At 37.3% G+C, this 60,948-nt stretch overlaps 10 protein-coding genes and 1 long non-coding RNA gene across 13 annotated transcripts; 10 read left to right on the top strand and 1 right to left on the bottom strand.

Annotated features, from left to right (window-relative positions):
- The first annotated feature begins 602 nt into the window (after positions 1 to 602).
- LOC108599467 lies at positions 603 to 1,665 on the top strand. Its single transcript, XR_001915145.2, has 3 exons — positions 603 to 675; positions 799 to 901; positions 1,343 to 1,665. It is a non-coding gene; the product is annotated as an uncharacterized LOC108599467 (long non-coding RNA).
- Positions 1,666 to 8,628: 6,963 nt separating this feature from the next.
- LOC108598546 (2-hydroxyacylsphingosine 1-beta-galactosyltransferase) lies at positions 8,629 to 16,021 on the top strand. Its single transcript, XM_017985230.2, has 6 exons — positions 8,629 to 9,038; positions 13,372 to 13,512; positions 14,292 to 14,475; positions 14,533 to 14,829; positions 14,884 to 15,671; positions 15,733 to 16,021. Exons 2-6 carry the CDS (start codon positions 13,376 to 13,378, stop codon positions 15,890 to 15,892), a joined length of 1,566 nt encoding a protein of 521 aa, XP_017840719.1. The 5' UTR covers positions 8,629 to 9,038; positions 13,372 to 13,375; the 3' UTR covers positions 15,893 to 16,021.
- Positions 16,022 to 19,014: 2,993 nt separating this feature from the next.
- Positions 19,015 to 19,809, top strand: LOC108599122 (growth arrest and DNA damage-inducible proteins-interacting protein 1). The gene has a single exon (XM_017985910.2). It carries the CDS (start codon positions 19,046 to 19,048, stop codon positions 19,739 to 19,741), a length of 696 nt encoding a protein of 231 aa, XP_017841399.1. The 5' UTR covers positions 19,015 to 19,045; the 3' UTR covers positions 19,742 to 19,809.
- Positions 19,810 to 20,234: 425 nt separating this feature from the next.
- Positions 20,235 to 24,657, top strand: LOC108598552 (structural maintenance of chromosomes protein 5). The gene is made up of 17 exons (XM_017985235.1): positions 20,235 to 20,378; positions 20,664 to 21,036; positions 21,098 to 21,276; positions 21,341 to 21,587; positions 21,649 to 21,747; positions 21,808 to 22,095; positions 22,167 to 22,268; positions 22,330 to 22,538; positions 22,595 to 22,758; positions 22,820 to 22,946; positions 23,010 to 23,215; positions 23,292 to 23,509; positions 23,562 to 23,786; positions 23,857 to 24,081; positions 24,148 to 24,305; positions 24,373 to 24,490; positions 24,548 to 24,657. The coding sequence occupies exons 1-17, from the start codon at positions 20,305 to 20,307 to the stop codon at positions 24,647 to 24,649; spliced, it is 3,114 nt and encodes a 1,037-aa protein (XP_017840724.1). The 5' UTR covers positions 20,235 to 20,304; the 3' UTR covers positions 24,650 to 24,657.
- Positions 24,658 to 25,373: 716 nt separating this feature from the next.
- On the top strand, positions 25,374 to 27,774 carry LOC108598842. 2 transcript variants are annotated; one of them, XM_017985597.1, is made up of 9 exons: positions 25,374 to 25,734; positions 25,789 to 25,952; positions 26,027 to 26,209; positions 26,267 to 26,382; positions 26,438 to 26,531; positions 26,593 to 26,769; positions 26,824 to 27,113; positions 27,171 to 27,316; positions 27,530 to 27,774. In XM_017985597.1, the coding sequence occupies exons 1-9, from the start codon at positions 25,455 to 25,457 to the stop codon at positions 27,709 to 27,711; spliced, it is 1,632 nt and encodes a 543-aa protein (XP_017841086.1). In that variant the 5' UTR covers positions 25,374 to 25,454; the 3' UTR covers positions 27,712 to 27,774. The 2 variants fall into 2 exon arrangements, with proteins under 2 accessions (XP_017841086.1, XP_017841085.1); XM_017985596.1 differs by having other exon boundaries at positions 27,368 to 27,772.
- A 1,009-nt stretch (positions 27,775 to 28,783) lies between these two features.
- On the top strand, positions 28,784 to 30,239 carry LOC108598139. Its single transcript, XM_033293723.1, has 2 exons — positions 28,784 to 29,017; positions 29,124 to 30,239. Exons 1-2 carry the CDS (start codon positions 28,784 to 28,786, stop codon positions 30,237 to 30,239), a joined length of 1,350 nt encoding a protein of 449 aa, XP_033149614.1.
- Positions 30,240 to 30,652: 413 nt separating this feature from the next.
- Positions 30,653 to 32,595, top strand: LOC108598617 (sugar transport protein 5). Its single transcript, XM_017985316.2, has 3 exons — positions 30,653 to 30,956; positions 31,064 to 31,236; positions 31,310 to 32,595. Exons 1-3 carry the CDS (start codon positions 30,689 to 30,691, stop codon positions 32,447 to 32,449), a joined length of 1,581 nt encoding a protein of 526 aa, XP_017840805.2. The 5' UTR covers positions 30,653 to 30,688; the 3' UTR covers positions 32,450 to 32,595.
- Positions 32,596 to 33,292: 697 nt separating this feature from the next.
- LOC108598825 (galactose-proton symporter-like) lies at positions 33,293 to 35,133 on the top strand. Of its 2 annotated transcripts, none has more exons than XM_017985575.2 (3): positions 33,293 to 33,675; positions 33,742 to 33,920; positions 33,980 to 35,133. In XM_017985575.2, the coding sequence occupies exons 1-3, from the start codon at positions 33,351 to 33,353 to the stop codon at positions 35,072 to 35,074; spliced, it is 1,599 nt and encodes a 532-aa protein (XP_017841064.2). In that variant the 5' UTR covers positions 33,293 to 33,350; the 3' UTR covers positions 35,075 to 35,133. The 2 variants fall into 2 exon arrangements, with proteins under 2 accessions (XP_017841064.2, XP_017841065.1); XM_017985576.2 differs by having other exon boundaries at positions 33,742 to 33,924; positions 33,980 to 34,152.
- A 362-nt stretch (positions 35,134 to 35,495) lies between these two features.
- On the top strand, positions 35,496 to 37,930 carry LOC108598875. Its single transcript, XM_017985635.2, has 3 exons — positions 35,496 to 35,771; positions 36,318 to 36,493; positions 36,559 to 37,930. The coding sequence occupies exons 1-3, from the start codon at positions 35,579 to 35,581 to the stop codon at positions 37,672 to 37,674; spliced, it is 1,485 nt and encodes a 494-aa protein (XP_017841124.1). The 5' UTR covers positions 35,496 to 35,578; the 3' UTR covers positions 37,675 to 37,930.
- A 1,185-nt stretch (positions 37,931 to 39,115) lies between these two features.
- LOC108598759 lies at positions 39,116 to 41,258 on the top strand. The gene is made up of 3 exons (XM_017985495.1): positions 39,116 to 39,535; positions 39,599 to 39,780; positions 39,872 to 41,258. The coding sequence occupies exons 1-3, from the start codon at positions 39,442 to 39,444 to the stop codon at positions 41,039 to 41,041; spliced, it is 1,446 nt and encodes a 481-aa protein (XP_017840984.1). The 5' UTR covers positions 39,116 to 39,441; the 3' UTR covers positions 41,042 to 41,258.
- Positions 41,259 to 59,560: 18,302 nt separating this feature from the next.
- LOC108598138 (pickpocket protein 28-like) lies at positions 59,561 to 59,833 on the bottom strand. The gene has a single exon (XM_017984755.1). It carries the CDS (start codon positions 59,831 to 59,833, stop codon positions 59,561 to 59,563), a length of 273 nt encoding a protein of 90 aa, XP_017840244.1.
- Between the last annotated feature and the right edge of the window lie 1,115 nt (positions 59,834 to 60,948).

The raw sequence follows: 60,948 nt of genomic DNA, 5'->3' as shown, positions 1-60,948 counted from the left end.
AACATACACGCATATGCACATATGCTTCTATGTTCTCCAGATAGTATATCTATAAGTATAACAGTTAGTTTTTACACGAATACAGCTTGTAAATTGAGCATCAACTCAAGCATAGTAGCTTTTATTTAGCCTATAAATGCCCTCTGGGGATTTTTATATATTTAGGTATGTATTTGCTGGAACTATGGATGCATATATAGTCCGAGTACGCAACGCATACATCCAAATGGTGCATCAACCGCCCCCATTCTTGGGGGTATTCAGAAAATTGCCACAGCGTCCTTTATTGCCGGAATACATATTGCTTTTGGGGATGCTCAGAGTATTACATATATACTTTGCGCTATCTAGTTACTCGCAGCTTATATACCTTTACCCACCCTTTTGGCAGCCAATCAGCTGTGCTCTCTTTCTGTTCTCTTATTGTGCAGTTTTCTCTTTGCCAAAACACAATCTGTCGCTGTGCTGTACTCTCAGCTCTGTTCAGCTCAAAGTATTCTCGGTGAATTTTTCCTCATTGTGTAAATGTCTCTACCTAATAAATTTTCCATAGACGAGCCTCGCATTCTAACTTTCTTCAAGTTATAAAAAAGTAAACTTCGACAATCACTTGTCACCGGATAAAAACAATAAGTTGAATAAAGCAAATTATGAAATTCATTTGGAATTGCTGAGGTGAATGCAATATTGAAAAATGTATAAAAATAATTTGTGTTATTAGAAAATAGTTTCTTCAATCGACTCTTATTTAAATAGAATTATTTAAATTAAACTTATTGGATTCATTTTTGACTACAGCGCCTTCAAAGGATTTGTAGAACTGGGTCAGAGATAATGGCTGCTTTGGAATTGGATAATTAATAAGTTTTAAAAAGTATAAACATATGCCCACATGCATTACGTAAGTATTTACAGCTCACTGTGTTTGCCTACTATACTGCAAGTATAACAAATGGTCTGAACCAAAATTGGGCATGCATTTGAGGCTGGCGAGACAGCAATCAGCGTCATTAAGTGTGGGTCAACCCATACGGACAGAAATTGAGAATAGATTAGTATTTAATGAGTTTTTATATGTTTTATGTTTTTCTTTAAAATCAAAACCTAACGATTCATTCGTGTTCAATTGCAGACGCCTCGCAGCCAAAGCCTGCCAGAGGCATCATCAGTGCCTAGTCGTGGTTATTGTTGTTGTTATTGTTGTCTGTCGCACGTGCGTTTCTGCTAGAGAACGCCAATGACGTCATGTGTACTGTATGCTTAGTGTATGTGGAATTTTTAAAATCATATACATATTTATATTTCCACTAATTCATTTTTAATAATTTGTTTGGTTCTGCAGACCGCTCCTCATCACGCCCCGCTCTTGCGTGTTAATTATCGTATGCGCTGCGGTCAAGCTGCTGGAGAGCAGAGCAGAGACAAACTGGCGGTTCAGAGACACAAACAAACACCAACGAGACGAAGGGCCCGCAGTCCACAGGAGCATACAGTCAGGTCGTTGGTCGTCGATCGGCCCCGTAAAGTGTGTGTGTGTGTGTGTGTTTGTGTGTATCGTACACTCTGTGCCACAGTTTTTGGGGGTGAGATGGGCTGTTCTTAAATAATTTATTATATTCGTCGAGTTGCATGCTCATATATTATATTTCCCTCAGTCCCTCAAAGCTTGACTCCAAAATGAGCTTCCAAACGCATTAAAGCGCCGAATAAGTGTTCAAATCATAGAACAGTTTAAGAAATTTCATCTTTCTTCGAACCCGCTTATCTCGTCCTCTCACTCTTCCTCACAATGGATACTATGCAGCCAGGGAGCTGCTGCTGCCAACCAACTGTAGAAGAAGTACTTGTGCTTGTCGCCCCTCCTTTTTACTCCCTCTTTTATTTTTTTTGCATTTTTTGCTTTACTTTTTGTTACCGAATCAAGTTGCAGTGTGTGTGCTACGGCCGTCATGATCTCAAAAAGGAGGAGTAGTGCACATAGCGCAAGGGACCAGGGACCCGATCTGCCTGTTGGCCTCAAGCAAAAAGTGGGAGTTGCAATAATTGTTTAATTATAGGATTTTGTTCGCTTGACTTTGCATTTTGCGCGCATAACATTTGCTTTATATTCTTAAAGTCTTACACCTACACCAAATGGGGTAGTATGATCCGAGGCTCCAGTTTGTCGGAAAATATTTAAGTTGAACATTTTGTAAATCATTCGCCAAAATGTAGTTACGCTATACAGCAATTCAAATTATTTTGGAATATTCAATATTCTAATTGCGAGGATATCATTACTATAATTTGTGATAGTTAAAAAAAATATATATCTTTTAGGGTAACTAAATATCAACATATTTTTATTGAAGCTCTGTCCCTTATTGCTTTTTTTTTTCAAACATGCCTTGATATTGTTGTTTCTTTGTTTTTTCTTGCCTTCTTTATTTTTACTGGCATTCGGCTCTGTTGTCATCGCACTCAAATCTGCAACCGCTGCAGCATCCATGCAACAGCAACAGCACCTGCCTCAGTACCCCGCCAGTGCCACTGAGTCTCCTCCCCCATCCTCAGTTTTGGAGCATCTGTAATGCTGTACAGAAATGGCGTTGGGTTGCTGCTGTTGCTGCTGCTGCTGCTGCTGCTGATGCTTTGGCAACCAGTCAGTCGGCAGCCTTTGCTTGTTCTGGGCCTGTTGCCTCTTGCCTTCTAGTAATGCAGTTTTCTGTTATATTCGTGCCAACAACGTCCAAGGAGACTTGGTCTTGTGCTGATCTATCCGGTTGTGGCACGTGTTGCAGCTTTGGCTGTGGCTGTAACTAGTACTTGCTTGTATGGAACGCTGGCTCTTTGCCGCTCTTTAAATTAATTATCATACTTAAATTAGTTGCTCTGCTGTCAATTAGCTTAGAACACATGGCATAAGTGTCATGCGTATGTTTGTGTAAAATTGCCTCAAAAATTCAACAATGTGCTGCAAATTCCTCAAATTCCTGCTTATTCAAATGTAGTTTGTATGTTTTGAGCAGAAATTGCGCCTTGTGCCTTCACCTGAATAATATAAGCCCGTGCCAGACTTGATGCTCATGCCTTGGCCTGTTCATTTAATGCTCGTGGCCGCAGGGCGATCAGTTCGATCTCGAAAGAGTGTGCAGTCGTTTGCAAATGGGCTCCAGTGTTCAGAGCGCAGAGCAGTGCACAGAATGCCGAGAAAACGATGACGAAGAAGCGTAGTTTCTACTGCGAGATATCAAAGCCTCAACTCCCTCTAATTACTGCAAAGCGTCCGAGCTTCAGGACAGGCCACTCTTATGGTCATGGGGGCAGTCCGTCTCCGTCTGCTAAAACACCCACAACGAGCCGTCGCGACGCGTCGTCGCTCTCCAAGGCCCCCGAAGGCAATTTGGTTCAGGTCATTCCGCACCGTCTAACGTACTCACATACATATCTACCATATACACCTATACCATAGTCGGTAGGTAAGTAAGTAAGTAAGTATATAGGCGCAAGACCAACGCATATTTCGTCTTGTGGACAGATTGAGCAACGATGGCAAGCAGCCAAATTGGCGGGCACTTTGTACGATACTTTATAAACGTTAGACGTGACGAGCATAATTTCTTCGATAAGCATCTCAAGTGCCCTTCGCTCAAGCAGCGCGCATGCAAATTTTGGAGATTATGCTATGATTACCAGCAGTTACAGTGGCTTTCAATGCATTCTTTCTCTGCTCATCGACTGTTTATTGAAATCTCTGCAGATCTTATAATTTCTAAGCATTTTCAAATTTAAGCAACGAAACTCCAAGTTTAAGAATACAGGGGTGAAGAAAAACCTAACAAAGTAGCAACAACTTAAATACAAAAGTAAAAAAAGGTAAGTTACATACATTTTCAGGCTCTAAACACGGAACTTCAAGTTTATTCTTAACACTCGAATAGAGCAGAGCTAAAGTCTACGTACCGTTGTGAATCACTAAAGAATACAAATATTTTAATATGGTAGAGAAACTAGAGTTCAAGCAAAGTATAGTCGCTGCTTAATATTTTTTACTATCCGTTGATAGATTTGTGTAATCTCATAGTTAGAAGTAGTAAAACCAAAACTATAGCCAATAGATCTCGCAACTGGAATTACATAATCGCTTTTAAGGAAGTACTTAAGTGTACACAATTAAATGCAAGTAAAATTCTTTTATTACAGATATATTCTCATACGCCTCGATATATATACAGATGTGCCGTTGTATAACTTGTATGGAGGATAACAGATGGCGGCAATGCGGCGCTTTGTAATAAGCAGTTAAATAAACACATCGATGTACAAGCATTCGAATGAGTGAAGCTGAATTCATATTCACATTCGCACAATTACAATTCAATTGCAGATTGACAGGTTCATGAATGGATATTGTGCATTTTGTTTGTATTTGAGTTTCATGCCCAGCAACAATTGCTCTTTTAGCGGCCAATGTACATACATATACTCACAGACCTATAGAAAGGTGGAGTGGTGTGTGGGATTATGCACTCGAGTAAATATTGCTTATTCATGGGAAAGCCCAAATAGAGGGACAACACTTGTGCAGTGCGGTTCGCTATGCTGAGGCTAATCCTCGCAATAGAGCTGTGCAGCAAGTGTATTTCATTAGGAAGTAGCAGATGAGCCATTTTTACAAATACGATAAGGTTCGTGGATTAATTTACTTGCATAGAATTTGCAATTGAATAATAGTTAAAGTAAAAAAATTGAATTATGCAATGCTTACTACACGACCTTATAAATATCCTTTAGTCGGCTTGATAAGAAGATCTGAGGAGTGTCTAAATATATGTAGTTTGAAGGCGTTGCTTAAAATATGTACTGCACTTGCACGGATGCAGATGGATTCGAATTCGAATAAAAGTTCCTTCAGGCGGTTCAGGTGTTTTTTGCGCACAACCCTTTGGCAGCGCATGCATATTTATATCCTTATAATCAGCAATAAGATCTGACAGTTGAAGCGCATATTTAATATGTATATGAAGCAAATTTAATCTTATTTTATAAAGCACAGTATCGAAGTCTCATCAAAATTCACAATCAATGTGTTTCTGGTTCGGATTTTCTTTGATTTCCGCATAAATTTAAAAAAGGAATTAAATTGAATTTTTTAGTTATTTTTGTGAAAACACGAGAATTTCATTGCATGCGGACTTAACCGTAGAGACATCCTAGCTCAGCTATATCAAATTGGGGGTATAAACCACCCACCCTTGCGTGAGTGTGTAGGCAAAGGCCAAGGTAACAAATTAACATTTACAATCACTTAGGTTCGCCACCCCGCATTGGTTTCACGATTAGGGTTTGTGAAATCTAAAATGATGGGGTATTTTTTAATGAGTGCTCTGGTTCTTTGGTCGGTATGCCAACACTTGACAAGTGCAGCAGGACCACATATAAGTATGTGTGTGGGCAATTATCTCCAGCCAACTCGAAGTATATTTGAACATTGTTACTCAATGGATTAGCCAGTTGGGTGAAAATAAAAAAAAGAGTTTAACTTGAACAGCAACATCAACATTAAGAAGAACATCAACAATGACAGATTGCGTGGAATGACGTGAATTTTGACAGATGGTAATTTTCAATTTTTGTTTTTTGATCTGACACAAATTGCGCTGAAGTTTAAAAGTGTTTTGTTGTTGTCCTGCACTACGGTTATTTAACAAAGAGGTAATTTGAATTTAAACACAAATTGTGTAAGCGACGCATTAAAGGATTCGAAATCAAAGGGGGCTGTCACAATATTTAGCCTTGATCTGGCAAGCACTTACAATGTAACAACCAACTGCCTGAAATTGAACTGCAATGGAATATGAGAAGTTTAGCGTTAAATAATACATTCATACATAAAAAAGAACGCAGCTCACACAATTATATGCTAAATGGTAATCATATTGATAACTCCCTAAGCGTAAATTATGGGTTACCACATGTTGGTTGGTACGCTTTTCAGATTGGAATAAACTACCACGCAGTGCGTGTCGGTTTTTTACACCGACCGGGGGGTGTTGCCGTTCAAGCCCAGTTGGGGTCGGGGCGATGGGGAGATTCGCGTAACAACAAATTGTCACGTAGCCCTTACTTAGTGACACTGATAGGCAACATCGTCAAGAACGTTTTTTAGCACGCGCATGTTAACAAATATGAGACGGACTCACTGATGGAAGCGGCGACGGAGGCGGTGGCTGAAGTTGATGTGAAGGCGGTAGTGTTTCCCCTTTCTCTACCTCGGCTATGTTATTTGGCCAAGGCGTCAGGGAAATTGTAATTACAATTTTCTGTTGCAACCACTCAGTATGCACTGAAGCCAAATTCTGGGCAGACTCGGGGTGGCCAGTGGTTAAGCGAGCGTGTAATTTACAATTTGCTTTTGGTTAGCCACGTTTACAGCCGCCAAATGTTTTAATTATGGTTTATTTTACATTTGCAATTTGAGTGATGTGACAAAGAATATTTAATTGTTTTTTATACGGCTACACCCTATATACATTCCCAGAGGCTAAAAATGCTACGACCCCGTTTACAGTGGCTAATCGGACCCTAAATGCTTTATTCTTTAATAGTTGATTACTAGCTATGAAATTGTTTCTTTGTAACACAATTTGTGTCGCCTTTGTATTTCTTCTTTACCAGTTTTATTGTAGCATATAGTAATTATAAGGTAACACGAAAATAACAATCGTTTATCAATTTAGTTTAAATTGGGTTTCCTTAGAAGGTGTTATAATTTGGACCTCTAGACTTTTAATTAATCTAACCAAGTGTACAAATAAATTCTTTTAAGTTTGACACAAATTTGACTTAACATTGGACAAAAGACTTGCATTCAGATAGCATATATTAATGCATTACTTATATCATTTAAGTGATGTCGGATGAGAATCAGACAGTTGCATAAAATCTGAAGATGCAGCATATTAGCTTGATTCCCGGGATTATTTCGTTCGATTATAAGTTCGTCGTCGCTAAGCTCAATGAAAAATCTCTAGAAGACGGCGAATATTTAATATTTGTATTGCTACAATCCTTCTTCAAATATAATGATTGTACATAAATAATTTAAAAATTATAATTTTTTTTTTGCAAAAAGGAACATTTTAAGGCGCACAAATAGTTTGCTTAGTTTGTGTAAATGATGAGTTTATTTGTATTTTAAATATGAAATGATGATTAAATTACAATTGTTTGTTTATTCGGTCAACCAAAAATGAAAAAAAAAATACGGTATTATTTGAGATTATGGAATATAATTGTTTAGATTATCTTTAATTGTTTGACATAAATTTCAAAATATATACAGATTTTTTTTTAATAAATACATTAATCTTAAGATTCTAATCAAAAAGATTTCCAGAGCTTTTTTAGTATTAACATGCAGGTAAGGCCCGATTATGGTCGGCTAGAAAATTTATACAATTACTATATATAAATTGTTTTTATGAGAAACTTAAAATTTTTCTCATTGTATATAAGCTTGAGAATATAAGAATAATTTTTAATTATATTATTTATTTATATGTAACTATAATGATGAAAATATATTACACGGGTATTACGTAATCATTACTATTAATTTATAAGTAATTGTAATTTGGTTATTTAATTTAATGAAATTATTAATTTCGGCAATTCAATTTATGCCGATTTTCTTCTAACCATAAGTTAACATATTCATTATCAGTATTACTTTTAACGAAGCTTTAATACTTATGTATGTAAATTTATACATATTCTATGCTCTTTTGTATTTTGTTTTAACTGTAACAGTGTTAATTTGTAATACAATTTTAATAATTAAAAAAATTTAGTTTTATGAAAAAAAATATCCATTAAAGATTGTGATCTAATAATCTAATAAAATATATGAAAAGCATCCATTACAAAATAATAATTGTGTCCGTATTTGTACAAGTTTCTTAGTATTTTATCAAAAACTATATGCTACTGCAAAGCAGCTCACTCCTATTCCAGCATTTGTAAATGAATCACACAGCTAACCAATAAAATTCGAATATGCTCAGTTGTATATGATTATAACGAACAACACTTCCTATATCAAGGTTTATATCAACATAAATCCAATGCCACCTTTAAATTGCAAAGAAACTGAGTAAAATAAGAAAACAAGAATCTATAACAAATTTCTAAAGCTTCTGAAATAATAATTTCAATGCATTTTAATTGGAAATATAAATACATTTTATGTTCATATTTTCAAAGTATCGTCAAGAACTTATCGAACATTAACACCATCTATTTGTCGTAATTTTCTCTAATTATTCAGGAGGTGTGAAACTTGTATAAACAAGTTTGAAACTTGGATAAAAAGTGTAAAGCTTGAGGGTTGCTGTTCACCAGTTTGAGGGTCACTGCTCATCAGTTTGAAGTTAACTGCTCTCCAGTTTGAGGGGGACTGCTCTTAAATTGGAATTTGTGAATCAAATAAGATGTTAGTTAGTCTTGTGTATGCAACGGTATCGTGCGGTGAAACTAAGCGCAGCTGTCATATGTAAATACAAATACTAATACTATAAAAAAAAGAAAAGAAAACAAATAAAAAAGTTCGGCTTGTTGATATTACTTATTGTGAATTAAACGAATGATGAATGAAAATTTAGAAGTTGTGTACAATTTGCAGAAGTGAAGAATAAATGCGTTCCGTTACTTGACTGCAGCTGTTGGTAAAGGCAGTAAAAGTAGCGCGAAAGTGGTCTGGTCGTCGCCTCTGCAAAAATGCTTCGTTTATATTATAACTGCATTAAATAATACTTTTGCATCGGTGAAAGTATGTATGTTAACTGCTTTTCTTATGCACGACCGCATAACAGGCAATATAATATCGTATTGAGCGTCAGCCAATAAAACGTGGAGTGCTGAGTGCTGGAGTGCCGAAAGTGCAATCGAAAATACCAACAAACAAGAAATTAAATACACAACAATTTCACGCGGTTTTACAAACAACGCGTAAGGCCTGGTCCGTTGGTTAATGGAATATTCACTTGTTTAAATTTTAGGTATACAAGGACATGCATATTTATTTTCTTAGTAGTGCTTTACGGATGAATGTAATCTAACATAACTGAAAGTATTAATTAAGAAGTTTCGAGCCAAGTCTGGCAAGGGGTTATGATAGCCCAATCAGGTTACACGCATACATACTTGACTATACATATGTGTAAATGCACTTGTTGCTTACATACATATGTGTCATATGTATGAATGCACATATGTATATATATATATGTATTTGCACAACACCCAAAAAGTTTCGAGACAAAACCGGCGCGAAAGCCAATTGATTGCGCAAAAGAGACACAGCAACAAAAAAAAAAATCAACAACAACAACAAAGCTGCAAATGTATAGCAGCAACAAAAACAAGAGGTGGTTGGGTTAGCGCAAGGTCAAAACAATGCAACCGACTTACTTAAATGTTAAATAAAAATAAAAAATAAAATAAAAGCAGAGCTTAACTATGCTCAGCTCAGTCAAAACGTTAACGAGGAGTAACAAAAACAAAAGACTTGCGACACGAACTTGTTGCGCATTCACACTTGTTATTTATATCATGTAGTGTGCTTGTGCTTACGCTTGCACATGGGCATATTATTTAATATGCCTTGCGAAGATTGTAATCAAGGCTGCCGTAATTATTGTAATCGTAGGCACCTGCCCTCATTTCCTTAAAAAAAGAACTGGAAGAGCTCATTCCATATGCATTTACAATAATATTTCTCACAAGTTTTGTTCTTAAAAAAATTTAAGTATATGTTTAGCACCCTACATTGTCTTATTCAAGGTGAATGGTAAAACGCATTAAACAAACAAATATTTGTGCATAAATCTGTTGGCTTAATGTTACTTTATTGTAATTTCTATTTGAGGTAATGTACATTTTGTGTCATTTAATTTACGGCCGTAAAAAAACCTAAGAAATTGCCTCGCTTGTAATTTTTTTGCACAAAAGCAAACAAACAAACAACTAATTGTGACATTGACAAAGGAATGATGAGCAGCCAAAGCTTTTAAAAAATAGTAAAAAATCGAAATTTATATTTTTTGTGGAAGCTGTGTCATTGTGTCATTGTTTATATCTTTTTGCCACAACATGTGCTTGAAAATTATATTCCGCATTTTAATTAAATTTTTTGTTATTGTTGTACTTGAAACATCGTTCATCTTGTCTCAAAGGCTGCGTATTTGTTATGTTAATTTTTAGAATTGTGAGTATTTACGCACGTTGCTGAACATCTTTCATAATTTAGGCAGGTGACAGACTATGAGATAAGTGTGTTGCAAAAAAGTTCAAGTAAAATCTGCAAGTAACGCAAACATATACAGACGTGCATTTATTCCTGAGCTTTCGCAATTTTGTAGTTCCCCCGTTACTCAGCCTTCCAGTTTAATTTGTGGGTTTTGTAAGCTTGTTTCCGCTTTATACAAAAATCATTATTTTCGACGTGTTTTTAATGCGCAACATGCATAATTCGTGACAAATCTATTTGACACTCTGCAGGTAAATTAAAATGATGCCAAGTTAAAAAATCGTTACAAATTATATAGCTCTCTGCAAGTTTATATGCGCGACATGTAAGAGACTACCTGAAATGTACATACATATTTGCAATGAACTGGCACGCTCTCCAAAGGCATACATACTATAGTCTCTTCAGTCACAAAAAAACTAGTTATATTGGAAAAATACATTAAAGCCGATCATGGACTGGTCGTCAGTATTGCAGCGCCAAAAAAGTGTTTGCGTCACCAGCGTAAGACTTACATTTTTTATACACCCTGACCCAAGTTAATCAAAGAGTATCGGCTATTACATACGCTGTAATTCCATTGTTAAAAGCAAGTTCTGCTCACGCTTATATTACTAAAAAAAAAAAGGTTCGGTTGGGCTCTTGTGTAAACAATTAAATATTTAGCTTATAGTATTATTTTGAAGTAAATAAACTATAGGTATTTATTGTGACTAGTACATGTAATTTAGTAGTTTTCTAATCCGTACAATGTGGGATTGTATTGCGTCTACGATGACTATCAAACATAAAACTTAGCTAAGTCGTTTACTTATATATGTAAATGTTGCAATATTCAGTTGAGCTGATGGATGTAATCAAGTAACGAAGGTGGTATAGAAAGAGAGCGACAGAAAAAATACAAAAAAATTATCAATCTTCATCTTGGCAATGTTCGCAGAAACAGAGTTTACCAAAAATGTGCTCAATTCATTTCATTTTGGCTGCATGCTTTGCTGACAAAGTCATTGACATTGGGCCCAAAAGCAGAGAAATAATGTTTACAATAGCAATGCACAGCATTCAGTCATGGGAAAAAACGTGTGTTTGTTCAAAATAAACATAGATGCTAGCGCCATTATTATTAGGCAGAAAGTTTGGGGCTTGCCAGAGCTGAATTACCTAAATGCCACCTACTATCTTATACAACTTGCCTCATTATGAGTAATCGATGCGTTTATGAGTGAGCAGCGTAATTAAACGAATTTTTAAACCAAAATCTCGCGGTGGTTGGTGCGACCTTGCCTAAGGCATGGTACTCTCAATCTCTCTATTGCTTCACCTGTTGAAGCAGTTCAGCGAACCGACTAGTAAATACACGTAAGCTTACCTAGAAGAAAAGTAGAAAAATTGCTTTCTTTTGAAATCTTGTTATAAAACCTGTTTGCGGCCTACAATTTATATTACGTTTTTATCATAATTATGCAAAGAGTATCAAAAACAAAAAAATGTAATCAATTAAAATTTTAATATAATTTTCAAATAGGAGAGATAATAGGGCTTGGTTTAGCTACATACACGTATTTTTTTTTATTTATTTGCTTTTGTGTTTAACTATCCGTTTAAATGATATGCATATGTATATGTGAGCTTGTGCCTGTTCAATGAACATTGCCGCTACATATGTACATATGTACATATGTACATATGTACATAAATACGAGCATATATATGAATATATCAGTGAATACTTTCACTGCTTATTCTGTGCTCTTGGACTCTTTCGCTTAAGCTTGTTTGCCTAACCAGACTGTTAGCGCAAGAATAGAAATTGGTCTTAACTTGTTGGTGGCGTGACTGTTGCTGCCTTGATTAGGCGATTGTGCAAATATCGAGTATGATATATGCTAAAGAAGCCGAAAAATGTAAAAGTTAAGATTCTTTTGAATAGCACGAGCGTTTGAAATGTTCGTTCAATAATAACAATGCTTTGTTTTACTGTTCGAAGTTAGGCGGTAGGAAAATTTTACTTTTCACACTTGTCTTTTTACAATAACATAACTATAAGTACACTATGGTGGTAAGACATCATAAGTTTGATAGTGCCGAAAAAGGCATTAGGAATTTAACATTTTATATATTATTTTAGAATTTAATTGTAGCTCATGGAAACGCAAAAAACAATGTTTATAAAAACCTAATGACATCTCCTCTCATTAGTGCTATTATTGACGTCATCGCCGTAAGGCAAACAAATACATTAAGCTTTTTTAATAGGTAGTGTCAACAATTTTTGGACCTCTTTCACCTTAAAGCGCTATTTATTGTTAATATCTTAAATTGGCACGCGCCTTGTCCAAGAATTGGCTTAGTGTAAAAAAAGGTTTTTTGTAGAAAAATCTAAGAAGCTTGTTGGAATATATTGCTTCAAATTTCCATGTAATCATTGACTAAAATGCGATATCGACTATAATTGCTTCCTTCACGCAATTAGCCTTGGGTTAACCTGCAGCACTCCAGACTGCAATCATACAAAGAAGATCAAAGCTTTTGTAGCCCTTTGTAAAGACGACAACGTCGTTTACAAAAATGAAGTCATAATTGGTCGCTTCTAGTGTCATTCATCATAGCCTCGCTCACCCCACATATAAGTCGATACATTCAACCTCTTATTTTGAGTTTATGGCGGCGCGTGTGTGCTCACTTTTCGTACATACTGTGACTAGCCCGCATTATGAAGCTCCTTTTAACCGCAGCAAAAATAATTATATGTACATTTTCTATGCACAAGTGAATTGTATGTCTATACATACAAGCATATGTATATATGCATGTATAATATACTTATTATATTTTGTTCGCTTAAGCACTGGCACTAAACGCTCGATTACATGATTTAAATCGCTTGTTTTGACCGTTGAGCACATTATAGAACATTAAGCCTATAAAGCGTCGTGTACCAGGTAATTTTGTTTAAATACTGCTTTGAACTCGCGGCAAACGTTCATAAAGTGCTAAGAAAAAAGTTAAAACCAAAAAAAAAAAAAAATAAAAAAAATTCGAAGCTTGTACTTATTATATTGCTAAACAAATTCCGTTTGCAGCATCATGTTACAAATACGTAATTTACTGATCCTCGTATGCATCGGCCAGACGCTGGGTGCGGAGATTTTTATGGCCACCATGGGCGGTACTAAGTCACACAAAATACCATTTTGGGAGCTTGCCAAAGGATTGATAAGAAGGTGTGTATTATATGAATTTGCACAACTTGTTCAATAAACAAGACTTTTAGGAACATACAGAGACTAAAAGTGACTAAAGTTTTTTTTGTCGAGTGATTTAAAATATTCAAAAATATATATATAAAGTTTGTTCAAAAATATTTTTTTTTTAAGTTTTTTTACATTAATATGTTTGTGTAATTAAACATTGGTCGACTGCTGAAGCTTTAACAGTTCTTGACTGGTTTTTAAAAAACAAATTAACATACATTAATTATCATATACGTACGCCAAAAACGTTAATTCGATAAAAATGATTTATTTTCTTTACCGTTTGGTCCTTTAACTGTTTTAAAAGATATGATATATTTTTGAGTTCTAATTTGAATTCAAAATGGAAATAAGTCTTACAAATTACAATGATTTTGAATATAGCTCTTTCCAAGTTTCTTTTCAGAAATTTGTACTTTAGATAGATTGCTGAAATGTTAATAATGACATTTTCATTTAAGTCAAATTGTATTTCTTAATTCATGATCCCACGTGCTACCGAACCGTTATAATCTTATTTAATTGTTACATTTTATGTTGTATTACCATTTATTTCTGAAAAAGTGTAAAAATCAATTAGAGAAGCTTATGTAACAGCTCAACTCAATATGATTATACAATTCGAAGAATATAGCAACACTAGCATTAAGCAATAATTTACCTTGACTATTACAAAAACTATTTAGAAAACGTTCCAAGAAAAAAACATGGCTCAGCACTTAAAATATAATTATCCTATATGCTTTCAGAGGTCACAATATAACCTTCCTAAGTGGATTTCCTGCAGATTTCCATGTTGAGGGACTGCATGAGGTTACACCTGCGATGCTGGTAGATTACATACAGAACTATACAAACTGGGATCTTCTAGGATCTAGAATGAAAGGTGAAATGCCCATCAAGCCCTGGGATGGCATACGTTACGCCTTTGAGGTAAGATGCCAATTAAATAATAAACATGATTTCAACAACTAATTGAATTGGTCATAGTCGTGCGACGCTATGTTGGGCGATGCGGAAACGAAGGAACTAGCGAACCGCAATTTCGACCTGGCTATTCTGGACGGTGCCTTTCCAGAGTGCATACAGGGAATTATATATCAGTACAAGATACCATTTATGTATATAAACACCGTTGGATTCTATACAGGTAGTTTATCCCTGGCGGGAAACCCTGCCAGCTATTCTATTACGCCCAACTTTTATTCCCGTTTTACGGACAATATGAGCCTTTACGAGCGAGCAGTTAACACGGCCATGCAAATCGGACAAAATATTGTACACACTGTAAGTTCTTATAAACTCTCAGATAACATTTTATAATGCAGATTATCTTAACAGTACGTGGTGCGGCGTACGCATCGGGTTCTGCGCGATCATTTGGGGCCGGACATACCTCATCCTTATGATATATCGCGCAATGTGAGCTTTATCCTCCAAAATGGACACGCTGTCGTATCATATCCTCGCGCCCTAAATCCTAACGTAGCTGAGGTAGCATGCATACACTGCAAACCGGCTCGACCACTGCCCAAGGATCTGGAGGACTTCATTGCGGCAGCCGGAACGTCAGGTTTCATTTACGTGTCCATGGGTTCATCTGTAAAAGCCGCTAATATGCCTGAGTCTTTACGCCGTATGCTAGTAAAGACATTTGCTCGTCTGCCCTACCATGTGCTCTGGAAGTACGAAGGAAGTGCAGCAGATATGCAAGATTTGACGCCGAATGTAAAGCTATCCCGTTGGCTTCCACAGCAGGACATTCTAGGGCATCCATCTTTGCGCGTCTTTGTTACTCATGGAGGGCTGCTAAGCATGTTCGAAACAGTTTTCCATGGTGTGCCAGTAGTCACAATGCCCGTATTCTGTGATCACGATGTCAACTCAGCGAAAGCAGAGGTCGATGGGTATGCCATCAAGCTAGACCTAGAAACTCTATCTACAAATCAATTATATAAGGCCATTATGAAAGTTATACACGATCCGCGCTATAGAAATGCAGCCAGATATCGTCAAAATCTCTTGCTGGATCAGAAGTCTACAGCGCTGCAGACCGCTATTTACTGGACGGAATATGTGCTGCGCCATAATGGAGCCTACCACTTGCAATCTCCAGCGCGTAATATGAGGCAAGCTTCAAAAGATTGATTTCTATAGGCGTTGTAATATAGTTTATTGCTTTCATTTCAGCTGGTGGCAGTATTATCTACTGGATGTAGTGGCTCTTTACGTCTTAGCCCTCTATGTCCTCGTGTTTCTATTAAAGCGCCTCGATATTCGATCTGAAAAAGCTCGAAACCAACAATATCCCACCTTACTTCCAGCCAAAAAGAAATCCAAGAAACTTTAATTGGCACACCGTTTTACAGCGTAGAATTTATGAAATCTAATTTTGAACTGTTGCACATACCAGTTGACAAATACTAATTGTAAATACAGTTAGAAAATGTAAAAACTTAGACAATGAAATATTTATGTAAATTACTTAAAGATTTATTATAACTTTGACAATCTAATATACTATCTATAGAAATTATAAAAAAAAAACATTAAAATTATATTCTTTTTTTTATCATATAAGCTAACCAAAGAATATTTATGGCTAAATTGGAATTTCATAATATTTATTGTTGAGTAATAAAGCGTACATACAACTAAAATAATTCTTCTGCTTTATTAAAATGAACTTTGTATACACATTTATATTATTCTACATAGAATTAGAATTAAAGGCATAATTAATAAGTCTTGGCAAAAATTTGGCAGGTATTTATTGTGGAGCCAAAGTATAAGTAAATATTTATTCATAAATTATTATTAATTGTGTGTGGAGTTCAATTGCTCTTTGGTGCAAGAAAATAAAATAAAATTTTATTAATAAATTAAAATTGTTAAGCGTATTTATAATATTTTGTACCTGGGATATTTATAATTTACATTTACTCTGGAAGAACTGGAAGAAGAATTGCCGAATTTTGTTACAATTAATCACAGACAAAACGGAAACCAGTAATTAAATGCGCTTGCAATTCGATTGCAACCATTCGATTCGATCGATTTTCATTGCTGGATGACACGTGCAAGATGTTGAGAATTAGGTTTGACAAGCTCTGCGCGGAGCAGAAAATGTAGTCCATGACCAGTGACACTCAAAGATATGGCAGATCAGCTGTGTTTTGCTTACGCATTATAAACATAAATGTATGTGTAAATAAAATAAATAAATTTAAGAACTATTACAATTTAAAATTAAGATTTTGAGACTTACTATTAGTTTTTTTCTGTTCTTAAATTAGAAATTAATTTTATGTATTTGCCCTTATTTTAAGAAATGTATACTAATGATATTAATAGTGTAGTGGCCAAAAAGAGAAAAAAAAGTAGTAATAACATTAGAGCATACAAATACTACTATTTTATCACATAGGCGTAGATCAAGAAACATAAAAGCTTTTAAGCTTTCTGGTCAGCGAGCTCTTAAGCTAGCAGACGCTTTGGTCGAAACTTCGCGCGAGAGCAAAGCTTAAGTGCAGTGACCTCTTGTAAGCAGACGGACGTAACTGCACAATCGAACGATGACGACGTTTTGTGCTGGCGCCAAGCACGCGCTTCTTATGTCTGGCGTTAGACGAAAGAAGGCAGCTACCGTCTGGCTAGACAAAGCGAAAGCTTTCGCTAGCGAGAGTGAATCATGTCAAAATTTGCGCTGGTCAGTTTAGTAAAGAGATCGAACTGAAAGAGACAAGTCATACAGTTCGTCTCTAAAGTCAAATATTCTATAAACGCGTATGCTATGGAAAAGTTATAGTTAAAGTGAAATTGAAAGCAAGCAGTCACTTACTGCCCTGACTGATTATAGAAAGACTAACTGCCGAAAAAGAAAAGCAGATCACCCCGTCCCGTCCTCGGCCAATGACTCCAGCGCCTGGCGAGGCCAAATTATTAAAATTCTGGGAGGAAACCAGCGTCCAGTGTTTGGCGGTGATTAATCTGGAGACCTGTTCCCGACCCGCCTAGAACGAATTCAGAACCTGACCAGAAATACAATAATATAATTAATAATAATTACTATAACTAAAAAGGAACACAAGTGTTAAGCAAATCAGCAACGCGTTAGCGAAATGCATACAAAAATTAAATTGAACTAAGCCTGAAGAAAAAAAAAAACTTAACCTAGGCTTATTAACATATAGCTCAAACCTAATATTGATTTAACCTCAGTAATTCTTTTTGCTTAAAAGTTAAACTTAATATAACCTACTTAATTGAATATTTTTTTTTATTAATACTAGTTTTAATATTATAATGTAAACTAAATTGAAATCGAAAGAAAATTTATTTAAACGGGCATGTGCATGTAAAAATTTGGTTTAACGTGCTCGTCTGCGTAGATATATATGTATGCGAATTCTTTTCCTTTTAACAGCTAAAATACACCAAGCATCGCTGAGCTCAACGACGGCAAGGAGTAAAAAAAAAAAAAAAAAAAATTAGAAATGCTGTAAGTCACAAACAAAGGAATTAAAATTTTATTTAACCTTATGGCCTACAGCCTACTTAAATACCTATATATGTCTACTAATAATTGAGCACGAGTGTGGCCACTTGAAAATATTTATATTTATATATAAAAGTAATTTTTATACTTAATAACATTTTTTTGCTTACATTTTTTTATCGATTGAGTACTCAAATTGTTTAGTGATAATTATAAACACAATTATAATTTTTTTTACTTAAGCGTTTAACTATTACAATTGTCTAATAATGAAATCATTAAATAAGCCCCCTAAAATTTAAATCTATTAACATGTTCTAAATTTCGTTGATCGTAGCTTGGTAGGGTATGGCTGGTAACAGTATGAGTTAGCACTAGTCCCATAAAAAGGGCGCGATAAGTCTTCGCGCAAAGGTAGGGTGGGTATAGAATCGTGGGCTCACTGCCACCTGAGTCGCGTTGGTGAGGATCGGCATCCAAGGTCGGATTCTATGGTGCTCTTCTAGTACACATAGATATTTCTTTAGTTAAATTTATCCTGGTTTTATTAAACAATCAAATGTGCACTTATTATTTATGTGAGTCAGTGAGAGTGGGAAACCAAGCAGAGAGAAAGAGAGAGTAGAAAGAACCCCGACACAAGCCGGCGAGCTAGCAAGAGCATAGCTAGAAGTGCACAGTACGAAATCTCTTCTAGTCTGACGTATTCCGGAGCAAAAATAACAACTTTTCCGCCCCCCTCTGACTTCAACTCTACAATAGTTATTATTATTATTATGAATGCTTATATATTTTTGTTTATTATTAATAATAAAAATTTATAATTTACCTTTCTAGTTGCGAACAAAGTTGTGAAAAAACATTTTCAATATAACTACACTATCGATAGATAGAAGATGTAATCGATAGTGGTATATCGATAGTGATAGCTCTAGCTTAAAACAATCGTCCAGCTGGTATCATCACTATTATTTTTAGAAAACATATGTAAAACCAAACTTCAATATGATATTAAAAAAACTAAATGTTGGTACGAGAGCAATTGCCGCTCAGTTGAAGTATTCTACTGAAGCTGCACAGACAGAGCCGCCGGTATTTTTGGAGGACAGCGCAGAAAATGTTATATCTTGTGACAAGTCTGGTTTGCGGCCGCAACACAAAAATGTGCTCTACAACAGAAGACCGTATGAGGAGCCAAATTCTTGGATACACATGACAGAAAAATACCAAAGGCAAATGTATGGACGTTACGGTGCTGAGGCTCAAGTGAATCCGAGAATTTGCTTTGGAACTGCGGCCGACAAAGCTAAAGCACAAAAATTTCAGACAATTACGCAACATGAAACCCTGCTGCAAATGATGGAGAAGGCCGCTATCAACAAAGCAGCACAATTGCAGGCTGTAAAGGAACGAGAAGATAGCATACAAAAGAAACTTGAAAAACTGGAGCAGTGGAAGGCAGATCTTAACGCAAAGGTACAAAAGCGCAAAGCAGATGCGGCGGCTGCAATTGAACGTAAGGAACGTTTGATTGAGGAGGTTCGCCGGCATTTTGGTTTTAAGGTTGATACACGAGATGAGCGTTTCAAAGAGTTGCTAGAGCAGAAGGAGAAGGAAGACAAGCGAAAGCAAAAGGAGGCAAAGCGAAAGGTTAAAGAAGAAAAGATGATGGCAAAATTAGTTAAACAATCAGATGCATAGAATTGAACTTTAGTACATAGAGTGTCTGTTAATTACTTTTATAAATTGTGCATCAACATTAAAAAGTTTTCCATACTAATTGTTTAAATTTATTCATGATATTTTAAAAATGTTCAATATTCATTTGCTTAATAGTATAAATATTTTTAAAAATTCATCGATATTTTTAAACGATAAGTCGAGAAAGTAGTTCAATTGATTGATAAAGTTTTTATGAGTTGGTGAAGAACGAATCAGTTCAGTCGTCAGTTCTAGAAATGGAATTGCCTTTCTTTTTATTTAAATAATTATAAATAATGTACAAGAATTTATATAGTTTTTAAGATCTTGCAGTTAGAAACATTCAAAAGTGGCAGACATGTATCTATATATGCTCGCCACAGTAGTTCGTTCGTTCACTTTAATGAGTAGTTCAATCGAACTGATTTTGAACAATTCCGGACATCTCTAGGAAATATATGTTTTTTGTGGGAATCAAAGGCGGTCGCGATTTTGAACCAAAATAATGCTTAACGCTGAAAATCAATTATTCAACTGTTAATTTGACAATCGTAATAGTGAATATGAATACATCAGGTCAATTAGACGCATCGCAGATGGTGGGAAGAATTAAATCGGTGTACTGTAAGGACTTTGTGTAAGTTTTGTGAGTTCTGCGAGCATTCAAGCATTTAAATTGTGCACAAGATCATTCTGTACTGCTTTTTACAAACTAAAAGTAAGCTAATATAGTGGATATGTGCACATATTAACATGTGAATATGTACACATAAACACTGACATTTTGGTACAAAATAACTACAAACATACGTACTTGTTCTTGGAGTAATTGGCGTTGTGCATTAAAGCGCGCGAATCATCGTATCTAACTTGTGAATTATTTTTGTTGGTGAAATACAATATGTATTTTTATATCTTGCAGGTCGTACAATGAAATTACATTTTATCCGAGAGAATACTTGAATGTATTGACTGGACCGAATGGAACCGGAAAGTCAACAATTGTATCTGCAATTATTTTGGGCTTGGGCGGCGAGCCGCAATTATTGGATCGCTCCTCAAGCATTTCAGATTACATCAAAAGCAACAAAGCGTCCGCAATTATTGTTGTAACAATTTATGGAAAAGAGAAAAATAGCATCGAGACTTTTAAGCGCACAATAAACAATAATGGAGAATCCCGTTATTATGTAAATGATAAGGATCTGACAAAATCAAAATATTTAGCGACAATTGCCAGTTATAAAATACAGGTTAACAATTTATGCCAGTTTTTACCGCAGGACCGTGTTCAGGTAAAATAATCATATAATTTCGATAGATATATTACATTCATCGTACTTTATTGAATTTCAGGACTTTTCAAAAATGAATGCCCAGCAGTTATTAGTCAATACAATGTCGTCAGTATGCGATAATCAGTTAATGAAAAGTTTTAATGATCTAAAAGAGATGCGAACTAAGCATTTAAAAGCACACTCTGACAGAGATAAGGAAAAGGATGCTTTCCAGAAAGAGCAAAAACGTTTAGACCAGTAAGCTTTAAAAAATTAAATATTTAAATTACTGTGTATTGCATTTAACCATATTGGGCTAAAGGTTACAGGTTTCTCTAGGCCAATACCAAGAGCGTCAAGCTATACAAGAGAAATTGAAGATTTACCATGCGAAAAAGCTTTGGACTGAGGTCGGGACAATTAAAACCAAGGCAGATGAAATGAAAAGTCGATTGACTTCTGTCAAAGTCGACTGTGTAGTGAGGAAAACCAAATATGATAATGAAAAGCGCAATCAGGATGAATATTTACGTATGAGCACTACCTTAAGGAAAAACACGCTAGAAAACGTGAGTCAAAAATTGTATATAACTTTCATTTCGTTGAAAAATTATTTTTATCTCTTGTCAGATTCGGGAAATAAACACAGCCTCAGATACCAAAAAGAAGTTAGCTTTCGAATTGGAAAGTGTAAAGCAAAAAATTAATGTCAGCAAATATGAAATGGAGGTAAGTACATTAGAGCTAAATTGTATTTGAAGATTTTTTATATAAACTTTTATTCTATAGACAACTGTTCAAGAAGCGAAGAAAGGAATTGGTGAAGTGGAGAATGTTTTGCAGTTGGTGGAAGCAAAAGAGAACGAGTTAAGAGAGTTTAACAAACTAAAACCAGAGCTCTTGATTGAACTAGAAGTGAAAAGAAAAAGCATATACGATGTTAAGAACTCGGCAATGAGCTTGTTTAACAAACGCAAAGAAATAGAATCAAAAATAAATGATGAACAAATTCCAGAAATTACAGCCCTGAATCATAAGATAGAAAGACTGCAAAATATAAAAACGCAAAAGCTGGAGGTATGTATAAAGACAACCAAATATAGTATATGTAACTGAATAAAATATAATTTTACTTTTTTTTTACTTAGGAACTGAGACAGCGAAATCCCAATTTAGTCAAAGCTATGAACTGGGTAGCCCAAAATAAACATAATTATAAGCAGAAAATTTATGATCCTATGCTTTTTGAAGTAAGAAAAAGTTGTAAAACTTAAACAAAGTGCGTATTATTAGTAATGCTTTTCATTTAAGCTCTCTATGAAAAGTGAGGAGAGTGCGATGTATTTAGAGAATGTTATTAGACAAAGTGATCTGCACGCCTTCGCTTGTGAGGATAAAGAGGATATGTCTGATCTCATCAACGAACTGTCTGTAAAGCAAAAGCTTTGCGTGAATATAATTTACTGCGAGCCAACGGATAGATGCACATTTCGACCAATTGTGCCCATTGCTGATATTGCGTAAGTATTTCTAATTTTCATGATATGAAGTTATTATATATTACCAAAAACAAAAGCCATATGGGATTCAAGTCGTACCTTCTTGATTTGGTGTCTGGACCAATGACATTAATAAATAAACTATGTGGAACATACCATATTCATAATATTCCAATCGGAGGTGATGAGGTCAGCAATTTCACTTCACAAATTCCAAAATCGATTCGATTATATTTTGGAGGTAAGCTCTTTATATAATAAATGTATAAAATGATTATGGTGATTGTTGATTTTTTATGTAGGAACGAAAAAATTTAGCTCTGCGGCATCTCGTTATCGTTCGGATCTATTATTAACAGAGAGCACGATCCACGGAAAGAATCAGCTAATTTGTCAACATCCTAAACAGCTGATGATGCTTAGAGAAAGGTCTGAATATAACAAAATATTTATTAGTATTTATACTTTATAATTGAATAACAAAAATTTCAGGCATGCAAAGTCAGTAAACGAAAAGGATCAGCTGAAAAACAATTTAGGAAGGATTGATAGCGAATTTGAGCGCTTACAAATCATTCTGCGAGATGAAGGAGATAAGAAGAAAAAAGTTGAACAGAAACTTGGATATTATGACAATATTCAAAAAGATGTTAAGAAACTTATGGAGAAAGCAAATAATCTCAAAAACTCATTTGTTTGTATGGACTGATTTTTATTAATGCTTATATTATAGAATAAATACTAATATTGAATTCTTTAATTATTTATTTTCAGCAATTGAAACCATAAAAGATAAGTTTAAGGCTACTGTTCTATTGGATATAAAGAATATTTTGAAAATAGAGTCGGACTTGATTAAAATACTGGAGGCTACGGATATATTGATTTCAGATAAGAAAAACAATCAAGCTATTGAAATGGTTCATCAACAGCAGCACAGTGAACAGATAGATATGTTGAAAGAGAGCGAAGAAGCCTATAAAGAAGCTCAGGTGGGCACTACCCAAACATACTTGTCATTCTAATCAATTTTTTTATACACAGATATCAATCAATAGATTAGAGAGTCAGTTACAAAATCAACTACAGGCTATTAAATCAAAGGCGCAGGAAGTGAAAAAGCTCTGTAATGGCGAACTGCCTATGAGTAATAATTTCCCTTTCAAAGCGGAGTTTGAAGAATTGGTAAACACATCTATCGAACAAATCAATGATGCAATTGTTGAGTTTCAAGCTCGATTGGAGTGCATGAAGAATGTGAACCCGGAGGTAAACTACACCGACTTTGAAACATTTTTGTAAATTGTTGTGAATAATTATTTACTTGAAATAATTTCAGGCACTTAATGAATATCGACAAACTGAAGCCATAGTTGAAGAGCTCAGGAAATCCATCGAAGAAAAATCAAACCAAGAGAGGAACGTTGAGTCTGAAATAACTGCATTATTTAATGAATGGGAGCCCAAACTCATAAAATTGATAGATACAATTAGCGGAAAGTTCAGCGAATTTATGGAGTCCATATCATATGTAGGCGAAGTAATTCTCACTAGAAAAGATAAGGTTTGTATACATAGGAAAATAGCTTACAATGCTAAGTAATCAAAATATCATTTCGATGCGTTACAGCTCGATTTTGATTCCTATGGCATTCAAATTATGGTGCAGTACAGGAAAGATGCAAAATTGCAAGCGCTTGATAAATATATTCAGTCTGGCGGAGAGCGTGCTGTGGCCATTGCGATCTATTCCTTATCATTGCAACATGTTACTCATGTGCCATTCAGGTGATTCAAACAAATATGCACTATCACAAGTTTTTTTTTAATAATAAATATGTTAATCTTAATTAAGATGTGTGGACGAGATTAATCAAGGAATGGATGCTAAAAATGAAAGGCATATATTCGATTTACTACTGAAGGAAGCAACCAAGCATGGTTCTGCACAATACCTTTTCGTAACACCAAAAGTAAGTCACATCGCTCATTTTGTCAAAATCATATGTTAATACTTCTTTGATTCTCAGCTACTTCGTGACTTGAACTACAATGAGCATTTATGTGTTTTGGTGGTCCATAACTCTGCATCTATTAAAAAAGGCGCTCATTTTTCACTTTGTTCTAAATAATATAATAAAAACAACTTTTACAACTATTAAGCTCGTAGCTTAGTTTTATTCTTTTGTAAATACGCTACAGTTTGTTTGTGGTTTTTACTCTCATTATATTGGGACTTAGTAGGCCAGTAGAAGATTTATGATAAGAGCTTTATCAATAACTGCTGATCTAAAAAATCCCAACTATAATGAGGGCATACAATATTGAAATTTTTTAATATTTTCGGGTCTGCTTCTCCAAAGTCGTAATATAAGACTAATGAACAACTTTAAATAAGTTGCCTCTTTTATATCTTTGCAACTTTGCAAGTATTTATGGCTAGTCATGCGCGAAGTGTTACCTCACAATATCAATAACTATAGATAAGTGTAAATATAATATATTTTGATAGGTGATGGCAGATCAGACAACAATTGAAAGTGACATTGTTACGATCACACATTGTAAGCCAATAGACACCCTTGTAATTTATGTATTCATGTAATGATAGAGAGTAATGATATTGTATATTTAATTAAACACTTGTTTAGTAGGGTATTTTATTGGTAATAAGATATTAGATTAGCTTCTTGAGTTTCAACTGACATCGTCGGGCATCACTGAACTTTTATCTGAGCAGATTTGTGTGAATAGTACATAAACTTGAATATAACTTGCATAGCTGATCAAAGCAGCGTTTGGAATCAGTTTAAATTCAAAGTTTACTTTTTCGTTTTTCAATAAATATGTGTACAATATATAAAAGTTAATCGTTAATGAAACATAAAATAAAATAAAAAAATAAAAATAAACGAAAAACTAAAAAAAAATACAGAAATGGCTACGAATGCTGCGAATTTCGTTCCTGCAGCGGGTATTCAAGAAGCTATTCCAATATGGAAAAAAATCGATTGGAGCGAAGAGGTCGAGCAGGGGATCTATAAGGACTGGGGTGCATATTACTCACGCAGAGATAGGGAAGACAAAGCAATGTATTATTATGATAAAGCACTTGAACTCGCTCCTGAGGACTTTGTGACTTTAAGCAAACGAAGTATGAGCAAGCGAAAGACAGCGAAAGTTGAGAGTGCTTTAAGTGACAGTAGAGCAGCTAAAGGTGTGTTAAGATAATATTTAATATGTAGTTTATCTAACCTGTATTATGATTAAGATATGTCGAAGAATATGAATAAGGAGAGTGCATTTATCAATCTCGAAGTATGCGAGGGGATCTACCAGCATAATGAATTAGAAAATGCAAAGGCAGCATTACACGAGAATACTCAAATATTTAAGGGAAATAAAATTCAAGCTTTCGTAGAACGATTGATTGTGGTACGTCGGAAAACTAACATTCTATTTTTAAATTTGAAATCGGTATATATTACGCGATAAATATTGCTTTGTAGGTAGATGAGAATTTAAAAGACACTTGCGGCGATGGCCTAAGTCCATTTTTCTTGGAAAATGAAAAACACATATATGAGATCAAGAAAATTTTAGACGAAAAAATGATGGTTGACAATCGACCGTTGTGGAAAATCTTAAAAGAACAGGGAAAATGTGATGTGCTCAGCATTCCCGATATCGAGGTTCATGTTAAATTTATTTTTTAATTGCTTTTGTTATTAACTTTTAAAATGTACTAGGAAGAAATATTGTCACCGCTTGAAATAGCAAGACGTAAAAGAGCTTTTGAAATATTCAATCAAATTTATATAGACAAATCATGGATAGATGTCTTGTTTTTGAAAAGCTTGAAAAGGTAATAGGCGTCAAAATTTCTTAAGCTATTAAACTAATTCCAAAGAATATCATAGTAACAAAAATTTGTTAATGGATGAATTCAAAGAATCAAAGGACATTTTGACCAAACTAACAACATCAGAGTATGAAATTGTTATGAAATTCCTTGTATGTAAACCCAAAGTACAAATCAGATTTTATTGTTTGTTATCCAATTAAAATTGTTCAGAAAATGAATCATGTTCGCTGTCCGTTGTACGCTAATCGATACCAACAATATCCAAATAAGGAAGCACTTAAAAAATTCCAAGAGGCCTATCTTTATCGTGTGCAGTACCAAACTCGTCGAACTATGTTGGCAGCCCTAAGAACTATTAGGATTCTTCGAGCCAAAAGTGATGTAAATGTAAGTATGAAATTTTAGGACGGTACCCCCGGTTTTTTAAATACATCATTTCAGAGACTCTTAAATGTAGTCGAGAGTGTTATGGGAGATTATGTGGTTGTGAAAACGCATCGTGTGATGCCTTGGAAATTTGAATTTATTGCAGAGGTTTATAATACTGTCGCGCTAACACTTTCAGAGCAGTATACGGTTCCAAACAACTTCAAGGTAACCAAAGACAATGCTCTTCTTACATTGTTGCGTCATCAAATGGATACCGTAAAAGATTTTCCCAAATTTAAATTTGGCGATCGATCTACTCATCAGGAGCCAGACTTGACTGATCCCAATATGTTGAGGTCTAGGTAAATTCTTACAAAAAACCGTTGAAAAAGTACGTTATATTTCTTTAAAAATTTCAGACGAATGATATCAAGGTTGGAAATGCGAATGCGATTTGCAAAGTATTCAATTGAAAAATGCTATTTGCTTTATCAAATTGCAAATATTCATCTCAAGTCGAATCGTGGTGATGAGTGCAGCTTTGCAGCTCACAAGGCAATTGAAGGTATTATAACAATTAATTTTATTAATAATTTTTAATTTTAATTGTTTACAGAGTGTAATAAGTGTAACAGTCTTCTTTGGAGTTTTCTTAGTCACATTCTCATTATTAGAGCAAATGCAGCTCTTCACAAATTTTCGCGTACAAAAGCGTGTTTAATATCTGCACTTAGCCTTGCAGAGAAACTTAATTCTCCACGCTTGTTCTCATTTATAGATACGTGTATGGCTTGTAATAAGGCAGAGTATCAAAACAAGAAATCATCTTTCCAAATCAACGCTAGTCGAAGGGAAAGCAAGCTGTCTACAGTGAGTCTACAAAGAGCAAGCAAATCTTCAATGATAAGTCGCGGCGAGTTAACTCGCCCCCATAGTCTTTCGTCTCTGGTTATGGAGTAGCTTAATTTCAAAAATTAAATTAATAAATTTTATGTGAATGTAGTGAAAAAATAACTAAACTCCAATAGAAAATCTAATAATTATATCAAAAACTATAGAAGCACCTAATTATGTAAAAAAATAGCATTCATTTTGGATTAGAAATCAAAGAATGCATTCATTTGAATTAGAATTCAACGAATGAATTACTTCAGATGAATTCAAGGTAAATACATAAAAGTTTTCATTGCTCTAGCTCTTATGGTTGCTCAGAAATCCAAAGGGATGGACGGCCAGACGGACATGGCTGACTCAGTTTGTCTTGCTGATCAAGGTTATATATACTTTATGGGGTCTGCTACACCTCCTTCTCTCCACAACTTTATACCTATTCATTTATACCTATAACAAATGTGAAAGTGTATAAGAACTAACAAAAGAAGGGCGTCTACTCACCGAGTAAAACCTGGCTGCTGGATTTGGGATTTGGCCAATACGAAGCATGTCCAATAATGCACTAGTTCGACAGATAATATGTAGCAAATATAATAGATATAAGATGAATTCAAAACTGAATTTATCTATAAATGAGAAAATGTTGAAAAAATATATATATTTTTTGTATGATGACCTTTTTTTTTTGTAAGCAAAAAGCATCAAAAAAGTGCACCCCAAAATATTACTCCCTTCAAAAACTAAAATTCCGCTACGTATGTAAATATTTATGCATCCCCCAAAATAAATAGATACTAAAAATAAAAAAACCTTCACTTCCGGTCTTTTTCCTAACGGATACACACAAACGTTCAAACAATCAAATCAATCAGCTTATGATTCTCCGATATACGGCTGCGTAATTTGGTAAGCTTATCGCATGTTTATGTACGTTTATGGCATAGCGATTAATTAAAAGTCTTAATATAATACACGCATATTGATTAAATGCGATTGGATTGATGCGCTTTAAGGGTGTTGAGCTTAACTGGTAATGGATAGCGATAAGCTGATAATACGCAAACTTAGGCGTCGTGCGTGAATTATAAATATAAATACCGTTCGCCAGCTATTGGGATAGGCAGTCAATATAACGGAAATGATAGTGGCGCAGCAGTCAGATCAGCAGCAGCAGTGCATTTGGTTAAAAAGAAGCCGCAAGAATCAACCACAGTGGCATGCACTGGGCGCGGGTGCTTTTATATTTGTCTCAGGTGGCATGAGCCAGGCTTGGAGTGCCGGCTTTGCAGCGCACTCCACACACCAACCGAATTTACAGCAACAATTTCATATGCAGTTCTCTTGGTACATTGCAGCGCTCTGTGGCGCCATTGTGAGTCATCGACTGACGCATCGCACGCGTTTACGACCGCTTTATGTAATTCGTTATGCTCTTTTTGGAATTTGAGTTAGTTTTCATTGGTTTTGCCTGCTTACAGATTTTCAGCGCGTGCCTGGTGCTAGTCTGCGGCTTACTCTACCTCATACTACCCGAGCAAGCGGAAGCTATTATTGCTGCGAGATATTTAGATGGTCTAGCCAATGGTTTGGTGTTCGTTCCAACACTGAGCACAGTAGGCGAGCTGGCCGTGTTGGAGCTACGCGGCTTATTGGCCGGTGCCGTGGAGCACTTGAGCTACAACTTGGGCATATTTATGCTGGTCTTTTACACCGCCATCTGGCAAAGCGACTGGAATATAGCGCTGCTGGCGGATCAGCTTCACGGCCTACTGTCCATCATCTATGGTGTACTCTCACTGGCCTTGGCCCTAACACTCTATGTAGAGACGCCTGTTTTCTTTCTCCTGCAACGCAATGAGCAGGCGGCCATCGTGTCCTTGCGGCTTCTTCAGCGTCCTTATATGGTGACGAGCGATACCTTGCTGCAGCTGGACGAGCACAAGCGGTATGTGGCAGCGCAACGCGAATTGAAGTGCTCGCGTGTCTTAAGCAACACGCTGGCGCCACTGCTGAAGCTTTTGGTTTATCGTACGCTCTACGCCTTGAGCTTCACTCCTTTGGTCTGGTGTGCTCTTTATGAGGCAGGCAGTCAGCTAACGGCCCATTTTCATACCTGGCCTTATGTGATGTTTGCTCTGCTGCGTCTTAGTGGTAGCTGCTGCATTGTGCCTCTGCTGGATGGCAGTGGGCGTAAGAAGCCCACAATGTTTGGGAGTTTTGCCGTTGGTGCGACGGCCTTGAGCTTCGCTACTTTGCTGCAGCTGCAAGCATCAGCTGCATTGGTCTGTTTGTTGGCTGTGCAGTTTTTTGCAAGTGTGGCGCATACAGCTTCGGCTGTTTACTTCACAGAGGCATTTCCTCTGGCCGTTAAGCCATTCTGTGTGGCGCTTGTTTATGCTGTGGAACTGCTTATTAGACTCAGTTTTTGCTACTTTGTGCCTGCGCGTGAAGACATTATACATTATTTTTACTTTTTCGGTGGCGTATACTTAATGTTCTTTGCGTTAAGTATATTTTGTTTGCCAGAGACGCGCCTAACAACTCTGACAGCAGCGCAGCATAAGCTACGCCAATGGTTCAATAAAGACTTTTAACAACTTGTTTTGCTTTGTTTATTTACAACAATAGTTTGAAATCCAAACGACTTGTAATCAGTTTATGACACACTCAATAAGTTCTTGCCGTTTCTATTGTACGCAAAAATGCAAAATGCTGACTCACCCAACTGAGCTACTAAATAGACTTTGCTACCGAAATTAAGTATTGGGAAATCACCTGTACCTAATTGTATGAATAATGAATGTTTGTTCCAGGAACAAAAGTGAGCTTAATTTTGGCCTGCCTCGATAACTTATCAGTGTAACGCATTTTGGGACCTGAGGCATGTGCCAACGATTTTAACGACTGTCTAGCTTATCTTGACCACGATAGGCCCTTATCAAACAAAAATGTCTGCAGGCGAATGCTACAAAAATAAATTGATCAAGGCGCAAGAGTTTCAGTTGACACGCGCCCTCGATCGAAATCACAGCAGAAACGCGACATGGACTACGAAAAGAAAATGCCCCAGCCAGCACAGAACTATGGAGAGCAAGGCGCTGCAGCACCACCGCCTGCTTATTATCAGCCCGCACAGCAGGCTGGTTATCCACCACAGCAAGGAGGCTACCCACAGGCCTATCCAGCTCAAACCTATGGAGCACCACAACCACAACCACAGCGAACTCAGACAACAGTTATCGTACAAAATGGTAACGGTTGGTTTAGTACCAACCAACGCAATAAGCCACAGAGTAATGCCGTTGGCGCTGGTAAGTTGCGGTGAATCATGCAGCAAGTCCTTGCTGCGCAAAAAAATGCATGCAGTCGATAAGGCGACAAGGCTATGGTATTTATAGAATATGAAATTCTTTTGCAGCTTCGCTAATCTTTATATCGGGTGGCATGAACATTGCCTGGAGTGTGGGCTATCGAGGAGCCTTTTACACTAATATTGCGTTGCATACACGCGTTGCTTGGTTTATAGGCGCCATTATAGGCGCACTGCTTAGCTGTGGCTTGCCCAACAAAATTCCCAGAAAAATAATTATGGTGAGTAATGAAAACTTAATGTTGAATAAGAAATTAATTCTATTTGAATTGAAATTTATTCATATGACCACAGTGCTTCAGTTCCTTGTTGGTAATCATTGGTGGCATTTTATTTGTATCAACACGCTTCAATTTTGAAGCGATTGAAGCGGCTTTGTATATGGATGGCATAGGCAACGGATTGTGCTTTGCACCCGCTTTGGCACTTATTGGTGAGGTAGCCGTGCCTTATATGCGTGGCTCGATTGCAGCGCCGTTGGAACAGCAAGGCGTCATTCTGGGCTTCTTTATTCAGATTATCTATGTGATCTCCTGGGGCACGGAACTGTATGATCCCAACGAATTCAATGCCAATCAGCTGCATGGCGTGCTGTCCATTGTGTATGGAATCATTGCCCTGGTTTTGGGCGCACTTCTGAGCATCGAATCGCCTGTGATGCTCCTGGATAATGGCGAGGAACAACGCGCTCTGGATGCACAACGTCGCTTGCAGCGTCCCTATATTGTGACCAATGAGACGCATCAGCTGCTGGAGGAGAGTAAGCGCTATGTGGCAATGAATCGCGATATGTCCTTGGGTGAAAGCATTGCACAGGCTCTTCCTGCTTTCTTCAAGCTTTGCTATTTGCGCGCTCTCAATGCCATGAGCCTCTGCAGCTACATGACCGTAGTACTGGCACTCTCTTTGCTCTTTCAGTCCTTGAGCGGAACTCTCTTGTGGCAGTTTTTTTTGTTTGCCGCTTGCCGTTGGATCGGAACCTTTATCACCTCGTTCTGCACTGAGTCCGTGGGTCGCAAGAAACTGACACTGATGGGTCTGTTTTTTTGCTGTCCCTTTGCTATCGCTGTTGGCGCTTTGCTTTACGGCAACCTGACTCACGACTATCTGAACACAATTTTCATACTATTGTGCATATTCCAAGTGTTTGCAGGCGTTGCTTTTACGCCTTCTTCATGCTACCTTACCGAAGCCTATCCGCTGAAAGTAAAGACACCGTTCATAGCATGCACTTTCATTGTAGAAGCCGCCGTCTACATAATCATATCTAGCTGCACGGTTTCTGTAAATAGCGCTGCTTTATTCTTCATTATCATGGGAGCCTTGTGTCTTGCTGGTTGCGTGGTGGGCTTCGTTTGCTTGCCCGAGACTAAAAGGACTACGCTCCGTCAGGCGCTCGATAAGTTCAAAGGTATTGTTAGCCCAGGCTTTTAAAAACCCAACAAAATATGACGACAAATAAAAGTCCATTGAAAACGACAGAAATTGTATTGAAGCTACTTCTATTCTCTTTTGTAAAAACTGTTTAATGTGATAACAACGCGTTTAGGCAATAAATTAAAGTACTAAAAATTCAAAAAGATCTGCTTAATAAATTTAATGAAATAATCCACATATCTGTATCGATGAATCTATTTCTTTAAATATCACTGCGTGCAGCTGATTAGCTCAAAATAAATGTAAGTCCCCCAGTTTAAAAGATAAGAAAACAACCATATAGAGTAAGGTGGGTCGATGTAGTTTTTGCAAAAATGTTGTACGCAAAACTCAATAATTCTGATTTCGGCATCGGTAGCTTAATAAAGCATAATGTGCTTTCAAAAAAAAAAATTATAAGCAGTTCGCTTCGGAATTAGAAGGACCCACTTACTTAATTTGTTTGCTGTAGCTCTTATAGTCTATGAGTTCTTGATGCTCATACAGACGAACGGTGTTTTTATTATAATTAAATGTATTTAAAATAAATTTATTTATTTTAAAAAACTACACCCAATTTGTTTACTGTTGATTTGCGCAGACCCAGGGTTCGTTTCAAAACAATGCTATCTATAGGAAATATTTTTAGAATTTTTAGTAGCATACTATTTTGCTATAACAATTTGTCAAATTTTTTAACCCATTCAAATCGACCCACCCTAAAATTAGTGCTCAATTCTATGGACGCTTTGTTATCAAGCTTATCTTATCAATACAAGCGCGTTAGCTTTTCCCATTATCAGTATAACGAACTACATAAAAAATATGTGTATTATACAAAGAACGTTTAGTTGTCCGTCAAACACAAGCGAATATTGGTGTTGAAGTGGAGAAATAGTAAAGTTTGTTAAAGCGAAACATGCAAAACGATAAGCATTTTGCACCAGAGCCACCTCCATATGGCTTTAGCTCAGCACCACCCGCACCACCAGCACAGCAGTACGCACCACCAGGCTATGTGGAAGCAACTTACGCGCCACCAGCATTCGCACAAGCAGACTATGTTCAGCCAGGATATGTCCAGCCAGGATATGTGCAGCCAAGTTATGCACCACCTACCTATGCACCACCGACACAGAACTTTACACCGCTGCCGGCGCAGCCAGTGCCCGTCGAGGAACGACCCGTAGGCTGCATCACACGCGCACACAGAAATCAACCACAAATGAATGCACTCAGTGCGGGTAAGTGAGTTTCACTAGTGGATTTAGCAATCACGTTCTTTAACATTTCATTGTACTATTGTTTAGCCACGCTTATCTTTATTACGGGAGGCATGAGCATTGCCTGGAGTGTGGGCTTTCGCAGCATGCGCTATAACCGTTTCGGTGTATCCACAAATGTAGCCATCTCTTGGTTTATAGGCGCTACCATTGGTGCTGTGATCAGCAGCTTGCTGCCCAAAGTGATACCCAAGAAGGCCACTACAGTGAGTATGTTTTGTTATTGCTTGAACTGAACGGCAATGAAAATATTTATTTTTTTTAGTTGGTTACTGCTTTACTGGTGCTCGTCAGCGGCATAGTGTTGTCCAGTACGGAGGTGGACTTTGCCGCCATTACCGCTAGTCATTATTTGAATGGCATTGCCAATGGCTTGCTATTTGCACCCACGTTGACGCTGGCGTCTGAGGTGTCGGTGTCCTATATGCGGGGCAAGCTGTGCGCCTCGACGGACTTGCTCAGCTTTAATCTGGGCATCTTTTTACAAGTCGTTATTTGCTCGGCCACAAATGGCAGCAATCCGGAATTGATTCGCGGCGTACTGACTGCAGTCTTTGGCTTTATTGGCGGCTGGTTTGCGGCACTCTTGATCATTGAATCGCCTGTGCATTTGCTGATCTACCGCAATGAGCAACAAGCTGTGGATGCGCTCCGACGGCTGCAACGACCGTTTTTAGTTACCACCAATACCCAAGCACAGCTGAGTGAGCACAAGCTTTACATAAGCGACAATGAGGCCTTGAGCATCGAGCAGAGCTGTGCGCAGGCGTTGCCCACATTTATCAAAATCGGATTACTACGCGTGCTCAATGCACTTTCAATTAGCACTTTCATGCACTATGTGCTCTGGTACATCAACAGTCCCGACTTCTGGGCTGTCAATTCTTATCCGGAGTGGGTGCCTGTGGTATTTGCGAGCTGCCGATTACTGGGCAATTTCTTCAGCAGTTCGCTTATGGACCTGCTGGGACGCAAGAAGTTAACGCTTATAGGTTTGATTGCCAGCGCAGGAGTTGCATTTGGCTTGGCCGCGCGTCTGCCTGGCTATCCAAGTTTTGAAGGCTTGAATGTGCTGATGTGCGTCTTTCAGTTTTTCGTGGGCCTGGCCTTCAGCGGTTGCTCCGCCTACCTGGGCGAGGCTTTTCCGCGGCGTGTCAAGCAGTATTTTATAAGCTTCATCTTTATGGCTGAAATGATAACATTCATAATTGTAGCTAGCTGCACTCCCACCTATGATTTTTTCTATGTTATAGGAGGCTTAAGTGTTTTTGTATTTATTGTTTCCATTTGGTGGCTGCCGGAAACGAAGCATCTAACATTGCGTGAGGCGCAGGTTAGATTTTCTAAGGGCTGTTGTTAACTTTTAAAAAAACATCAATTTAGTTTAATTTTAATAAAAGCACAAACAATATCTCAAGCACAACGAATAAAATCAGTGTTTCCTCATTTGTGTGTATGTGTGTGTGTGTGTGTGGGGTTGGTCTGACTCATTAGCTCAAAGTAAATAAACAAATAGTTTAAAGAGTGTGTGAAATATGGCATTGATAAGCTATCTATATATTTTCTATCTAACCCACGTCAGGTAGACAAGCGCTAACATATGTTCATTTACTTCGATCTATCTTTGCCTAGCAAAACCAAAAACAAATACTGCTCAAAGCGATAGCGCTGCCTGCTGCGTATGCGTTTATCAATCGAAATGCGATAAGATTCGTGCACTGATGGATAAACCCAAATACTGTCCAACCAATTCCACATGTTGCTCAGCGTGTTAACGGTATCACTTCTTGCAGTATTTCGTCGCTATTCGACCAAAGTGGACGCACTCTCCACGCAGCCAGGAGCCAGTAGGCAGTATTCAATTATGGCAACGGTTAATATATATCAACGCACTGTGTCACAGACAACGGTGGGTTATTCACCGCTGCCCGAGCCAAATCAGGAGCCGCGCATATTGTCAGCAATGCCACAACGCCAACAGTTGCTCTACCAACAACCAACAAGCTGTTGTATGCGAGATCTGCGCAATCGGCCACAAGCAAATGCTTTAGGGGCTGGTAAGTGCGTAAAATAATATTTTACATTTACAAAGAATTATATTGCGTATTGTTGTTTTATTGCCTTATCATGAACACTTGTTATTCAATGCTGTGTATAACTTGAATTGTATATATGGGCGATTTATATTAAATTCGAAGGCAGTAAAAATAGTTTCTTACTTCGTCTAAAAACAAGAATATTCTAAATTTTGTCTTCCGTTTTCAATTTTAAATGAAAATCAATTGTAATTGAAAAAAGAAAACATATTTTGTTCCACAACAAGCTTCTAAGCAGATAAACACTTGGAACTCTTTATTTTGACATGCTTCTTGATTACCGTTGCTTAGACAATTAAAATTCAACATAGATTACAAAAATGGAAATTTTTGTTGAAACATTTAACATTTTTTCAAGTGGCAACCGTGCTAACAAGTAAAAAGCTGCTGTTATTACCCAAAAATATTTGCTGATAATTGCAAATCAGTTTAAACTGATAAGATTTCAAAGACTAAAACCAACTAACTAACATTGTGTTTTGGCTACTCTTACTCCAAACTGTGTAGCGGCGCTTATCTTTCTATCAGGTGGCATGAACATTGCCTGGAGTACAGGCTTTGACAGTCTAGGCGATGAGATGCTCATATGCTGGCATTTGCGTAGCTGTTGGTTTATAGCCGCCATAGTGGGCACCCTGCTGAGTTTGCTAATAGCCCGTCAACTGAGCTACAAGCTGTTAATGGTAAGAGTTTATGCTGAAACTTAATTGAATTTAATTTACTTACTTTATTTTTTTGTGCCCAACAGCAATTGAGCTGCATGCTGGTGATCATTGGCGGCATTATTTTGAGCTCCCAACAGCTGAACGTACAGGCTTTGTTCGCGGCACGTTATCTCAATGGCATAGCGAATGGCTTGGTGCTGCCCACAACACTGGCCATGGCTGGCGAATTGGCTGTGTGCTATAAACGAGGCAGCATTGCATCTGCCACGGAGCAAATGTGCTGCAGCTTGGGCATCTTTATGCAGATTGTCCTTAGCGTTAGCTGGAGCAATGAAAATGATCTCTCCATCGACCAGATACAGGGCGTACTATGTGCTCTTTATGGTGGGATTGCCTTGGCGCTGGCTACAATCTTCAGCGTGGAGTCGCCGGTGCAGCTACTACAGCAAGGCGACGAGGAACAGGCCATTGATGCGTTGATACGCTTGCAGTATCCCAGAGCTGTTACCTTGGAAACCAATGAACAGCTAACGGAGCATAGCTCCTATGTGGAACACAATGCGCATTTGAGCTTAGCTGATGCTTGGTGCCAGGCCTTGCCCGCCTTGTTGCGTATCACCCTGTTGCGCGTTCTTTACGCAATGAGCGCCAGCATGTTGGTCAGTGTTACACTCACGCTCACCAGCATCAGCGTTTATGGCTTAAACACAGGTCCTTATGTGCTGTTTGGGCTGCTTCGTTTGGCGGGTAGCGCAAGCGGTGCCATTGTGCTGGATACGCTTGGACGCAAACTACCGCAACTCTTAGGCTTTATGATCGCCGGCGGCACGTGCGTAGGACTGGCCAGTCGCTTTCCCAACGAGGATCTTCCGAAGCAGTTCGACTTGAAGGTGGCGCTTTGGCTGTTGCTTATGTTTCAGTTCTTTGCTGGCGTGGGCTTTGCGCCCAGCTCAACATATTTAGCTGAAGCCTTTCCCCTGCCTGTAAAACGTATTTGCATTGCCATGGTTTATATTATGGAGCTGGGCGTACAACTGGCAATCTGTAGCGTCGATTTCAGCGTGCATGTCAATACTGTATTCTTCTATGGACTGGGCATATTTATGCTGCTGGGCTTTCTCTTTAGTCATTGGTACTTACCGGAGACCAAGTTTATGACGCTGCGGCAGGCACAGCTAAGGTTTCGTGACTTTTCGTGATTCAGCCTAAAAGTAGGCAACATAAAAGACTTTCTATCACTTAGTGTTAAGATACCTACATATCGACGCATTTCCGCGAAAGTATCGTATGTCGCTTTTTATTGAAATTGAGATTATAATGCAAACATGTTCTAAATCCTATCTCTTATAATCTGGATAAATATTAGAATGATGTTCTCTATAGTTATAAAGATACAATGATTTACTCCTTAAGGCTACACCAGAAATAAACCATTATAAACGCTCTCCTGTAAAATTTGGTTTTTGGACATTAATGAGTCAACGTCACAATAGTCAATTGCTTTGATAAAAAATAATTTTAAGACTATAGGCTTATACAATTGTCAATTGCAAATGACAAATAGCATGCAAAAATTCATTATGGAATTTCAATAAATAATTTACGAATTTATATACTAGTATTTACAATACATTTATTCTAAGGCTGGGGTAGACTGCGGCTATTAAACTGCGCCGTCGGCTTTGGTGTTCTCACGCGCTGCTCGCACTTTCGATTGATCCTGTAAGTACACGGTGCAGAAATGTACAGAAATAAAATTCTTAATGCCTATACAAACATCAGTGAAGCAAAATTTGGTACGTGGCCTTTCAACCTTCGGCTGTGTCATTTCCGATCATCACTTTCGTTTTGTTCGTTATTAATGTTTGCTGAAATTCAAATATAACGACAAGCTAAGGGCATCGACCTAGCGAGTGCAGAGATTGATAAAACTATTAATGTGATAGGTGTTTCATTGAGTTAATTTTGAATTCATTTATATGAAGTTTATTTTGAAACTTTTATTTTTTTTTAGAAGGTAAAATATGTAACCGGCTCCCGTATGTCGACTGCATCGGACTTTTTGTTCGGATTCAGCCGGCTGTCGCACTTTAGTTTATGCTTTACCTTCATCGGTGGCGAACCTAGCAGCTGATTTTTTTCTGGTAAACCTATATAAGATAGTTAAAATCGCATAATAGATATAAAAATAAACAAAAATAAATAGATACACAAACTATACAAATAAATTTTATCTTAGCGTTTACAAAATTGTATATAGCTCTTAGAAATTAAAAAAATATTAAGCACCCTATATTAATTTTTGTGGGAACCCCCTATTTTAAAAAGCAATAAATCTCACATATCCGACTTTAGGGTTACCATTGACCGACTTATCATGGTTTGGTTTCCATAGTCTGGCGTCGCAAAAGTTTATTGGGTTTGTTGTCCACTTTGCGTACCTCTGCGTACCACTATTCACATTTAATTAATTTATTTACGACATATACAGCTACATATATGATATTGATAGGGAATCGCGAGAAAAAAACTTTGCAATATATTTATTTGTTTGTGTTTGTATTTGTTTTTTTTTTTATCTTATCGCCTGCAAGCACTCAAGCACTTTATGAATTTTAGCTTTTCGTTTATCAGAGACGACAGAGTCAATCGGGCTGTCAGGCAAACAACAACTGCCTCAACTAGTGAGAGATTCAGTCGAAAAGCATAAAAAATATATGTACATATATGAATTCATAAAAATATAAATATTTATGCCTCTAAAGTGTGTGAAAATGATACGGATACACGCAAACGAAAATGCGCACGAACAAGTGAAAAGTTCCAACGAAAAACGCTGCAAATAAATAAATTAATAATAAAGACAGCAATAAATTTAATTGTGTGTTGACTACTGTAGATACGTTGATTAGAACTGTAGTTATAGATTGGCACACTTAAGTGAGTGCCTGTGAGTTAAGCAAACAATGCCCATGTTGCCGACCATTGAAGAGGAGAGCAAACTAAGCTGGCTGCGTCTCATATGGCGATATCGCCAGCAGTTTCAGGCAATGTCCGCGGGTAAAGCTCAACGTTAAGCATTTTACCAATTACCAAAACTAACATGTATGTTTATTAATTTAGCCTCGGCCGTCTTTGTGGCCAGTGGCATGCGCTTGGCCTGGTCAATCTTCGACACGCCGGCGGGCAAACTGCTAAATGACTACAGCACGCACAATCTGATGGTGAGCTGGTTCTTTGGCGTCGCCTTTGGCGCACTGCTGGCGGCCTTCTTTGTCCAGCACGTCAGCAAAAACATAGCCTACGTAAGTGAGAGCGCATACATTAGCAGCTTATCTAGGCATATAACTGATACACTAATTAACAATCTATGTCTCTGGTAATCTATAATTGCAGACTTCCAGTGGACTACTGCTGTTGGCTGCGGGTATTATGAGCTTGACACTGCCTCGACACTTCAACGCAGCCTGCTACAGCAGCTTCAGCGTGGGTGCTGCCTATGGCCTAACCCAACTGCAGGCAGCGGTAACTGGCGGCGAGGTGGCACACAAGTCCATACGGGGCATGCTGCTGAGCTGTGAGCGTGTCTTCCTCTGGCTGGGCGTCTGTGTGCAGCTGTTCTACACGCGCCTCTGGTATAAGCTGGAGCCGCTGGAGCGAGGTCATAGCATGCATATTGATCAGATGCATGGCCTCATATTGGGCTGCTTGGGCTTGGCGGCCGTTGTGTTGTCGCTGGGTCATCGCTTGGAGTCGCCGCTGCTGCTGCTGCGCCAGGATAGGGATATGGTGGATACGCTTAAGCAACTGCATGGTAATTCGCAATCTGGCACGGAGTTACTGCGCTTGCGCGAGGATTGCCGACAGCTGCACAATGCCCGTAATTGGGAACTGTTTGCGCAGCAGGCATCTCCGGAATCCGGCTGTCAGCGCTTCTTGCGCCGCTTGGTACCGCTGTTTAAGCTGCTACTGCTGCGCGGCTTTGTGGCCCTGGCCATGTCGTTGGAGTTCAATCGCGCCTTTCTGCTGGTCAGCTGGCATGGCCTGGAGTGCGATATGAACTGCCTGTACTGGCTGGCATGCTGTGGCTTTGTGGGCAGCGTGGGTGGAGCTTTGCTTGTGGACTGGCAAGGACGTCGAAAGCTCTGCTCACTGTCGTTGTTTGTCGCTGGCATTCTGATTGTTATGATTGGCGGCGTTTTCGAGCACCTGGAGTCAGCCAAGAAGACCTATGATGACATAAATCTACAGGCCATAGCCTTGCTTATGCTACTCTTTGAACTAATTGTTGCTGGCGGCGTGGCAGTGCCGGCATTTGTCTACACGGGCGAAGCCTTTGGCGTTACTGACAAGGCCAGGTACTTTGCTGTTATTTTGATCTGCGAGCAGCTTCTGCAATCGGGTCTGATAGCTGCAGCCTTTTTGCACAGCTTGAGAGACTCAGTGTTCTTTTTCACCTTGGGTGGTTTGAGTTTTGCTTTTGGTCTCCTGGTCTTTATGCTTATGCCGGAGACTAGACATTTAACACTCTATGAGTGCCTGCTTAAGTTTAACAAAGTTCCCTAGGCCGTGAGTGCTTTGGCATTTGAATTGCTATCTCTTAGTGTTTTTCTAGTTATATGCTTGCATTTATCTCTATATACCTATTTGGTAGCTATAACGACTGTGGCTTAATGTGTGTGTGTGTGTAATTTACGTTGCGTGTAAAAATTGGAAGTATAACAAAATATTCAATTTATTGTGAAATGAAATATATAAAACAATTTTATCTTATACGAGGGAATCACCTTAAACGAGTATCTTTTTATTTTAAGATTCTTATTTTTCTTGTTTATAATATTTATTGATTATTATGTATTGTTTTGTACTCATTTTTCATAATAATTATTATATGAAATGTGACTTAATATGAATTTGGCGCAAAATACTTTCCTTTTAGGCCAAAAGCCTGCGCCATACTGCATACGCATGATTGCAACTAAATCATTGACTTGGTATGTCCCCTTTTTGTTTCAAACTGCCTCTTGTTTTCTAACTGCCTAATGCTATCGCGAGCTTTAGTACACACCTGCATCGCCTTCAGGTAGCTTCTCGTAAAACGATTGATTAGTAAGCAATCCTCTGGGTCTTCTGCCAGACGCACATAAAAAACTGGTTGAATCCTGAAACTTTGCTAGCTTTGGCACTACAATCTTGTGCACCCTTTCAACCTCGCGGCATCACCATATGCTGAATGTGTTGCTCCTCACAGTACTCTCTAAAAGGATGCGCTGCAAGAGAAGCTCCCCTGTCAGTGATGGGTCTTAGCGGCTTCCCAAAAACACTAGCTTGGGTTGTAAGCAACATACAAACTGTACTTCTAGTAGGCATAATAAAAATAATAGCATAATAATTTCAATTTGCATTTACGATGGACCAACAATAAGCTCTCTATTGGGGTCTTTATACAAAATGTAACTTTCTAACCCTTGTCCTCTACAATGGTTCTGACCACTCATCTAACTTCTTAGGCGTACATATACAAAACCGAGCGCGCTACTCTTAAAGGCATATCGCTTTCATTTCATCGTCATAGTAAATGCGTTGCAGTCAGGTTACAATTTTAAATCGAAGGCCCAAAACTTAAACACTCCACTTCACCAAATGAATCATAGTTTTCCTCACATCAATTAATCTAAGGCATGATCATAAGAGATGTGATTGAACTGGATGAAATAAACTATCTTCAAATTCCTTTTGCAATAACACGTTCCCGTAATCATATTTTGACGCATCTGTCTGAATTGGTCTCAAGCTTAGGATTATAAAGCTTCTGCTCTAGATTATTTACTAATGCAGCCTTCAACTGTTCAAATGCCACCTGATGCAGCACACCAAACTCAAGCCTTACATCTTGCTTCAACATGTCCGGCAGTGGCTTCCCGATCATGACGTAGCCTTCTCTCTTCTACTACTAATTCCTAATTAATTCGTACTGCTCTTTTTGACTCACAAATAGGTGTACTTTTGCCGTTTGTTAAATGGAATGTAGGATAACTTTGGAATTTTTCAATAGCTATGTTCATTAACCTGCGACATTGAAGAGTGGTCACGAATTATATTTTTGATTAACTTTCAGTAGTCGCAAGTCAAACTGTAGTATGTAACCTACTAGTTTAGGCGAGCTGATCTGGGTAGCGTCAGTCAGAGGCGCACACGCTGGCTCCGGCTCAATTATTGTCGGCAATTTGGGGTGGGAAAAACCTTTTCATTGGCACTGTGACACTTATTAAGATTCGCGTGCTTTTTAATTAATCGGACACCGTTAACACCGACAGATATCTACAGCCACCGACGGACATCATAAGACTATCTGCGGACAACATGACTCCAACATAATTATGTATTTGTATTATTATGTATTAATACATAATTATGTATTTCCGTATAAAAAATTACTTAATAATTTCAGTTTTAAACAGAAAAAATGTAATCTTTAACAATTACAATGAGGTGTATTTTTGGGTGAGACTGAAGTTTGAAAATTGAGATTGAAAATTAGAAAAATGTATAGTTTTTTAACATCGGCAAGACAAAAAAATGTGTGTTATTGAACGAATTTACTCGGGCTTGGACACACGCATACACAGATATAAAAGTATATGCTTATAGGCTTAAAGCCTTATTAATTTAATATTAATTTTTTTTTTGATAAACTTACTTCACTTTATTTGTTACTCCTTCCCGTCGTTGAGCTCAGCGATGCATGAATGTATGGCTGTTAAAAGAGAATTTACATACATACATATACAAACTTGCATGGACAAGCCAAAAGCTACAATTGACATGCCTGTTGAAAACATATTCGTGTCTCACTTTAACATTGGGCTTTTTTACATTAGTACCTTAAAGCTACGTAAATTAATTAATAGTGCAAACTCAATCGGAGCTCGCTGTTGCTAAGCGAAAGCTTTCGCTTGGTCTAGCCAGACTATGGCTGCATTCTCTTGTCTAACGCTAGACATAGGAAACGAGTGCGTGGCGCCAGCATGAAACGTCGTCATCGTACGATTATGCTGTTACTTCTAGTCAGTACACTCGAACTTTCCTCTTAAGTGTACCGGCGAGAGTGTCTGCTAGTTTAAAAGTCCACCCCTATACAAGCTTAAAAGCTTTAATATATTTGGCTGTGTTTGGTAATGCAAGGCCGGCAAACCTAACTCCTCAGCTAAGAACAGCTGATCTAGCGTAATCTCTCAATTCGGCTCTGATTACCGCAGAAGAAGCTCACGCGCTCTCTTTGCGCTTGCATTCGGCACTGCGCTAATAAGCTCGCGCTCTCTTTGTGCATGCTCACTAAGTTCATCTCTCTAAGCACTTGCCTAAGGCATTCTTATGGAAGACTCTTCATTAGAATTCTGACGAAATTCTATTTGCATATGGGTATGTGCACATGTATGCATTTTCTCCTATGCTTTGCGTACATTTAAGTTGTCAGTTGCGAATTCACAGCAGATGAAACAAGACGTGCCATTGGAATTAAAAAATTGTTTTTTCTTTGTTTTTATTTTTTATTTTACTTGCAATCTATCTAATTAAAGATAATAAGTAAGTTATATGGCTATTTACATATTTACTGAGTTTTTGCAGTCATGACTACCACTCCTTGGGTGGTCTAAAGGGAAGGTCTAGAGGGTGATGCCTTTTCAGACGTCTACGATGCTGGCTGTTGTCAAGAAGATTAACTGCCACTGGGTTAGCGTGTCGATCCAGTCTCTCCTGGTATTTCAGGCTATGCCTTTTAACCTCTTTGGTTACGGTGCGAACTCCAAGGTCATTGTGGATCACTTTGTTTTTGACATAGTAGGGTGCCTTCACAAGTTTGCGAAGAGTGATGTTTTGGAATCTTTATTTGTAAGGCTCAGCTGTGATCTATAGCCCAGCAGCCATCTCATCTGGCGAAATTTTAGACTAAGCTGTTTTCTTTTTGCCGAGATATTTAACTTTATCGACAGTAGGCAGTATAGTGCCATTCAGTCGAACCTCCGGGTAATACTTTGGCCGAGTTGCGAAAGTCATGTGAGCTGACTTGCCTTCGTTAATGACAATATTCCTTCTTTGTAGCCATGGCTCCAGTTTTGTTAGTTGTAGCTGCAGAATTGCTGATGCTTCTGCGTAATCAGTTGAAGTGGCTAAAAATGCTGTGTCGTCGGCATATGTTGCAGTAACGAGGTCTTCTCTTTCTAACACAGGCAATATGGGAAGACGCTTCCCTTTGGGACTCCGGCGCTAACTTCATAGATCTCAGACTCACCCCATTCGCATCCAACATAGAATAGACGCCTGTGTAGATAGGATTTTAGCAGCAAGAAAAATGGTGCTGGCTGCATGGACTTAAGCGTGCCGGCTCATTAGTTGTCGGCAATATGGGGTGGGAAAAATTTAATGCCACTGAGACGCTTAATTAATATCTTATTAAAATTTCGCGTGCTTAAATTAATCGGACATACTCAACACTAACGGTCATGTGCAAATATGCACAGCTCAAACTACCCTGACAATAGACTATTCACATACAACATCACTCCAACAATGAATAAACTATTAATTCATGATTTTAGATTTCAGGATTAAATTTAATAATTTCCTTTTTCACAATAAAAAAAAAATGATTCTAAAAATATTTTATAAATAAGTGTAAATTTTGCATTGGCATTTATAAAATTTAGAAAAAATTTTTTTTATTAATAAATAAATTATTAATTACGGTCAAAAATTATATGAATTAAAAAGGGAGGCATTTGTGAATTTGTATTTAATATAAATAAACAGCTTTACACATACGCATATATAGAAATAGAATTCATGCAATTGTATAGGCTTAAGGATTTAGATTAAATTATTTCTTGGAATTAACTTATAGCATTTCAATTGAATTCCTCCTCGTTGAGCTCAGCGATGCGAGGATGGACGTTATCTAGCTGTGGATAAATTTATAATATTTCTATTTCTATATATTTTTTGGCATGCCAAAAAAAAAATTTATAAATTTGCTTAACATAAAAAAAATGTTCTTTTTTTTCCAATTATGATGACTATAATTAATTAGAACTAGGATGTTATATTTATTATAATTTTATTTTTTTTCCTTTTTCTTGCTTATTTGCCGTTCACCTTTTGGAATTTGATTTTTTTATAGCTTATAGGGTTACAAATTGCAAATTTCTTTTGGCGAGGCGTGTTAACTTATCAAAGGTGGGTTATAATTAAACCAATTATTCATGTTTGATTTGCCTGCTGCGCTGCTACTGGGTGTATGTTGTGGTATGTGTGTCGGATAAAGTTGTAGATTAGAATGTTGCACTTGGAGATCTGCTGAGTGATGCTGGGTCGTTTTATGTTGGATGATAGTTTTATTCTTTGTAGTATCGGCGGTTGCTGCTACTGTGAGAGTTGCGGATATGGCGGCTTGAATGTTGGTCGTAGTTGTAATGATGTGGTGCGGGAACCCATTCTCAGCCACATCCGAGCTGAAGTTGGTTCTTAATTTTTTTTCTGCATTCGCTTAGCGAACACGTAACGGCAAAGGTTGCCAAAGTTAATATAGCACTTTGGATTGCTTCACTCGCGTTTACTTTTTTCGAACTGGTTACTATTTTGGTGTTATACTATTTTTTCCGAGGCACTTGGGCCTTGTGACTCAAGTCTAATTGAAGTTTTGGTTATGTTTTTGGGTTTTATATTTTTCCGACGCACTTGCGCAATGCGACTCACTTTGTCTAATCTATTCGCGAACTATTGCCCAACTATTTTTTTTCGCATTTCTCCATTTGCCAGCGAGAAGCCTTTTCTTTGTCTTGCAGACATGATTTTTTTGCTTCTTTTTCTCTTTTGCCAGCACGCGTGTAGCTGCTTGGCCCGGCGCTACCGTCGTCATCGTACATTTTGCGCGGGTCAATGCCTTTACTTTCTTTTTTGAGTACTTTCTAATAAGAGCGCGATTTACATTTAATATAATATTTATATATATCTATAAATATATTTTATTTTTTTGTGTGCACACGGAAACTGAAACTGAAACGGAAACCGCAACCTTTTGGCGGCTTTTTCTGTGCCTTCAGAGATTTTTGAGAGACCACACAAGACCTATTCTCAGATCGGACGAACAGGATGTATAAAGTAATTAGTGTGTAAGGGTCATCCAATTCTTTAGCCTATCGTTTGATAAAGCCAAGAGCTTGAATTGCCTTACTGGCATCTATTGAGAGGATAACTGTCATGTGGTGTTGAACTATTGAGGCGAGTATCTATGGAAGGACATTACTTTACATTTATAACAGTTAATACACTACGTTAAATAAACCGCAAGAAAAGCTCATATCTGTTGCAAAAGTTACCTCTAACGATAGGCATAACTTCCGTCACTAGCATACTTAGAGTGTTAAATTTCACAATGACTGCAACGGTCACGGTGACTCATTGTGGAGCTTCAGACGTTCACAACACACCGTTAACGCTGACTTGGAAACACATTATTCTGTTTGTTTGGTATTATCCCAATTCGAAAAATTTGCAAACAGTCACTCTAGAACTGCAATAAACTCATATTAGATAAGCAACAAATTAATTCCGATAAGATCGCTTCAACGCAATTATAGTCACCACCGTGCGAGGTCATATCTATGCGTGGTTATTTATTTGTGAATTGATGAATTATAATTTCAGGCTTTAACGGAGTTTCGTGAAGGCAAGAAATTATATAAAAGGTAAATACTATCTAATATAGTTTAGTTCATTTAACTTATACCTAATAATGTAACAACAAGAATTAGTTTTTTGGATCATAGAGGTTTTAAATGTAAAAATTTAATTTTGGCAGCGATACACTTGGTCTGCTTTTTTTTAACGTAAACTCTTTAATAAGCAAGTCTTGTGTCCAGGATGAAGTACAACAAATAGAGTCTAATAATTTTGGTGGCACGTTTAATTTAAATGAAGATATTTGTCTAGAATATTTAAAAAAATTTTTCTACAGTTATAAAGGGGCTAGAAATCTTTGCTTGAATGTAAGCAGTTACATCTTCAACCAAAGTATCCGGGTGAAGCCTTGAAATAGAAACTTGTTAGTTTAACTAATAAGGGTTTAGGAGCTGGTCGGGGAGTATGGAAACTATCAGTGGGTGGCGAAATAACAATTTTTCTAACAATTTTAGATGACGGACCAGCCTTGTCATCATTTATAACTATGCTAGGGTAAGCTGGAGTAACAGGTGTTACTGGATAGGTTACCAATGTTAGATCATTAGTTTTTTTAGGTGTTCCAGCCGCCACCAACTGAGAGTCGTCTAAAGCTTTAAGAGCTTTAATCTGCGTCTCGAAGCTTATAAATTAACTACAAGCATAGAAATTGAGTTTAGTCTGTCGCATAAACTTAGACATGTTGGCTTTTGGGGACCAAAATTTTATATATTGTTTGGTCATCGCTAGGCCATAAATTTAGACTTCTCAGTTAAACAGCTATCTAGTCTGTAAGCTCGCACTTTGGCGCTGAAGAAGCTCAAGCGCTCTCTTCTTTTTTGCGTTCGGCACTGCACTAATAAAAGCTCGCGGCCTCTTTGTGCGTTCTCATTAAGTTTTCTCGCATAACTAATCTTCTCGATTTATCTATCGTAAGATATGAGGCGAGCCTTATATTCTCTCATCTTTTATACATTCGATGTCGCAACTAACTAGTTGATTTACTCGTCTCACAGGGGTGTACCCTCGCTTGACATATTGCCTATTACTTTAGTTACAATAATAATTATACGGCGGCAATTTATTATTCCATTAGTAGAACTTGATGACTTAACTTTGTTCTCAACGGAAACACATAAGTCTTGAAGCTATTATCGTAAAGCGCCGGCCGCATACTCTCAATCGTATATACTCGAAACATTGTGAAATTAACGAAACTAACACACATAAACCTGCAGAAGGCAGTATTAATAAATCCACATATTATAAACAAATTCTCGTCGTTTTATAATATAAATTCGGATGTTAAGTCGCGATTCGCAACATTACATTTAGCGACAAGGCGTTAGCTCAACAATTATACATATAATTATATACAATATATTATATATATTTATAATTTGTTACAAGACCCGAAATGGTTTTAAAGATTGAAATTTTAAATTTTTACACATATGTTAAAGAAATATTAAATTTGGACATAGGTCAACTTTTGGTCAAATGGCAAAAAAAAGAGGTTTTTGACATATAACCAAAAATGGACCTTGTCTCCAAATTAAACATTACATTTGTCCAAATTTAACATTATTTTCTATATTTGCTGTTGGGTGAAATTATGTTAAGCAAGACAACGCAATTAAAGACTGGCAGGCTAAGAGAGGGCAGACGTGTAACAGATATTTCACACGAATGTACAAGTTAAAGCAAGCGTTCGTAGAACGGAGAGTTAACTGGAAAACATATTAAATTTAAAACAAGTGGAGAAATCAAAGTTGGGCGCAACCAACTTTTATATACACTTTGACTAGAGCATCGCAGCAAACACACGCATGCACTCACAAACACATACACGCAAAACTGGTAACGCGTCACAGCTCGTTTTCGCTATAGCATCGGCAGCGACGTTTGGATGGCGCGTCAGCAAGCGCCCCCGCTGTCTATATTGGAAATTAAATTGTGAATAATTCCTAAATTATTTATCTGAATGTTCTGCATTGGTCGAAAACGACCAGGCGTTTTTTGTGATTTATATCAGAATATTAAATATTTTTATCCTCCTCGACACCGGGCGACCTTGGCATAATCAGTTGGTAATATCCATTGCGCAGTTAAATAATAAAAATAAAGAAAAAACAATTTTTTATCAGCGCACTGCAACAAGCTCTCTTTTCCTTCAGCTTGTGGTGGCTTTATATTAAAGTCTCAGTTCAGACACCCACCATGCAAAAGCTTTTCTTACCATAAATGCCCTGAAAACTGTTGCTAGTATTTCAATTGGAAAACTGTCAGTGGAAAGTCATACCAATAAATACCGTTATTTACTACTGACTACCGTTATTTTTTTATCAAAGAAAAGCTTACACGAATAATGTGCAGCTTTTTGTTAATTCAACTCCTTACTCCACACTTCACGTTTGCAGGCAACGAATGAAAATACTTCACCGAACATCTTATTCGACTGATTTGTCATAATGATGTAGAAAATTTGACGGTCTGATAGCCTAAAATTAAACTTACTATAGGGGAGCCACGAAACTTTACGATGTATTTTCAAAATAATACAAAGCAACAATAACATTTTGTCTTTATAGTTTTTCCTGAAATTAAAAAAAAAAAAACTTTTACAGGTTTATAACATTTGTTGCAATTTAGTAATTGTATGAAGTTTATCAGTGCAAGTAAATAGATGAAAAAATTGATTAGGGTTTTAAAATAAATTAAATTAAATAAGCTGCGAGGTTCCACAATTATTTTGTATTTCAATTGACAAAACAAGACTCAAACACCAAAAGAAAATAAAATTTGTGGAAAGTGACTACAACTAAATTGTTGGGGATATAGTAAAATTAATGAATATTAATGAATATTTAGAATGATATCGCGGCCGATCCGCGACTGATCAACTGACTTTATTAGTATGTTTATTCATTTTGTTAATACACAATAAATGAAATGATAAATACATTGCTGAAAGATAGTGAAGTAAGTAAGGGTGGTCGTCGAGTAAGCTGAGATTTCGCCAGCTGCGAACTAGTAACTAACCTACAGGTTACATATAGATCTCTATATATCTGTATTTCACTGCACTACATTATATATTGAAGCAGCACTTTTAGGGTCTTGTATCTGTATAGAATGCCGCTAGTTAAACTGACCGGTAATCGATGAGGGTCTTGTGTCTTCCTGTGCGCTCGCAATGCTGTTCTGTGGCTGTATCGGTTACTTTGAGCGTAGACGAGTACAGGGCCGGCAACTATGCCCATAATTAGCAGTTGCGGTAGGTTCCTATACTCACAGGCCAATAACATGCGGCTATGCAGCCGCAAAACAATGGCTTGGCCAAACCGTACACTCGAGACACTGCTGCGCTAAATGAAGCGTTGGGTATTGAGTTTAAAGTTATTTAATTTTTAATTGTATTAATTATTGTGCGATAAAAGGGCAAGCAATTCGCGAAATTTTAACTAAATTTGTTTGTTTATGCAGCAGTAATCGAAAAGTGACTGTTGCTGCTCCTATTACAGTTCATTTCCCAGCGGCGAGAGGACTTACAAAATTTGCTCAACTTTAAGCTAATTATGCAGCTTGTGCCACAAAAGTTGCTGCTGCCTTAATTTGGCTGCACATTAAGGAAAATAAACACGATAAGCCTGTATACATATATACATAAAATTAACTATACGACTACAAGTTTTATAATTTCTTAATGCACACGGCGCAGCTCGTGTGGATTGCTGATAAACTAAAGCACCAGCATACGAGTAAATTTAGTGTTGCCGCCAGGTAGCGAACTTAAAAAAATATAGCATATTTTTGAGAGTAAAGAGCTAACACTAAAGCGACCCATACACTTTCACCAAAAATATTAGAAAAAGGGTGTGGTAAAGGTGTACAAAAGCTAACGCGGAACAAAGGGATCTTCGACCTTATAGAGACAGTTGTGTACCTATATATAGTTATGTATACTCGAGCTTTTAAAGTCTGCAGCATGAGGATGCTTATTCTTTAACCTAAGCCGTCAAAGAAGCGTATCCACATGTAATTTTTTGGTCCAACTGCATTCTGATAGTCTCTTTTGTCGCTCAACATAACAACTACATTGACGACTGCATATGCTGTTGTCTTATCCTTTTGGTGCAGTAATAAAAGAATCAAAACGATCTCACCTCATATAACACTAATCAGTTCCTCTGACGAATATAGCATTTATTTAATAAAGCATATATATTTATGTTTAAGTAAACAAGTGTATGTCAGCAACCAGCTAGATTTTTATATCTTACACTGCCAAAAACTTCACTCTGAGCTGCAAATTTAAGGACGAAAGTAAAAACATTTTTGGTACTTGGCAGGCCCATAGCCAATAAACTTGAAAACTTGATTTTATACTTTTCAATTAAGTGTAATGGTGAACGACAAACATTAACATCAACAGCTTTAAGCTGTGGCTCATAGAATAACCACATGTGGTCGCCGGATAGCAAAACAGCCACAAGCAATGCAAATTGTTGTGCAGCAGCAAAGCGCAGAACAGAAATAAAAACAAGAACTCTTTGACGTGCAGCAGTCAAGAAAACGCATTTGCAATAAGCTGAGTAAAGTGGACTGAGACAGAGTGAGCGAGACAGCTGCGCCTGAAGGTGCCAGAGCGAGACAAAGAGGTGGGGAGTGGTGTGGAATGTTGCGACGTTTGTCGTTTTGCGTGCCGCCGCCAAACGTAAATGAAAAAAGCAAACAAACGTAAAATTTTATTTGAGCGCAATTTTCTATAAATTTTCATGGATTGCCATTGGGATATTGGCGACATTTGCGTTTGGCATTCTGCTGCTTACAGGCGTCCTTCACACAAACAGAAGAAAAAAAAAATTGGCACTCACACACAAACATAGACACCCACCCACTGTTTATTGCAGCTCTTTAGGAGGTTGTGCTGTTGGTATGGCCATAACTTTGGCTGCACTTGGAATTATGTTGTGTTGTTGTGCTGCGTACTCACTCAAATTGAAAACCTTGCCATGTGGGTGTGTGGTGTTTATAGAGTGACCGTTTCAATCAGCTGCAATAACCCAGCACAAAATAACTATGAAGTGGGAGCAGCTTCCAGAATTAAGTAGTGCAAATAGTATTGCTCTGCAGCGAAACAGCAAACGTAAGCAGAATACAAATCAACAAACATGGTATCAATTAAGCTAGTCATGCCACAAAATGGCGACGTTGGCGAAATTGTATGATGCCGGAGACACTCTAAGTGCCGACACTGGCTGCGGTGATTATAGTGACATAAAATGGCGTAATCCATAAAATTTTCTTTGCCTTTAAAAAATAAATTACAAAAATCGTGCCTAAGCCGCAAAACAAAGCAGCCCAAATATAAAAGCAAAAATAAAAATAAGCATAACAGTGAAAGTGTGGCTCAAACGCGCTGACAAAAGGGTTTACAGGCAGTAGCAGAGGGGAAAGCAAAGGGGAAGGCCGCAGTATTCACTTGCTAACTGGCAATTGTTGACTCTTTTCATACATAAATTTTGAAGTTGAAGCATACATGGGTGGGCGTTACGCATTCCATAAGCCGCTTTAATAAATTTGCAATTGATATGCGAGAATTTAAAGGCGGACAGAGCATTTAAGTGTAGCAAGCAAGCATTTAATGGAATATTCTGTATAAAGTATTGATTGATCACGTAACTTTTGCGTTGGAGACTTAAGAGCTTTAATTTGCATAGATTATTAGTTATGTAGAGTTTAAGTATTACTTAGCAATATTTAGTTTAGGGCTTCTCTTTAAAGTTAAAGTTAAATGCTTTAAAGACACAGAGCAATATCAAAATTGAAACATTTGTCATTTGTCTTTGACAAGACTGTCAGGCTGTCTGTTTGGCTGTCATTGTCGTAGTTAACCGTTGTCTGTCTTTAAGCAAGCAAACTGCAGCTCAGCTGGGAAGAACTTTAGCGCACAAGGCCATAAAGTTTTAATTTAACCAATTTCACTCAAGTTACTCGGTTGGCGTGGACACATTTCAGTTCTGCAAAAGTTGATCAAAAATTGAAGACAACTTTCGGCAAGCCTGGCACGACAGGCCAATGCAAGTCAGCCAGTCAGTCAGTCAGACGGACAGACAGACAGACAGGGAGTCAGTTTGTCTGACAAGCCTCAATGACCCATGAACTGTATGCCAGCGCAGTGACGCTTTCCATTTGAATACAAATTGGCACACAAAAGCGCATTAAATTTAATTAGCTGACATAAATTTTTGCGGCGCTGAAGTTGAAGCTGTAACTGCAACTGTGGCTTGTGACTAGTCAAAGCGAAAAGTAATGCAGACACGAAAATCAGTCGAGTTGACATTTTTAATGGCTATAGCCAAGGCTGCCACAGTTTGGGGCGAGGCAACAACAACAAATGGCCAGTAAAGCTGCATGATGCTGTCGCGTTGAGTGAATGCATTTTCATGACTTATGCAAGTTATGACGACAGGTGCACGTCTTCTAGCTCTCCGGGTGTGTGTGTAAGGGTATGCGTGTTAAATCAACTGTCATTTCCTGTTGGCAAAGTTTGTCCTACCGCGCAGACAGCGCTGCCACTTCCACTGCCAGTGCCACTGCCAGTACAAGTTATGATAGCCAGCTCAGTTTTGCGTGCATTCCTCTTCGTTTTTTATGAAGAGCAACGTGATATAGATAACTGAACGGCGCAATTGTAATTTATGCTGCCTGGCAATTGCAATTGCAACTGCAACTGCCTGCTGTGCATATAAGCTGATGCAGCTTAAGCCCTACACTGTTCATTTCCACCCATCAACACGCTACATTTAATTCAAGTATTATTCAACAGATATTTTCACACCGTGCTTTTGCTTTTGCTTTTGTTAATGAAATATTTTTCATACAAAAGCTTGCTGAGCTGAGCATTTATGATGTGTAATTAACGCCATTAAAAAGCATTTCACGTTAATTAACTACAGTAAATACACACACATGAACACACACACTCACACACACATGAACATATTTCATAACACATTAAATTACGGTATACATATTCTTGCCGCAAACGCTTTGACCAAGTTTTGAACATGGCACGCAACAATTAGCAATTAACAGCAAGTTCTGTTTACTTTTAGTGGGCGTGTCAGCGTCGATAATGTTTGTCAGCTCATTGGCAATGGCTGAGTTATTTTTGCAACAGCTGACAAACGGAAATGTCGTCCAAGACGACTGCGTATTGTGCACCCCCCGCAGCGCAAGCTTCCGCTTCAATCGCTCGCGCTTGTTTATAAAATCAGGCAAGAGCGAACAGTGCCAATAAGCCTCAACGTCGCCTGCACTTAATTTATTTTGCAACAAAATGTGTAGCAAGCTGAAACTTTTACCCAAGTGTAACTTTACTTCACTTTACGTGTACGCCTTTTACTTTATTCTTTGCTTGCTTGCTACATCCGCAGTTGCATCACTTGGCTTGTTTTCAACACGTTTCACAAGCGCATGCAACGCGCTTTTCTTTCTCACTTTTTTATACATTTTTTTTTTCATTTTTTAGCGACCACAGCGAGCAGGAAGTCGATTGAATTGGAAAATTGGTAGCGGGGAGACAAGCAGGCCGCCAGACAACTGCTGCGACAGCTAACTGCTGCTGCGGGAGCGGGCGGTGTGGCAGCAATATTGAAATCGACGACCCCAACGACTGATTTTTATGTTAGAGCACTGAAATTAAAGCATTTACATATCAGCCAGCGGCTGCATCTTAAAGCAAACAAGAGCCCCGAGAAAAAAACGTGCTAACAGGCGAATAAATATGCCCCGCCTGTTGAGGGAAAGAGAGAGAGAGAAAGAGAGAGGAGCCATGGCTTGTAATTCAAAAATTCTGAAAATATATATTCCTTGCTTGAACTTGGACTTTTTTTTGGTTAAAAAATTACTTTTTTTTTAAAAGTTTGTTCGTTTGTGATGTAAATTATACATAGCAATTAGCCGTCAGGTCCTTAAATATCAAAATAAATAGGTATATTTATATTTTAGAAGTAGAACTAATATAAGCGAGAATTCTTTATTATTATTTATAGGAAAATTATTTCAATTAATTTAGGGTCTTACTTTTTTACAACTATAAAGGATGAATTATGCATACAAATAAGACACTGTAAGCAAAAAGATAGTTGGAATTAATATTTCTCAATTTAGCGAGTCCCATATTGCATTAATTTCTACTTAATTTTCGATCATTAATTGTATTGCTTTCATTAATATAACTTCTGCAGGCAAATTCAAATAAATTGCAAATAATTTTGCTGAATGCTTTTATTATGGTCGTATCAATTCAAGCTAAACTAATTCTATCATATATACACAACAGGTTTGCATAGGCTGCGAAAATTGTTTGCTATTGTTTTGCTTGTACTTTGCTGTTTGTAAGGCTGACAATTTAGAGACGCCTCGATGCGGCATGTAGCCAAATAAAATGTGTCACGCGCACACAATTTATAAATATTTTGGCAATTTTTCCAAGAGAGCTAACAACAAGTGCCATGTAATTTTGCATATAAATTACAAGCAGCAAATAATCAAACGCAAATGTATGCACAGGATTAAAGTTTAGTGCAATCAACAGCACTTAAATGCATCATCAGCAAAGGCAAAGTAAGCGAGTGAGTGATGAAAAAAATAGAGCGCCTCTATGTGTAGATTGCAGACAGCTTTGTAGTCAAGGCAGCAATTTGACATGTGTGGGTGTTAGTGTGTGTGTGAATATGTGTGAATTTTTTGCTGTCTGCTCTTGAAGTCTTGCGCGTTGTTTGGCAGCGCCTCAACGCCAGTCATTGTCCTTCACACTTGTCGCGAGTGCGCGTTGCACATCAAATTTGTAAACCAAAGCGACGACAGCCTGCCAACTATTTTTTGCATGGAAAACTTAAAATTTAAGCCAAAAGTCCAGTATATAAATCGTTAAATAGTCTAAATAAATCAGTTGCCTGAAATTAGTAGCTAAAATATGCCTAAGTGAATTGACTTGAGCTGATTTATGAGCGCACTTAATACGTAAGCAGGACACACTTAGTCAAGTCTCTTTCACCGTCCCAGCAGCATATTTGTTTAGGAAGCACTCACACATACACACACACACACAGGGGCTAAGGTGTTTGGTCAACATTTGCTTAAGCAACCGAGTGAAAATTGACCATTAGCAGTGCAATATATTCTCAATCTGGCTATGATTTAACTGGCTGACCGATATACCAAAAGTATGTAAGCTTGGCCTATCTGCAATGTGTGCTCAATAATTGCTGTAAATGCCGTAGGGTAAATTCTGGTCTGCTCTGTTTGCTGCGGTTTAATATGCAGCTGCATAACTTATGGCGATTGCCGCCATTAATTTGAGTGTGTGTGTGTGTGTGTGTGTGCGCGCTGAGGCAACAACGCTGCATAGCCACAGGCTAAGGTGGAAGCATTGTGCGCACATATTTTATTTTAATTTGTTTAATAAAAACGAGCACGAAAAGTGAAAGTTGTTGCATGTTCATCATCATTACGATCGGTTCATTTGCCTTATTCAATCTGGCACACGTTTCGCCAGAGAAGCCAAGCGGTCGAGCCGCCTAGCATCGGGAAAAATCATAATGGCCTAGGCAACGAAACAATATGCAAACAATTTTCACAGTTACATGACTGAAATACGCAATATGCCAAAAAAAAAAAATATATATATATACTCATATATATGTATTACAATAAAAAGAAGCACAGACAAACAAGCGCATTTATGGTCACGTGCGTTTCACACACAGACACACACACACAGACGGACAGACAGACATATACACCAACTGACCAGACTTACACTTGGAAATTTGCTTGCCAACTGACAAAGAACAAAGCCTGCGAAGCAAAGGCAAAGTAGGAGTCGGTTGGCCTCTGCAATCTAAACACATTTATTTATAGTTATGTAATACAATTTTTTATTGGCTCTTCTAAGCCATTTCTCGCCCTTTTTTGTGCTACGTGCGGGTGTGCGCAGCAGCAGCAGCAGGAAAAAAATATAGAGATTGTTATTTAATAAATTTGCTCTGGCGCCAAATGCGTATTGTGGTCAAAAGCGTGAGAAAAAAATTGTTTTGGCATTGCTTGTAGGTCCTCTCTACAGCGTTGCTGTTTTGCATGCTAATTAGTTGGTTATTTGAAAGCTCCTGTCTATTTCTCATTTGCCCAATGTCATCTTTTTGTCAACTAACCCTTTTTTATTGACCTTGCCTTAACTTGATCGACAATTTTGCACAAAATAAGTTGTCGGCAATTTCATATGTGTATATGAGTAGGTAGGGGACGTTGATTGATGATGAGCTGACCATGAACTGACCCTCAATGTAAACGAATTTAACGTATTGAGAAACTGTTTACCCTGCGGTTTGTAGCTGGTAATAAACACAGCGTTACTTATTATTATTTTTTATTATTATTGTTTGGATTAAGTGCGCTGCGACCTAAAAGGTCTATTGTGCCTCCCACTGTAATAGTAGAATTTCCCTTTTCACCCTATTTGGCCAGAATTGGCAAAAATTTGTCCTGGTTTCAAGTTCCTCATCTGTCTTGTATCTAGGGTAAGGATCCCCAACTGATTAAATCTGACTCTGCAGAGCGCAGGACATTCCTCCAGTAGGTGCTTTGGAGTTTCGTCCTGTTCTAGACATAGTCTCCAAAAGGCATCGTCCACAATTTTTAGCTTGTGTAGGTTGCGCAGTCTCCAATGTCCCGTTAGAACCATATAACTATCCTAGCGATTTTGCTCAAATTTAGACACTCGACGGTACGTTTCGTGTCGTAGCCGCCCAACAGTCTTACTTACAATTGAATACAATTTTTTAAATCGTTGGTTTGGTTGCTGTGACAATTCTGACATTTCTGTCAAAATGAATAATTCTGTTGAATTTTATTTTTTATTATTTGTGAACTAACGCTCGTTTGATTTAACTCATGAGCTCGTAAGTTTAACTTTCGAATATTCAAACTTTAACGCAGGATTTTTTTTAGCACATTTAGTCCATCAGACAGGACTTTAGTAGTCTATGTGCTAAAGCGCCATCTATTGAACCACCCTGGACTTTTCGTTCAGTTAAAGACATCTATCAACGATTCCCTATCCCTAGGTTTGTTTAGAGAACTCAAGATGGTGTTTTAGCACATTGAACTAAAGTTCAATAAAAAATTTCGGTAACAGGTGGCGCAGCTCTTCAAATTAAAATCATGCACTAAAAGAAAATATCCTTTATTCAAAATGAATGGCAGTTAATTTACACAGTACAAATAGAGAAAGAAAGAAAGAATATATTCAATCAAAAATTATCTCAGTGAAAAAAAAAAAACAATCGAATGTAAGCCGGCAAATTTGAACGTCAATAAAAACATCAAAGTTTAAACGAACGATGAATGTTTCGCATTTAATTTAAATTACTAGTGCAAAACTAGCAGCCAAAACTTTCAGCCAAATCGGTGATTGCTCTTGTTTTAATTTTTGTTAATTTTTGTACATTCTAGGCTAGCGAAAAATCCGCCCGAGCACGTCACTGGTCGCCGGGAGGGCATCGTGGATGGGCGTAGATCGCTTCAAAGCGTTGCAGCAGGTGGCTTTTACTTCTTGTCCTCACTACGGATGGCAATAAATGCAATTATAAAGCCATAGAAATAGTGAAGCAGACCCTAAGTCCCGACATTGCCATCTTATATTGCTTTTCGCATCTGAAAAACATCTGGTATAAGACGCACTGCAAACTAAGAGATGCATCTCTTGAAGATGTATATGCAAAGTCGCATTCGCGAAATAATCTTGGCAGGGAGCTCTGAAGCGAAAGAAGCTTCACTCCACATCGCCACTGATCCGTACATTGAACGTGGAATATGCAAATATAAACAAAGCATTGAAGAAAATTTTCAGACACCAAGTGTATCGATCGATGCTTAGTAGAGGAGAAAACAGGCACCTCTTTCTGATCACAAGAGAATATATATGAATATTACCACAATATTCTGAAATGCCTGTCAAAAATCAATTATTGATTCATTTCCTTTCAGAATATGTATATAACTAGACTTTTAAATGAAACAATAATGCAAAACTATAAATAAGCACGCATGAGTGTTGTAATAAAATTATTTACAAATAATTGCCGCTGTAAAAAAATAAAGCAGTTCATAAATAACAAAAATTAATCAACAGCTTAAGCTAAAAAGTACTTAGAAATATAAATCAATAGCAATAATAATTTACAAATGCAAAATTTAAATCACAATTAAAACAATAAGCTACAGCTCATATACAAAATAAGCATAAGGATTAACGTAGTTGCTACTTGGTCACGTAACTTGAAATTTACATGAGGAGAGCTAGTGGCTCGAATTATCAACTTTAGTCACTTGTTTCAGATTGGCAATGAAACGCAAGGTAAAGTGATATAATATATCCACCAGGCTGAGTATGAAGAAGCCCATGAAGAGACCAAAGACGCCACCGCAGTTGACCAGAAAGTCGGTTATGCCATAAATTTCGGAGCGCTTGGAGGTAATTATCTGTCTTTGCTTGAAATAAATGGAGAGTCGCGACATTTGCGAGCCAGGATACTCGCCCATAAAGTCCGTGTCGTTCTTCGCCGCCAGCATTTCATCCAGATTAAAGTTGGCCTGGGAAAAATCTTGCCAATCTTCACTTTTCCCAACTTTAACCTGTCCACTTGTTTATATTCGATTTTTTTTTGCCAATCTTCAAAATTTTGCCAATCTTCACTTTTTCTTTTCTTTAAAACTTACTTCTCAGCTTTTTTTTATTCGATTTTTTTTTTGAAAAATTTTGTGTAACTTTGAGAAATTAAGTTCTATGCACTTTCACAATTATTATAAATTTTAAATTTTTATTAAAAATCTCACAATATATTGATTATTAATATTTCAAAACGAGACCAGTAATCATTATGGCTGCTGAACAAAAAAATATAACTCTAAAAATAATGATTATTTTGTGAGTGTTATTTTTATATATATATATCGTACTTTATACTATATTGTTATACTACTACTGCTACATGCAAATTAACAAGGATACCATTAAGTGACCTTAGTCAGTAATTACTGTTAGTTAATCAAGTACTCAATAGATTACTGATTAGTTATTAGTTTTAGAAATTAAGACAACTCTTTGATTAGAAGAAGCAGAGCTGAAAAAAGAAAAACTCAATTCTGCATTGGAAGTCATTAGACGAACTCACTTGTGTCGAAATTAGTTCAATAAATAAAAAAAATTGCGGCAGACGGCCCAGTGCAAGTTTATAAATATAAAACGACAATTCAATTCAATTAATAGGCACCCAACGCAAAAAGTTAAAAAGGTGCGAATGCGCAACAACGTCAAAAGACAAAAAACTTTAATAAAGTAAAATAGTGCTGCAGTGTGCAATCTATCTGGACAGCGGAGACTGCGGCGTGGAGAACAAAGCTACACAGGAGGATAGTTAGGAAAAATCTTAGAACAACTTAGAAAAATCATGTAAGTAAACTCCTCTTCCATTAAACAAAAAAAAAAATTAATATCTTTCATTTAAACATTATTAAAATTAAAAAAAAAATAATCTGTGTAAACGGTATTGAGAGCATCGATTTGCATATAGATTGCTGATTTTTAGTTAATATTTAAAAAAAAAATAACATTTTTTTTCTGCAAAAGCGCACAGACGTAATAAAAGACGCGAAAACTAAGTAAAATAAAATAAAAGTAAAAAAGT

This window comes from Drosophila busckii, chromosome 3L, assembly GCF_011750605.1.
Source record: "Drosophila busckii strain San Diego stock center, stock number 13000-0081.31 chromosome 3L, ASM1175060v1, whole genome shotgun sequence".
Taxonomy (NCBI): domain Eukaryota; kingdom Metazoa; phylum Arthropoda; class Insecta; order Diptera; family Drosophilidae; genus Drosophila; species Drosophila busckii.
The sequence above is the reverse complement of the archived record's forward strand: the minus strand, read 5'-3'. Positions and strand labels throughout refer to the sequence as shown.

What these genes read in the sequence shown, in the direction of transcription:
- LOC108598552 (XM_017985235.1), top strand. Translation starts at nt 20,305, where the DNA reads ATGAATACATCAGGTCAATTAGACGCATCGCAGATGGTGGGAAGAATT. An exon ending in TAAAAACGCAAAAGCTGGAG is followed by an intron (nt 22,096 to 22,166) that starts GTATGTATAAAG and finishes TTTTTTACTTAG; the next exon opens with GAACTGAGACAGCGAAATCC. An exon ending in ATGATCCTATGCTTTTTGAA is followed by an intron (nt 22,269 to 22,329) that starts GTAAGAAAAAGT and finishes TTTTCATTTAAG; the next exon opens with CTCTCTATGAAAAGTGAGGA.
- LOC108598825 (XM_017985575.2), top strand. Translation starts at nt 33,351, where the DNA reads ATGCAAAACGATAAGCATTTTGCACCAGAGCCACCTCCATATGGCTTT. An exon ending in AATGAATGCACTCAGTGCGG is followed by an intron (nt 33,676 to 33,741) that starts GTAAGTGAGTTT and finishes ACTATTGTTTAG; the next exon opens with CCACGCTTATCTTTATTACG. An exon ending in TACCCAAGAAGGCCACTACA is followed by an intron (nt 33,921 to 33,979) that starts GTGAGTATGTTT and finishes TATTTTTTTTAG; the next exon opens with TTGGTTACTGCTTTACTGGT.
- LOC108598759 (XM_017985495.1), top strand. Translation starts at nt 39,442, where the DNA reads ATGCCCATGTTGCCGACCATTGAAGAGGAGAGCAAACTAAGCTGGCTG. An exon ending in GTTTCAGGCAATGTCCGCGG is followed by an intron (nt 39,536 to 39,598) that starts GTAAAGCTCAAC and finishes TTATTAATTTAG; the next exon opens with CCTCGGCCGTCTTTGTGGCC. An exon ending in TCAGCAAAAACATAGCCTAC is followed by an intron (nt 39,781 to 39,871) that starts GTAAGTGAGAGC and finishes CTATAATTGCAG; the next exon opens with ACTTCCAGTGGACTACTGCT.
- LOC108598139 (XM_033293723.1), top strand. Translation starts at nt 28,784, where the DNA reads ATGATAGTGGCGCAGCAGTCAGATCAGCAGCAGCAGTGCATTTGGTTA. An exon ending in CAGCGCTCTGTGGCGCCATT is followed by an intron (nt 29,018 to 29,123) that starts GTGAGTCATCGA and finishes GCCTGCTTACAG; the next exon opens with ATTTTCAGCGCGTGCCTGGT.
- LOC108599122 (XM_017985910.2), top strand. Translation starts at nt 19,046, where the DNA reads ATGATATTAAAAAAACTAAATGTTGGTACGAGAGCAATTGCCGCTCAG.
- LOC108598875 (XM_017985635.2), top strand. Translation starts at nt 35,579, where the DNA reads ATGGCAACGGTTAATATATATCAACGCACTGTGTCACAGACAACGGTG. An exon ending in AGCAAATGCTTTAGGGGCTG is followed by an intron (nt 35,772 to 36,317) that starts GTAAGTGCGTAA and finishes CAAACTGTGTAG; the next exon opens with CGGCGCTTATCTTTCTATCA. An exon ending in TGAGCTACAAGCTGTTAATG is followed by an intron (nt 36,494 to 36,558) that starts GTAAGAGTTTAT and finishes TGTGCCCAACAG; the next exon opens with CAATTGAGCTGCATGCTGGT.
- LOC108598138 (XM_017984755.1), bottom strand. Translation starts at nt 59,833, where the DNA reads ATGCTGGCGGCGAAGAACGACACGGACTTTATGGGCGAGTATCCTGGC.
- LOC108598546 (XM_017985230.2), top strand. Translation starts at nt 13,376, where the DNA reads ATGTTACAAATACGTAATTTACTGATCCTCGTATGCATCGGCCAGACG. An exon ending in GCATACGTTACGCCTTTGAG is followed by an intron (nt 14,476 to 14,532) that starts GTAAGATGCCAA and finishes AATTGGTCATAG; the next exon opens with TCGTGCGACGCTATGTTGGG. An exon ending in TCTCCAGCGCGTAATATGAG is followed by an intron (nt 15,672 to 15,732) that starts GCAAGCTTCAAA and finishes CTTTCATTTCAG; the next exon opens with CTGGTGGCAGTATTATCTAC.
- LOC108598617 (XM_017985316.2), top strand. Translation starts at nt 30,689, where the DNA reads ATGGACTACGAAAAGAAAATGCCCCAGCCAGCACAGAACTATGGAGAG. An exon ending in GAGTAATGCCGTTGGCGCTG is followed by an intron (nt 30,957 to 31,063) that starts GTAAGTTGCGGT and finishes ATTCTTTTGCAG; the next exon opens with CTTCGCTAATCTTTATATCG. An exon ending in TTCCCAGAAAAATAATTATG is followed by an intron (nt 31,237 to 31,309) that starts GTGAGTAATGAA and finishes ATATGACCACAG; the next exon opens with TGCTTCAGTTCCTTGTTGGT.
- LOC108598842 (XM_017985596.1), top strand. Translation starts at nt 25,455, where the DNA reads ATGGCTACGAATGCTGCGAATTTCGTTCCTGCAGCGGGTATTCAAGAA. An exon ending in AAATTGTTATGAAATTCCTT is followed by an intron (nt 26,532 to 26,592) that starts GTATGTAAACCC and finishes AAAATTGTTCAG; the next exon opens with AAAATGAATCATGTTCGCTG. An exon ending in CCCAATATGTTGAGGTCTAG is followed by an intron (nt 27,114 to 27,170) that starts GTAAATTCTTAC and finishes TAAAAATTTCAG; the next exon opens with ACGAATGATATCAAGGTTGG.